This window comes from Bufo bufo, chromosome 8, assembly GCF_905171765.1.
Source record: "Bufo bufo chromosome 8, aBufBuf1.1, whole genome shotgun sequence".
Taxonomy (NCBI): domain Eukaryota; kingdom Metazoa; phylum Chordata; class Amphibia; order Anura; family Bufonidae; genus Bufo; species Bufo bufo.
The window spans coordinates 163,897,140-163,969,228 of NC_053396.1; the positions used below are offsets into that span (position 1 = coordinate 163,897,140).

General features: G+C 45.4%; 1 long non-coding RNA gene across 1 annotated transcript; it reads left to right on the forward strand.

Annotated features, from left to right (window-relative positions):
* The first annotated feature begins 24,723 nt into the window (after positions 1 to 24,723).
* On the forward strand, positions 24,724 to 42,217 carry LOC120977919. Its single transcript, XR_005774004.1, has 3 exons — positions 24,724 to 24,840; positions 27,668 to 27,672; positions 42,206 to 42,217. It is a non-coding gene; the product is annotated as an uncharacterized LOC120977919 (long non-coding RNA).
* The last annotated feature ends 29,872 nt before the right edge of the window (positions 42,218 to 72,089 follow it).

A 72,089-nucleotide genomic window follows, 5' to 3' on the forward strand; every position in this document is an offset into this window, starting at 1 on the left:
TTGCTAAATCATCCCTACCTTATTTGGGAATCAACCTTGCTTACCCTACTTCTAATTTATTCAACTACAACTTTGACCCTCTACTAGAATCCATTAAACAAAGCCTATCATCTCTAAAACTACAAAACCTCTCCTGGTTAGGCCGACAAGCTGCTATAAAGATGGTTATACTCCCCACTATTATATATGTCCTGAGAAATATTCCAATTAGCCTACCTATATCATTCATTACCAAATTGAACTCCCTTATCTCTCATTTTCTATGGGGGAAGGGAAAACCCAGAGTCAAATCTTCTATTCTCATCCTCCATGGTAGTCTGGGGGGTATAAACACACCCTCACTTTATCACTACCACCAGGCTATAATTCTGGACCAAATGAGAGCTCTACTCTCCAGAGATCTATCCAAAAAATGGGTTCAAATTGAATCACACATTCTACATGCCCACACGCTTTCACATTATCTGACTACTATGGCTTTCTTTAATGCATCAATTAAAACCTCACTCTTAACCCTTAAAGCAATTTTCCACATTTGAAAAACTAGTCCAAACAATGCTTTCTTATTACCCTGTGTGCTTTGTGACTCTCCTTTAAATATATGTGAAATAGCTATCCCTAACCTGTCTCTTTTATTATGGAAATCCGAAGGTCTTACTAAAATAACACACCTGTGGAATAACAACGTGTTTGTTAGTTTTACTTACCTAATGGACCATTATAATACACCAGCAAAAGATTTTTTCAAATACCTACAGATTAGGCATCTTTTAAGTTCTCACATAACCCCTAACGTAAGCAACAATACTTGTAAACTGAAAATCTGGATATATTCCAACAATTTATGCAATAGGGGTATCAGCTTTTGAAGGAGCCACATTTAGATCCTCTTAATTAGGCTGCGTTCACACGGGCGAGTATTCCGCGCGGATGCGATGCGGTAGGTGAACACATTGCACCCGCACTGAATCCGTTCCCATTCATTTCAATGGGGCTGTTCAGATGAGCGATGATTTTCACGCATCACTTGTGCGTTGCGTGAAAATCGCAGCATGCTCTATATTCTGCGTTTTTCACGCAACGCAGGCCCCATAGAAGTGAATGGGGTTGCGTGAAAATCGCAAGCATCCGCAAGCAAGTGCGGATGCGGTGCGATTTTCACGCATGGTTGCTAGGTGACAGTCTATTCACTATATTATTTTCCCTTAGAACATGGTTATAAGGGAAAATAATAGCATTCTGAATACAGAATGCTTAGTAAAATAGCGCTGGAGGGGTTAAAAAAAATAAACAAATTAACTCACCTTCTCCTCTTGATCGCGTAGTTCCCAGTCTCTTCTGATGAGCTGTCGGCTAAAGGACCTTTGGTAACGTCAGATCACATGCTCCAATCACATGGTCCATCACCGTGGTGATGGACCATGTGATTGGAGCATGTGATCTGACGTCACCACAGGTCCTAGCCTGTAGTTCATCATTAAAGAAGTAAAGAAGAGACCGGGAACTACGCGGAGGAGGTGAGTTAATTATTTATTTATTTTTTAACCCCTCCAGCCCTATTTTACTATGTATTCTGTATTCAGAATGCTATTATTTTCCCTTATAACCATGTTATAAGGGGAAATAATACAATCTACACTACAACTAACCCAAACCTGAACTTCTGTGAAGAAGTTCGGGTCTGGGTACCACAGTCGGTTTTTTATTACGCGCGTGCAAAACACATTGCACCCGCGAGATAAAAACTGAACATCGGAACGCAATCGCAGTCAAAACTGACTGCAATTGCATTCCTACTCGCGTGGGTTTGCCGCAACACACCGGGACGCATCCGGTCCTAATCCGGACACGCTCATGTGAACCCAGCCTTACTGTACTTAAAAAATAAATGGCAATCAGAACTTCAGATTTCCATCACGTCTGAACAATGGCTTGAGTCATTTACGATTATCTCTAAAATGTCCAAAAATATAGCACATTTTGAGAATGCTAGGAAAATATTTTATTTCTGGTATTATACTCCAGTTTTTTTAAATACTATCTTTCCAGATATATCATCCAAATGTTGGAGATGTCATACACTCAATGGTACTTACACACATGTCTGGTGGTTTTGTCCAGTATTCTACAAGCTATGGAAACAGGTCTTTGGCCTCATATCTCACCTGTGCGCCCAACAGATACCTCCATCTCCTCTAATGGACTTATTATCTATTGGCCTAAATGATTTCCCTTCTCGCACGCAAACTATAATTGCTCATATTATTTTCACTACTAGATTAAAAATAGCTTTCTGTTGGAAACAAGAAAAAGTTCCCTCGCTTCAAAGAATTATCAGGGAAGTCAACAACTGTTGGTGCGAGGGGATTTAATGGAGGCCATTTTGGCACCAAAGATGGCAAAAATTAAGGTGGGCCCAGCATGCATGTGGAACCTACACTCCCTGAATTGTATGGTAGCCGTCATGGCACATAACAGATAGAATTTAGTGTTAGGTTCCCATCTTACAGAGATCGCCTTGACGTGTGGCAGACGGGCCCAAATAATTTTGTACAAAATCTATTTGCCAAGCATCTCTAATTTACATAATAAGCATAGCATTAGCATTAGAATACTTTTTTGTACTTTATTTGGTTTGCAGAGAGCTGTTGCATTGCATTTTTTTCTTTGTGCTTTTAGCCACAGCAACGTGCATCTGCGCATTGGGATGTGCTGACTGACCCCCTTTTTTTTCTTTGATGTTTGCACGTGCTACCAATAAATTGCGACTCTTTGGGAGCAGGTGGGATGCTTGGCTAAACTCCAAACATTGTCTACTACCGGACAAATTGTTCTAGTGCTCCTCCTAACGTTTGTGCTAGTTCTTCCATGAGGCATCTCACAGATGGTGGGTCTGAATTTCCCCACTAGTCTCATCAACATACATTTATAACTGCTCGCTCACACATGTATATCATTCTCCTGCTTGCGCAATAAGCAATATTTATAGATATATCCATTTAACTTTCGTGTATTATGGTTAGATACAGGGGCGTAACTAGAAGTGACTGGGCCCCACAGCAAATATTTGTAAGGGCCCCTCCAGCGCGCTTCGCACCTCCCTCCTCCTGTGTAAACCCCACTCCTTTGGCACAGTGTAGCGGTATACTGTATATTGTGTGGCACAGTGGATGCTATATGTTTAGTATCAGGTGCCTCTCCCCCCCTCCCCCCATGTGCCAGTATCAGGTGCCTCCCGCTCCCCCCATGGCAGTAACAGTCGGGTATAAAAAAATAATAGTAAACACTTCTACTTACCTCCATGTCAGCGATGCAATGCAGCCTCTTCCTGTGTCCCGCCCTGTATGTCCATATATGGAGTCAGTGCTTGTATTTCAGAAAAGTTTCTGCTGGGATTCGAACCCACAACCTTCTGTATCAGAGGCAAAGCACTTAACCTCAAGACCATAAGAGCTGCCTTGCTGCTGACAGAAAAAATATGAGACTTCTACTGTTATAGCTGGCTAAGTGTACATCTATACACATGACAGCTGCTCATATATAGAGATATAGCAGAGCTGAGTGTGCTGGGACAGCTGTCATATAGAGATATGAAGGAAAAAACAAAACAAAAGAAAAAAGGAACCTGTATACGGCGCCAAATCCCTCAGAGGTAGTCTGCTGCTTAATTTAGAATGGTAGAACAGTGGGTAATGGAAGGTCAAAACCAGCCGTCGTCTCATTCACGACGGCTGGTTTTGACACTCCATTACCCACTGTTCTACCATTCTAAATTAAGCAGCTGACTACCTCTGAGGGATTTGGCGCCGTATACAGGTTCCTTTTTTCTTTTGTTTTGTTTTTTCCTTCATGCACCATGTCCACTTTAGATTAATTCTATCTGGACATTACACCTGTGGCAGCCTTTACCATCCTACACACAAAAAAATATAAAAAAAAAAATATATTAATAAATATATACAAAAAAGAACAACAACAATAATAAAAATCATTAAGTATTCATCCGAAATATATTTTGGACCCTAGATACATCATATCACTACCTAACGGTCCGTTCCTCTTGGCGCCCTGCTTGGATATCCCAGACTCTCTAGACACCAGAGAGTTTGTGACTAATCCCCTCTTCTTTTTTCCCTATATCTCTGTCTTATATAGAGATATAGCAGTGCTGGGTGTGTTGGGGGCAGCTGTCATGTGTATAGATGTACACTTAGCCAGCTATAACAGTAGAAGTCTCATATTTTTTCAATCAGTTGTAATGCAGCCTTTATGGCTGTGAGGGTAAATGCTTTGCCACTGATACAGTGGAGGTTGTGGGTTCGAATCCCAGACACTTTAGGAGACAGTAAGATTAGATCACATTAGCGAGGGGGCCTGGTCAGCCGCTGCTGCTGTGAAGGGGCCCTGAACATTAAGACAAGAATCGATATTTAACTAACTTGAAAATAAACTGTCACACACGCTGCCGGGGCGCCGGGCCCCCTTGGCAGCCCGGGCCCTGAAGCAGCTGCTTCCCCGGTAGTTACGCCACTGGTTAGATAGCATTGTTGTACTCTCTCATTTCACTGTACTCACTTTATTTTATTCCCGCAATTGTAGTGGGTATTTTGTCATTACTGATGATTATATGCATGTTAAAAATTCAATAAAAACTTAATGTTTAAAAAAAAAAAGGGCATCATACTATGTGGGGAAAACTTAAGGGGCATCATACTGTGTGAAGTCTACTTAAGAGTACAACATACTGTGTGGGGGACATTTAAGGGGCATCACTTTGTGAGTGGAGCATTTAAGGGTACATCATAGTGTGTGAGGGGGGCATGCAGAGAACATCACTTTGTTCTGGGGGCTTTTAGGTGGAGCTCATTCTGTGTGAGGGGCAGCTAAGGGATCATCCTACTGTGAGGGGGCACTTAGGGTATTCATACTCTTTGGGGAGAAACTAAGGAGGCATCGCAGGGTATCAGGGGCACTAGGTAGCATCATAATGTGTGGGGGCACCAAGGGATCGCCCTGCTGTGAAGGTGCACTTAGGGGTATCATACTCTGTGGAACACTAAAGGGATATCATACATGTCTGAGGGGCATTAAAGGGGCATCATTATTCTTAGGGGGCACTGAAAGGACATTCTTACTGTTTGGTCGGCAGAAAAGAGATTAGGTGGGCTTGGAGGTGTGGATTATTGTAAAAAATAAATAAATAATGCAGCGCTACACACCAATGGTGTTGTCCCTCGTTATATATTTTTTTGTTTGTTTTGCAGCTCGGACCTTCATCCTACAGCAGGTATGTGGACCTTTACAAAAAGTACTTGAGTACCCCTGCTCTATGGGGTCACTGGAGTGTACAGCGCTGGCTAATTCCAGTGGTCCCAAAGAGAATTAATGGAGCAGCAGGGCGTATGTGTAGGCTGTCACACCATAAAAAGGGGGAACAGGACCCGTTTCTGGGATCAGTGGGGGTTGCAGAATCGGACCCCACTATTCATATACTGTAGTTATGCCCTATGGTGTGGAGAGGATAACTTGAAAACCTGCACAACCCCTTTAAATCCTCCACCACCAGTATCTCTTTACATGGCAGCAGCGATGCCTGTAAATAAGGAATATCATCACTGCCGCCATGTAAACCATACATGTCAATACTGGAGAATGTGACGCACTGTGCACAATTTTTCGGGCATATGTCCAACCCCCTTTGCAGGTCACAGCCTTTAACAAAGCCCAAGCAAAGGGCTAGAGGAGCAAAGGGCACAAACGGAGGTTCATAACCGAAGCAGAGACATTAAGATCACCTGAGGCAGGGTAATAGTGGGGATCCTGGAGCAGCTGCAGGGGTATTAGGGGGGTAACTGGAGAAGATTCAATATTAGGGGTGCTTTTAGAGTGGGGTCATTGGGGTGGGGCATCTGGAGCTGGGACACTTATGGGGGTGCACCTAAAGCAGAGGCATTGGGGGGACCTAGGGCAGGGTTCCCCCAATGCCACTTTGAACTCTGCAGAGAGCAGCACACATTTATAGATCTGTGTCTGTTATAAACAAATCCTCTATTTCCCCCTTACAGTCTACTACAGATCACTACAGTCACACACCTGAGAAATCATCCCAGCACCACAGAAGAGTCCTTCTCTCCAGCAGCCACAGTTTCCTGACAGCAGGGAGGGCAGGAGGATGGCCAGACACCTTCTCTCCTCCTTCACTGGCAGCAGCCCCAGAAGTCTAGAAGATACTGTGGGGCCTCCTGTACAATATACACCAGTAGGCGGCTGCATCGCTGTGCGATACTGCCACCTAGTGGTTACAATAATTATCTCTCCTGAGAAAGGAGAAATAATTACTCCTCCATCTTATCTCGGACGCAGGAGACTGGGGGCCCACTGAGGAATCCCCCGCCTTCCCGGTGGGCCAGTCGGTCCTGCTGTCCAGGTTGGGACTTTGGTCGCAGTTCTAGCAGGGTTATATTAGAATGCCTATGTTGCCCACTTTTTTCCACCAGCTGCATGACACAAAAATAATTTTTTAATTAAAGCGCATCTGTCAGCAGATTTGTACCTGTAAAAAATGCCTGACCTGTTACATGTGCGCTTGTCAGCTGAAGGCATCTGTGTTGTTCCCATGTTTATATGTGCCCCCATTGCTGAGAAACATGAAGTTTTAATATATGCAAATGAGCCTCTAGGAGCAACGGGGCGTTGCCATTAGACCTTTAGGCTATTCTCTCTCTGCAACTTCCGCACCCTCTGCACTTTAAGTCTCAGGGCCAGGCATTGAAAAATTATCATGCTTGCCTGGTCCAGTCAATCAAAGTGAAAAGGGTGCAGCATGTACTGGGTACAGCTATAGCAAACCTTAACCTGACATTTAACATGTTACATGCTATGATGCAGCAAACTTTAAATTGACATTTAGCAGATCACATGCCATTCAAAACGTCAGATGATTGCTGCATCATGGTGCAGTATGCAAAGGATTAAATGTCAAGGTAAAGGTTGCTACATCTGTAGCTACAGTAACCTCAAGACCTGGGTGGATTCTCTTAATCTTTGGTTTGTTTTTTGTTTTTTTAAATCCATTAATTTATTACAATAATATGAAGATCAATGTGAGAACAAGTCGTTCCATCATCCAAGCAAAGATAAGGAAATACCCCTTATTCTATGACTCAAACAGAAAGAAAGGAGAGTGACCCATGTGTCCATGTCCATGTAGCAAACTGTGGATGGAAAACACATTTACTTGTTGATGTTCACTCTGTCCAGTGGGTCATGGGCAGTGCTGGACTTCCATTTTTTCCAAGGATTGAGATGCATGGCAAACTTTCATGTGACTCTTAGACCTCCTGCATACAACTGTATCCCTTTTGTGGTTGTTTCGCAAATCACAGATCCTCAAAATACGGATACGGTCCATGTGCATCCCGTACTTTTTGCGGGCCCCATTGTAAAAATGCCTATGGAAAAGAATAGGACATGTCCTATAATTTGTGGCACTGCCATACAGATCTGCACAGCACGTGGATGACATCCTTGTGCTGTCCACATTTTTGCGCCCCCATAAAATTGAATTGGTCCGCATTCGACCCGCAAAAAATGCAGATCGGACATGGATCGAAAATACAGTCGTGTGCATGAGCCCTAATGGTAAGACAATATTGCACCATTTTTGTTTTAAATCTTTTTTTTGCTTTTTACAAGGATGTCACAAATTTCATCAAAAATGTCTTCATAGGTGCATAATCCATATGTTGGGCTTTGCCTGACTTCATGGAGCCCCATGTATGAAATTATTGGACTTAATTGCGTTGGGTGCACGCCAAATTACAGTAACTCCCCATGTGCCAACCAAAAATGAGTTGCACTCGCACCATATAGGGGCATCTACTCTTTTGTGCTGGTCTGTAATCACACTTCACGAGGACATATTTTAAACGAGTTGTCCGGGAATACCACAGCCTGCCTCTACTAGGGAAAGAGTCATATGTACCACCTGGTCCTACACGTTAGCCCCCGTGGGTCCATCTTCTTGTCCGCAGCTTGTTTACTTCCTTTCTGGCATGGGCATGGTCACCTGCTCGTCTACAGCCAACCATTGGCTTCAGCAGTGACATGTTCACAAGTAGGAACATCATTGCTGAAGTAAGTCATTGGCGGACATGGCCATGCCGGGGAGGAAGTAAACAAGCATCAGGTAGGAAGATGGACACATAGGAGGCAGCGCACAGGAGTGGTAGGGAGCAGGTAAGTATGATTCTTTCCCTAGTGGAGGCGAGCTGTGGAATTCAGGAAAAATTTTTTATTTTCAGACATCCCCTTTAAGGACTGTGTTTCATTTGCATGTCTGATGGTTTACAATATCTACCGTAATTTATGTTGACTTGTTGGTCTGCTTAGGCCCAGTTCACACATCAGTTATTTGATCAGTTATTTCCATCAGTTTTTGTGAGCCAAAACCAGGAGTAGAGGCTACACAGAGATAAGGTATAATGAAAAGATCTGCAACTGTTCTGTGTTTTTGACCCGCACCTGGTTTGGGCTCACAATAAGGGCTCATGCACACGAACATATTTTCTTACCGTGTCCGTTCTATTTTATTTGCAGACTGTATGCTAAACCATTAATTTCAATGGGTCTGCAAAAAAAAAAACGTACGGTACTCCGTGCGCATTCCGTTTCCTTGTGTCCATATTTCCGTTCTGCAATTTAAAAAAAAAAAATAGAACATATCCTATTATTGTCTGCATTGCGGACAAGGATAGTACTGTTCTATCAGGGGCCAGCTGTTCCGTTCCGCAAAATACAGACTGCACACGGACGTCATCAGTATTTTTTGTGGATCCGTTTTTTGCGGACCGCAAAAATACATACGGTCGTGTGCATGAGCCCTAACTGATGGAAATAACTGATCAAATAACTGACGTGTCAACAAGGTCCGGGCGCTGTACTCCGAAAATGGCAGCTGATGGAGGGTCCCATTCATTAGTGGCCTCCATTCACGTATTTTAGGGATGGACTATGCATGCGCCAGTTCCCGCGTCTGTCCCCAGTGTAAATGAATGGAAGCAGCTGATAGACAGGACCCTCTATCAGTGACCATTTGCAGAGCACAGCGCTGGGGAGCAGGTGAGTGCACCTGCATGTAAACATAAATTAGCCATATTAGACCATCGGACATTGGCAGCGATCGGCGATGGTTTAATAAAGTCTATTACTAGCTGCATGTATATGTCGTTCCCAGGACATGTGTTGTAGCTAGTAATAGATAATGGCCAACCACTTTTAAAGTGCACCTTTAGGCAGTCCTTGGACAGCTGAAGATGTGTGTTCGATGTAGTGCACCCAGAAATTAGATGTCTTACCTATTACTTTTGTTTTGTTATTTTTTCCATTCACTTACATAACTCTTGAAAATTGACTTTTACTCTGTGCTTGCTGGCTGAGAAGCCACTACCTAGTGTGATGCTAGTGTTGTGTTCCCCTTCTGAGCCAATCAGTTTCTCTCCCTCCTAGCATACAGCTTGCAGCCTCGCAGACACAGAGAATGTGCAGCTGCATCCCCCTCTTCCCTGTCTAATATGACATTAATCTAAACACATTTTCTGATTGAGGATATTTCTTAACATTTAGTGTGCATTCACAAGACCGGATCTGCGAAAAATACGGATGACGTCGGTGTGACATCCGTGTTGAAACCGTTGTTTTAGCGGATCTCTTGTAACAATGCTTACCCTTGTTCGCAAAACGGACAAGAATAGGATATGTTCTATCTTTTTTTGCGGGGCTACGGCAGGGACATATGGATGCGGACAGCACATGGCGTGCTGTCTGCATTTTTTGCGGACACATTGAAATATATGGGTCCACATCCTTTCTGCAAAAAGTGCAAATTGGATGCGGACCAAAAATAAGGTTGCGTGAAGGCACCCTTATTACAGAGAGCATGGGAATTGGGAACTTCAGGTTGCTGGAATGTAAAGAAGATGTTACTGCCCCTAACTATTTGATTGACAGGGCCAGGCAATGAAAACGGAATCATGCTTGCCTGGCCCTGTCAATCAATGACACATCTGCTGAGAAATGCTCTTTAAAGCAAAAACAAGTCACAAAAACTGAATGAGAGTTAAACATAGTGATGGACACAAAATAGGTGTAGCTCATACCACCCTTAGCCATCGGAAAGCCGAACCATGCAACTTGGAAATGGTAAGTACAGTAGAATACAAACTATGTCCTACATGTATGTTATGTAATTAAACCCCTTTAGGCAAGGTTAGTAGAGAATAAATAAAAAAAATAAAAATAATTAAAGAGTGAGAGACTAGAGAGAAAACATTCAGTTCTAGGAGACCTCAGAGTGTCACACACAGAATTTCGGGCCAATAGGAGCTCTTTTGATTCAGGTAGAATTGATTCAGAATCAAACCAATCAACCAATTCAGCCAAATCAAATTTAAGCGATTTGCTTATCTCTTCCACACATACGTTTTCTTGTTTGCGTTTCTTTCTGTGGCAAACAAAAAAAAATGCATATTTACATATATATTACAGGTTGGTTTTTTTTTTGCATTTTTTATCATTTTATTTAACAGTATACTTAGACCCTTTGGTAAAAAGTCAAAAATAAAAACACCATACTTTCACAAAAAAGACATATACAGAAAATACAGTCAAAGCTCCCCGTAGACTTGTCAGAACGCACTCATTTTGCTGAGACCTGCTAACAATCTAACGCCTACGAGTCCTTGCAGACCATCGCTTGCTGACAGGAGAAGCATGCATGATATGGAGCACATCACAGATGATATAGAAGACTGGCTGATAGCTGGTTAATATCAGTGGCTCTTCTCCTTGCTGACAGCTGTTTCAGGCTAGTGTTGAGCGCAAATATTCGAAAAGCAAATTTGTATCGCGAATATTGGCACTTCGAGATTTCGCAAATATTTAGAATATAGTGCTATATATTCGTCGTTGTTTTTTTAACACAGTACACATCAGATGGTCATCCCTCCCTTCTTCTAGCTTGTGGGCCAATGAGAAGTTAACTTATATATACTGTATATAATTCAGATAGTTAGGGGGAGATCGTGTAGGTTCTGCTGTCCATACATACATGCTACAGACATAGTGCTGTGATGTCACAAGTTGCACGGATTGCAAAAAAATATGCGCATCATTAATTGCCAATTTGCGCAGTCGTGAATATATTGGAGCTCTCTATCTGCATATAAAGCTATTCTAATGTTCTGCCGTGCCAACCATTTTCTCCAGTCTCAGGAAACTTATACCAGCTTGAAAAATTTAACATAAGTAACATAAGTGACCCACGCCGGTATTTCGCACGCATTACGCGAATAATACATTGCCGATTTTTGCAATCAAGAATATAATCTCGAATTTGCGAATATATGACGAATATTTGCGAAATATTTGCGAAATATCGCGAATTCCAATATTGCCCCTGCCGCTCATCACTATTTCAGGCAAGGCCTTCAGCTGCCAAGAGCACATGTTACAGGTCAGCCAGTTTGACATGTGCAAATCTGCTGACAGATGCCCTTTATCCACACTTGTCTTGGTACATAGTATGTCACATGATGTAGAAAGCAACTTTTATACAAGAAACTTATCATAACCCTCATCCTATATCGCTGTCCTGAAGATTACTTTGTCTAGTTATAAAATGGATTACTTTGGTTTAACTAAGTCTAAATGAAAGAACAGATGTTTGCAGTGCAGGTAATAGGTGGCTTTCTGGTTACTGTACATTTAGCAGAAATCAAAGAAGAGGCCAAGCTGTGATTGCGTTCACATTGCAACTGGATATAGAAATAACCAAGATACATATGCCTGGATTATACATTATTAGACTTTTGCGAGCTGCTCCTTTAAGTAAGTAGCTGAGTGCAGATCATGCACAGGCCGTGTGCTCTGCAGCCAGAGGAAAGGGTTGGCGCAGATCCCGAAGTCCTGGAGGTGAGATCTGCCGTCGACTGAGCCTTTACCCTGAACATTCTCCTCTAAGCCCCTTTCACACGGGCGAGAGTTCCGCACGGGTGCAATGCGTGAGGTGAAGGCATTGCACCCGCACTGAATCCGGACCCATTTACTTCAATGGGGCTGTGCAGATGAGCGGCGATTTTCACGCATCACTTGTGGGTTGTGTGAAAATCGCAGCATGTTCTATATTCTGCGTTTTTCACGCAAAGCAGGCCCCATAGAAATGAATGGGTCTGCGTGAAAATCGCAGAGTGCGGATGCGGTGCGATTTTCACGCATGGTTACTAGGAGAGGATGCAAGTAAATTGATAAAAGTCAATTTACTGTATTATTTTCCCTTATAACATGGTTATAAGGGAAAATAATAGCATTCTGAATACAGAATGCATACTGAAATGTGGCTTTAGGGGTTAAAAAAAAATAATGAATTAAGTCACCTCATCCTGTTGTTCGCGCAGCCGGCATCTTCTTCTTTCTTCTTCTTTCATGACCTGCTATAGGACCTTTGATGACGTAATCGCGCTCACCACGTGGTGACGTCAGCGCTGGTCCTGTAAATGAAGATAGAAATCTTCTATCTTCATTCAGCAGGACCTGCGCTGACGTCACTGCACTCACCACGTGGTCAGCGCAATTACGTCATCAAAGGTCCTTTGACAGGTCCTGAAAGAAGAAGAAAGAAGATGCCGACTGCGCGAACAACAGGATGGTGACTTAATTTTTATTTATTTTTTAACCCCTAAAGCCACATTTCAGTAAGCATTCTGTATTAAGAATTCTATTATTTTCCATTATAACCATGTTATAAGTGAAAATAATAAAATATACAGAACACCTAATCCAAACCTGAACTTCAGTGAAGAAGTCCGGGTTCGGGTCTGGGTACCACAGTCAGTTTTTTACACGCACGTGCAAAACGCATTGCACCCGCGCGATAAAAACTGATAGTAACCATCTTGTTCCTTTCTGGCGAGTATAGTGTTGGTTGGGTGACATGTGACCATCCAGCTGATATGGAACTGATCTACCAGGCACAAGATGGCAGATGGAGCCATATGTTTGCTCAACTCGACTCTACTTGTGTTCTCAAATCTATGAATCTATGGGAAAATATTTATTTATTTAAAAATAGACATTTTCCGTCAGGCTGTTCCTACAGAGGAATGACCGAAGTGGCCAGGGCACCGTCAGACCCTATTGACTATAATGGGACCCAGCAGGGATCCAGCCTGTTTCCAGGCAAGCACCAGTTTTTGGCCGTTCAAATACCGAGACTAATGCCGAAAACAGGTCGGATCCCTGTCGGGTCCCATTATAGTTAATGGGCTTCAGCAGGGAAAGGCCGTATCCAGCTGTGCTGGATACAATGAACTCCAGCAGGCTGTTCCTCTGCCAGAACAGCCTGCCAGAAGATTTTAGATTCTAGTGTGAAACTAGCCTTAGAGGGGTTGTTCACCTTTTCCACAGACCCCCCCAGTGTAGCGGGATCCATGGTGGTATTCATACTTTCTTGAACCCCGGCACTAGGATCTGGCTGCATCGCTGTTCTGCCGACTCTGCAGTTCCCAGTTCTCCATGTGTCAACGTCTGGGTTGACACTGGGTCATGTGACCATTGTAGCCAATGACTGGCCACAGTGGTGACTTGTCACCCATGCATCATGTCACTGCTGCAGCCAGTCATGATCACGTGACCTGGTGTCAAAACAGATGTTTACCTGCAGCAATGGAGCAAGCACCCAGCAGCAGGGTAAGTATGATTACCACTACAGGTTGAGCCCTGGCCACATTGGGAGGTGGGTCTGTAGGAAAGGTCCCCAGGGGTGAAGAACCCCTTTAAGACCCCTTCAAAGAGATTTTCAGATTATTATGCTACATGCACACGACCATATGTGTTTTGCGGTCCGCATACTGCGGATCCGCAAAAAAAACTGATGACATACATATGCCAAAATTTTGCGGATCCATTGTAACAATGCCTAAAACAGACAAGAATAGGACATGTTATATTTTTTTTTTTTGCGGGACTACGGAACGGACATACGGATGCATTTTCTGCGGACCCATTGAAATGAATGGGTCCACATCCTATCCGCAAAAAAACTGAATGGACACGGAAACAAACAATGTTCGTGTGCATGTAGCCTTAAATTGTGATCAAATGTTTTAAAGGTAGAATGCTTTTCGTGAGTTACTAATGTACTATCTGCTGCTGAAATACTTCTGCAAACCCGTCTCACATGCAGTCAGAAGACCATGCTCCTGGTGTTTATTTGCTTCTGTGACATCTGTACTCGGAACATATAAATATCTCTCCACTTCCTTCACCCTGTAGTTTAGAACTTCACACATCCCATGTCTTTCATCTACACTGTTCCTTGCTATAACACTTCCCTTCCTTGTCTCTGGATGTGTGGTTTCTAACATGTCATGCAGCAGTGTCAGTCAGTAGCATTGTATATACAGGCAGCTGTATATAGAGAAAATGTCTAGGGTCCTTGATATTAGTAATCTCTAGTGCTGATCGAGCACCATAGTGCTTGGGTGCTCGGGGGCTCGGGCCGAACACATCGGGATGCTTGGGTGCTCTACCGAGTATAATGGAAGTCAATGGGAGAACCCGAATATTAAACCAGGCACCCTCTGCTCTGAAGAGGGAAGGTTGCCTGGTTCATGGGAAAATGTCAGAAATTGATGGAAACACCACCGAAATGGTTCGGGAACACCATGGGGAGGATGTCTGGATGCATCTTGGACTCCCAGGTCGCTGCTGGGAACGATATTGTCCGAGTAGGACGCCACTTTTACAGACTGACAATAATACGCGCAAAACCGAAGATAAAATCGATTTTAGAGGAAAAATTGTTAGGAAACTTTCTTTCCTGTATATATACTTGTATATAAAGAGCTGCCAAAAATTACAAGGAAGAGGCACTCCGATACAACCTGTATATCACATAATGGAGGGCCTTATTCACATTTTGGCACAATTGTTCAGGTAGTCGGACTCCTACACTCATAAAGCCTATGCACTAAGAGAAAGGGCTGCCAAAAATTACAAGGAACCGGCTCTCAGGTCCCAGTACCTACTTAGGAAGGGATGGTTGTCCAGTTGTGGGCCGTCATCTAGGATGGATCGTGCAAATAGGTAGGGACAGTGGTGTGGGTGGATTTCTGGGCTTTACTGATCCCTATCGTGACAGACTGATTCAGAATTTTATGTGCAAGTCACATGGTGTGCACTCATGCTCCCTGGTGGAGGGCACTAGAAAAGGCCTGCTGCAGGAAGTGAGTAAAATGCATCCTGTGGGGCCCATAGGATGAGAGGGAATCTCCCTCCTTCAATAAAAGGACCTGCTAAGAGAGGATGTCTCCCTCCCACATACTAAATATCCAGGCTGAAGAGGCTAGCAGCAGCTGAAGGGAGAAAAACTGTCCAGAACTGATGCCAGAGCCAGGTACAAGTGGTGGTCACTTGGGTTGGAGTTTTACAATAGCTGGAGAGCCGCAGGTTGGCCATCCCTGGCATAAGCAATTGTATACAACGCCATAATTTACAAACTATATAAGAGGCCATATGTATAAGTTTCGATGCATAAGCCCACTCACCACAATACGGTTGCCTCTTTTCGAGTGGGTCACTACTCTAATTTGGCGCAGCACCATATGGCGACCGTGGCGACACAGCGCCCTCAGGTAGTGCGAACCAGCAGTCCAACAGCAACCCTGCTGTCAGCCTAATCCCTGGCATATTTCCTCTTTAGCAAATTGTAGCCTGATGGTTTTTAATGCGTTGGCCAGCTTGGCGTTTGTGTGTTTGTTCCGAGTGACCTTGGACACGTCATCTTTTTGCCATGTGCGCGCCATTCTATAAATAGATGGTAATGGATTCAGTGTACCTGCATTGTTCTAGACTGCAGAGCTCAGTGTGCCCAGCCTGAGTAAAGTAAAACCAGAGGAAGGATATCTGGGAGGCTGAGATGATTGTGCTGGTTAGCCTGGATTTAATACTGATAGAGACAGGATTTGTTTCTGTCCTGCACAGATTCTGCTTGTCTAGCAAGTGTATTTATTGAGCATCTTTCTAGGACAAGGTGACTGTAGCGCAAAATTTATTCAAGCTTTAGATAAATTCACTTAACGCTTACTCTGCAGCCAATCAATTTAGTTAATTTTTTTAACAGCTTTAACCTTTTGTTTTGGTATCATTTTAAAGGAGAACAATTGTTGTGCAGACCAATCATCTCTTGCATTCTGTCTCCCGTTAAAGGGGTCCTCAGGAAAACTATTACTACAGAGCCACAGTACATGTGCTAATACCCCCAGGAATACTCATCTCGGAGACTTTGGCTACAAGGGCAGAGGGCAAAGACTTTTTCCTTAAAGGAGTTTTCCAGGACTTTAAGTGATTGTTCCGTGAAAAATATTCTACAGTTTTCAAACCAGCGCCTTCGAATACATTTGTAACTGCATCTAGTTACAAATTTAGCATAGGCACTGAGTTAACCAATAAAATGTATATGTATAGCGCCACCTGCTGTTTGTTCTTTTCCCTATTACTCTGTCCACCTCATTGGAGGTGGTCTCACATGTTCAGTTTCACTTTGAAACTGCCACCAGCTGTGTCTTCTATGAGCTGTGACAGTTAGTGCTCATGCTCACGAGCGCGTGTGCCCCGTGCTGCAAACTGAAAATAGCAGTCTGCAATGCACGCGCACTGTATGTGTGCACGCCGTTTGTGGATGCGGACCCATTGACTTGAATGGGTCTGCAATCCGCAAGATATGGTCCGCACTCAAAAACTGGACATGTTCTTCCAGTGCTTCCATGGGCTTCTGTTCCATGCCTCAGCTCCACACCGCTCCGTATCTGGATTTGGAACCCATTCAAGTCAATGGGTCAGCATCCTTGATTCGGAGTGCACACAGCTGGTGTCGGTATATAGTATTTTTTATTTTTTTTTGGTTAAGTATTTTGATCTTCTGTGAAAGTGTAGAAGGCACAGTAGTTGCAGAGAAAGAAAAGCCTCTAGGTGTAATGGCAACACCCCCGTTGCTCCTAGAGGCTCATTTGCATATAGTAAGACATCATTTCACTCAGCAACATGGGGCCAACACAGATGTCTTCAGCGTCTAAGCGCATATGTCATGCTGCTAAGCCCCATTGAAGTCAATGTGTCAGGACACATGCATGCTCGGCCAAGCTTTGCTGCACGGTTCCACCCTTCTATTATGGAGATGTTCCCGACAACATAATGAAAGCTTGTACTATGGAGAGTTAATCTGATTTGGCTCCCTCTGTTTCATATACATGTAGATTTGATTGAACAGGTCAACATAAGTTTCTCATCTAAACAATAATTGTATTGCTGAAGTAATGTAAATGTTTTGGAGACTGTTGCAAAACATTTCATGGAGCAGATGGCAGCAGAATTGAGTATTTTGCAGTTTTTATTTTATTTTATAGTTAATGCACAGACATGAGCTGTACACACACAGAACCAGACCTAATAGAAGGTAAAACGGCTGCAAAATCTGGGTATGGTTAAAGGATTTATTTGCATTTGTTAGCTCTGGTAATTATTGGCTAGGATTTTCATGTACCTGTGGCCTCGACTTTGTCTTAAAATGCACCAAAATTCGGATGGTTGGTGCTCCATAGGAACTACAGCTCCGAAAGCACTGGTTTCATCAGAGAGACCAGGACTTTGACATACAACCAACAGCGCCCCCGGTTGCCATGTAGGAAATCTGTTCAAGCCCCGGTAGTGCAGGGCTTTCAGGTTTTCTGTTGTCTGATGCTGTGGTCACATTTGACCACAGCATCTAAAGGGTTATATGCCTGCAATCGGCATTACCGCCAATCGCAGACATTAGCTCCCAGTGTCTGCTGTATGAAACAGCAGAAACCCAGCGGATATGGCGATGTATATTTATGCAGCCCTAACTACGAACAGTATAAGATACCTACAGGCTCCCTCATTAAAAAGAACTATGCAGATTTATCATTTTTTTGCGCCTCTTTTTTGGTATCAATCTCATGATTGTGATTTTTTGAATGCCACTTGAGACAAATTTTGTCACAAGTAGCATTTCTGTGATGGCCTCGCCACTTTCTGAAAAGGGCGGGGAGTGGGCAGGGCTAGCGAGTCTGCCACGTTTATCTACATTTGCGCCTGTTTTCCGATGCAAATGAAGACAGAAATCTACGGCAGCTTGGAGTACACGGAGTACGGACTGCCAGAGGATGTTGCTCATTTATGATGAGGCCTGCACCATGTCCAGCAGGACAGGAAATTTCAAGGACTGTCGTAAAAAATTCTGGAGTTTGATAAATCTCCCAGTATGTTTTATGCTGAAATGCTGCGGCATTGTACTGTGGCACAAAAAGAGCGTGCACACTGTGATGGGCAGCAAAGATTCTTCTTTTAGACAGCCTTCATAAATCTGCCCTTATGTTTTTTCTGAAATATCGCAACGTATCATAGTAATCCAATGTTGTACAGGCTTAGTTACTATACTAACATTTAAGCTGGTAAATTTGGGAATGCCCCAATCCCACCAGGACCACCCACTTATGGGTGTGGCTTGCATTAGCCTGCCCATTTTCAGTTCGGGAAAGCCTGAATTTGCAACGACTGTCCCGGAAAATTAGGGACAGTTGGCAACTACGGACAGGTCATATTACTGTAGTCAAAGTTCGCAACATTTCTGTTGGTAAATTCCGAGCATTGAAAGCGGTTACCAGGGACTTAGATATTAATCACCTATTCTCAGGGTAGGTCATCAATATCAGATTGGTGGGGGATCCAACTGTCACAGATGTACCAAGACATTTGGACGTCCCTGCGACAGTGGCAGGGGGACTTTTAATTCCCATCTGACTCTTGGAGGGGTGAGAGGAGAGTCAGAAAATGTGCATTTTTCTTTGACTGGTAGTACCCGATTTCTCCTGACTGCTGAGGTGGAGCTAAAGTAAAAAACTGTGGGGATTGAGGTGTTTATTGACAGCGGGGCTGGGGTGAACCTGATTGATGCTCAGTTTGTCCGTACGCACGGGTTATCACCAAGTGCATTAGAGAAAAACATTTCCATTTTTGCTATTGATTCTGCACCTCTAGCTCAGAAGTGTTTATCGCAAGTGGTGCATGACATACGATTAAGAATGGGTGAATTTCATCAGGAATTGATCTTGTTTTGTGTTGGAGGGTCTCCCTGCTCCGGTGGTTCTGGGTTTATCGATTGGCAAGCTAGACAGATTCTGGATTGGGGTGATTATTGCGTTGACAATTGTCTTAATACATCTTTTTCTGTTTTAACTACTAAGACATTGCCTTCATTTATATCTGATTTTGCAGACGTATTGGATGCCAGGATTTACCTCCACATCGGGGATATGATTGTCCTATCAATCTAATTCCCGAAGCTCAGTTGCCCAAATCTAGGTTGTATAACCTTTCTGGACCTGAAAGAACGGCCATGAGAGAGTATATCACCGAGAGTTTTGCAGAGTTTTTGTTTTGTTGTTTTTTTTTTGGGTCTGGATTTCCGTGAACTCAATCGGATTACCGTCCGTGATCCTCACCCCCTTCCTTTGATTCCTGATTTGTTTAACCAGATTGTTGGTACCAAGGTGTTCTCTAAATTGGACTTAAGGGGGGCATATAATCTGGTTAGGATCAAGGAAGGGGATGAATGGAGGACGGCTTTCAATACTTCTGAGGGTCACTTCGAGAACCTGGTCATGCCTTTTGGGTTGACCAATGCTCCTGCGGTTTTCCAGCATTTTGTGAATAACATTTTTCATCACCTGGTGGGGAGGTTTGTAGTCGTCTATTTGGATGACATACTTATTTATTCTCCAGACATCAGGATCACGTTAGACAGATATTGCAGATCCTAAGGGATAATAAATTGTACGCAAAATTAGAGAAGTGTGTTTTTGCTGAACACGAGGTGCAATTTTTGAGATACCTGTTGTCGCCTTCAGGTTTTTGGACTGGGATCGACCCGATCTGAAGGCTTTTATGCGGTTTTTGGGGTTCACCAATTGTTACCGAAAATGTATTAGGAACTATTCGACAGTGGTCAAACCCTTAACTGACATGACTTAGGCTACTTTCACACTAGCGTTCAGAGCGGATCCGTCTGATGTTTCATCAGACGGATCCGCTCCTATAATGCAGACGTTTGCATCCGTTCAGAACGGATCCGTCTGCATTATAACTTAGAAAAATTTCTAAGTGTGAAAGTAGCCTGAGCGGATCCGTCCAGACTTTACATTGAAAGTCAATGGGGGCGGATCCATTTGAAGATTGAGCCATATAGTGTCATCTTCAAACGGATCTGTCCCCATTGACTTACATTGTAAGTCTGGACGGATCCGCTCGCCTCCGCATGGCCAGGCGGACACCCGAACGCTGCAAGCTGCGTTCAGGGGTCCGCCTGCTGAGCGGAGCGGAGGCTGAACGCTGGCAGACTGATGCATTCTGAGCGGATCCGCCTCCACTGAGAATGCATTAGGGCTGGACGGCTGCGTTCGGGGCCGCTTGTGAGCCCCTTCAAACGGAGCTCACGAGCGGACACCCGAACGCAGGTGTGATGGTAGCCTAAGAAAGGGACGGATGTCTCGATGTGGTCTGATTCGGCGTTGTGAGCATTTTCTGCTGTTAAAGAGTGCTTCTCTTTTGCCCTTATATTGGTGCAGCCGGATGTATCACAACCTTTCATTGTGGAAGTGGACGCATCCGAGGTGAAGGTAGCAGCAGTTTTATTGCAGGGCCCATCACCTGGTAAATGGCGCCCATGTTCCTTTTTCTCTAAAAAAACCTCTCTCCTGCAGAGAGAAATTACGATGTGGGTAACAGAGAGTTACTAGCTATTAAGTTGGCGTCATTGGTTGGAAGGGGCAATTTATCCGATCACGATGTTCACAGATAACAAAAACCTGGCTTACCTGGAGTCGGCTAAACGACTGAACCCGAGGCAGGCCAGATGGTCTTTGTTTTTCACCAGATTCAATTTCACTGTCACTTATCGTCCTGGGGTTAAGAACGCCAAGGCAGATGCCTTGTCACGTAGTTTTCCTGGTGATTTTGAAAATTCGAGTCCCATTCTGTCGGAAGGGGTGGTGATATCCACTCTATATCCTGACCTAGAGGTGAAGGTGTTAGAGGCCCGGGGAGAGACATCGGATTCTTGCCCCTTTGGGAAATAGTTTGTGCCATCAGAATTTCGTCACAAGGTGTTTGAGGAACATCATTGTACGGTTCTTATGGGACACCCTGGGAGCAGATCCACTGCCGACCTCATTTCTCGTAGATTTTGGTGGCAGGGGTTTGCGTAAGTGTGTTGAGGATTATGTGTCGGCCTGTAGTGTCTGTGCGCGTGCTAAGCTAACACATACTCAGCCTTCCGGATCCCTACTCCCGTTGCCCATCCCATCCAGACCATGGACTCATTTATCTATGGATTTTATCACTGATCTGCCTAATTCGTCTGGAAAGACAGTTATTCTGGTGGTAGTTGGTCATTTTAGAAAAATGGTGCACTTTATAGCGTTGCCGGGCCTAACTAATGCTAAAACACTTGCGCAAGTGTTTGCTGACAGCATTGTGAAAATTCATGGCATTCCTTCTGACGTGGTCTTAGATCGTGGGACTCAGTTTGTGTCCAGATTCTGCAAGGCGTTCTGTACTCGGCTGGGGGTACAACTGTCCTTTTCTTCAGCTTTTCATCCTCGGTTTTGTCTCTGAGAACCAGAAGGAGTGGTCCTCGTTTTTGTCTTTGGCAGAGTTTGCCATAAATAATCGTAGACAGGAGTCCACTTGTAATTCACTGTTTTTGGGGCATATGGGTTTTATCTGCAGTTTGGCACATTTTTTGGTTCAGATACTTCTGGTATTCCTGAGGAGGAACGTTTTTCGTCATCATTATTATCTATAAGGCGGAAAATTCTAAATAACTTGATGAATATGGGCAACAAGTATAAACGTGTGGCTAGCAAGAAACGTATGAAAGGTCCGGACCTAAGAGTGGGCGATTTGGTGTGGCTGTCCACAAGAAACATTAAGTTGAAGGTACCTTCTTGGAAGTTGGGTCCAAGTAGACCCCTATTATATTGATATTGATGAGCTATGCTAAGCATAGCTCATCAATATCTAAGTCCCTTGTACACCCCTTTAAGTCTTGCCTCCAGACACCCCCCCATCCTGCCTCAGAATGTCCACTTCTGGGCCAGGTTTGCATGAGCTGTTCCCATTTTAGGCCAGGGACAAGCCTGGAAATTTGTGACTTGGCAGCTATATTGTACCGGTACTACACAAAGAGCAGGTGATTGCTCATGGTCCCATTAGCACTGCAAACAACAGTCATCCACAAAATGACAGATGATTATTCTGTATGTCTATAGCTAGCTATTGACTCCGCAGGTCGTAAAAAAGCCAAAAAATAGACGATAACTCCTGTCCTCTTCTACAAGATAATAGGAATTCTGTTCTGTTCCCTTACCCACTTGGCACTCTGATTTCTGTCTTGGAGAAGTAAGACAATAGGCTTCCTGTCAGCCAGCAGGTGCAGTGACTCTGAGGAAAGTCTTAGATTACTGTCAGGAAGACAAAGGTGTTTTCTTTGCTATTTACTTGCACGATGCTGGCAGCTTGAAAAGTCATATTGTTTTTGCTCACTAAACAAATAGCCTGGAGCAAAGCCATGATGATTGTCATACCTTACAGCTCCACATGATCTACCGGAGCCACTATTTTCCAGTTTCTCATATTAGGGCGGCCTGGAAGCCACCGTATGGATGGTTTTGGAGTAATCTGCTGCCTCTGTGTGTAAAAACATTTACTGGACAAATAACTTGAAGGCATAACTGCCAACTCTCCCGGAACATCCAGGAGGTCCCCAGGAAAAGGGGTGACCTGCGTTTTTCCCAGAAGAGCTGTCAAATTTCCAGTGTGCCACATGGAGGGCTGCTCTCCCCCAGTAGCAGAGGTGGCACCAGGATCCTGTTCCATAGACACAGCCTCGGCAATCAAACATTGAGGGGTCGAAGGAGGCATTATGGAAAGGGGCATGATGCATCATTTAAACGCCTTGGAGACAATCTTTTATGATTGCATTTTACTCATTTTGGGCTAACAATAATTTTTTTAATTGGTCTTTGTTAAAAATATTCAGTCACGTCTGAGATACCGAGGTTAAAATTCGGTCTCTTTGCCAGTTGTCACTTTCTGTTTTCTTTGGATCCCATCATCTGACAGTAGCTGTTATCTCTGATTTCCTGATGTCATAAACACGCATTATAGCTCAATTTTTATGAGAAAGATAAGTATATGGTTTAAATAAGTGTTTGTGATGTCAGGAGATCAGAGATAAGAGCTACACATGAGCCATCAGATGACAGGATTCAGAGAAAACAGTGACAGCTTTCAAACAGTGACAACTTGCAAACAGATTACGGTAATTTTAACACCTGCATCTCATAGTTGGCTAAACATTTTAATGAAGGCCAATTAAAAGAATTGTTTTAGCCCAAAATAAGTATAATTCAATCAATAAAAAAAAATGCTCTTAAAGGGGTCCATAGCCTTTAAAGACATGTGGCTGATGGAAGTTGAGCACTTGGCAGGAAGTGTTATCACGGGGACAAAGACTCTTCTTACAGGAAGACTGTAATAGTCATGACTGACTTCCAGTGTACCTGTAATAACTCTGAACTACCAGAGCACTTGCCAGAAAGTATTGTCATAGAGACACAGAGTTTCAGTGTTTCTGAGATAAAACCGAGCTTCCAGACTACTTGTCAGGAAGACTACTTAAAGGAAGACTGTAATATTCACGCCTGAGTTCTAATGTTTCCGTGATAACACGCAACAGCCAGAGCACAGGGCAGGGAGTGTTGTCAGGGGGACACTGGCACTTCTTACAAGAAGACTGTAACATTTCTGACTGCATTAATATGTCTTGTGGTATCACCCTGTTTAGATTTCGTCAGTATTTCAAGTATTTAGTATGTACTACACCTCTAAACACTATTAACCTAGCCGCCTGCTGCACAGACTATAGAGGTATCTCATAGGAATATAAATGGCTTACGATGGTTTGGTTTTCATACCTGGAAGACACAGAATCAAGAAAATCTGTTAGGTCATATGGAAAAGTATTTCCCCAGTCCTGCGGCTCTCTGCTCACGTCCTGCTGTTCTGTCCTATCCTCTGTAATAAAGTCAGGCTGAAAATAGGGAATAGACTGATAGATGCTGTCAGGAAGCCATTAAATATGTAATATTCCATCCCTCACGCTTCTCATAGTGAACACATCTGATACGTGATGCCTGTGTAATTAATAGAACACATATATATGTCTCTGTCATTGAATAGACATTAGCCAATAGTGCTTTATATTAAGATGCTATTCATAGTATTCACCCACATACTGTATAATACCTTCTGATATAGCGACACATGTGGAGGTACTTCACATTGTGACAGATGGCATTGTTATATGACGTCCCATAGTTCAAGCTGTTGAGAGGCTAACTGTCCTCTAACCCCTCTCCAATGCAGGGGGCCCAGGAGCAGCAAATGGAGGATGGGAGTGGTAGTAACTCTGGTAAGGGTAGCTGTACACCTGGATCACAATAGCAATCCTCATACCAATACCCCCTAGGGCCATGCACTAACAGGCGGGCATAACCTTTCTTCCCTCAGGGCACACCCTAATGTTGGGCTCTCACGGGGGTGCCAGCAGGCTCAGAAGCAATGAGCGCTTCCATCAATACAGATGGAAGCGCTCATTGCTTAAGTGCTGACACCCACATACTGTGGTGGGGCAGGGAGCGGAGCGTATAGGGATGATGCCATCGCGCGCGCCTGTGCCGGGACTCAGCAGCACAGTGCGAGCAAGCGCAGGTAAGTATTCAGCTTTTAGTTTTTTTTTTCTTTTATGTGCCAACTTTGGGGGACATGAGGGGGCCGGGGTACACACAGGAGGACGTGAGGGGGGAAAATATGGTGGGATACTGTGTGGGGGTAATTTTTTTATTTTATGTGACAACTTTGGGGGACATGAGGGGGGTGCACACAGGAGGACTTGGGGGGGGTGGGTATAGTGGGATACTGTGGGGGCCAAATTATTATGGTAGGGATTACTATGTGGGCGGAAAATTACTATATGGGCAATGTCGGGGACACTACTGTGTGGGGGATACTACTGTGTGGGGGGCAGTGTGCGGGACACTACTGTGTGGGGGGGACACTACTGTGTGGGGGGGACACTATTGTGTGGGGGAAATGCTATTGGGGAGGCACTGTAGGGGCCAGTCTATTATTTCTGGGGACACTATACAGGGATTATTACCTGGAGCACAATATAGGGTGTTATCATTACTCGGGGCACTCTAGGGGACATTATAGCTGCTGTGGACACTATAGGGACATTTGGGGTAATTTATCAAACTGGTGTAAAGTAGAACTGGCTTACTTGCTGATAGCAGCCAATCAGATTCCACCTTTCATATTTAACAGCTCTTTTGGAAATCCAGTTCTACTTTACACCAGTTTGATAAATGACTCCAATTATGTCTATTAGGGTCCATTCACACGTCCGCAATTTTGTTCCGCATTTTGCGGTACGGAATTGCGGACCCATTCATTTCTATGGGGCAGCACGATGTGCTGCCCGGATCCGGAATTGCGGATCCGCAGTTCCGGGTCCGCAATTCCGATCACAAAAAAAATAGAACATGTCCTATTCTTGTCCGCAATTGCAGACAAGAATAGGCATTTTCTATTAAGTGTCAGCGATGTGCAAACGCACATCGCCGATGTCCGTGTTTTGCGGATCCACGGTTTCGTGGATCCGCAAAACACACACTGACGTGTGACTGGACCCTTAGGGTCACTATTTTTTCAGCAGTATAGTACCTGGGACATTGGGGAGCACAGTGGGAAAAGTATTGGGAGTGGCAGCAGGATGACACTGTGGGGACATCAGGATGGGGAGGTTGATGGAAAAATTTAGTAATCTAACGTGTCTGTGTTACAAACTCTGTAGAGACGAGATGTGGCTGAAAGAATTTGTCATGGCGGAGTAGCGGAGGAGAAGAGGAAAGAGAAAGTCTATAAGACAGTGAATGTCCCTGGATGTAAGAGGTATGTGGTCAAGTATTGGGGGGGGGGGGGGGGTGCCAGAGAAATGACCCGCTCCGGGTGCCAAAAACCCTTGGCACGCCACGCCACTGCCGTAAGGTCTCTCTTTCTGCAATAGATTGGTACGATACCTTACTGACTGACTCCAGTGCATGGCCTTGTAGATTCAGGATCTTCTAACTTCTCTTTCTGGCATAATTTTATGCAGCAGTCTGTAGAAATCTCTGAGGTGATGATTCTCTGAGCTCAGGCCTAGTTCTGAGGAGAAAGCACATGTAGGTCCTCTCTATTTATCAGCTAACACAGAACAACCCTCTACCTAAGCAGGGAGCGGACTCAGATCCATCTCCTTGCAATCGAAGGGGGTTGAGTCAAGGTAGTAACCCTGACTTATCCATACAATACCATTGGGAGTAAATCAAAACATTTTGCTTAACAGTACAATATTACAATAGTAACATAGTTTATAAGGCTGTGTATTTAGTTCAGCCTGATTTACTGTTTTTCAGTTAACCTATTTTGCACAGCTGTTTGTGTTTTCGTATTTTACACCCTGCCTTCCAAAGCCACAACTTTTTTATGAAAATTTTACATAGCCAGATAAGGGCTTGTTTTTTGCCAGACTATTCCATATGATGTATTGAGAAAGTTAGAAAAAAATATTAATGGGGTGGAATGAGAAAAATAAATGCAATGGACCATTGTTTATGGGTTTTATTTTTATGGCACCTGTAAGTGGTAAAAATGATGTTACTTTTATTCTGCAGGTCAGTCCAATTACAATGATACCAAATTGACATAATTTTTGTGATAGTTTAATACTTAAAAAAATAGAAACCTTTGGGAAAAAAAATCTTTGCATCACTATATTCTGACACCCATTCCTTTTTATTTTTCTGTCCATAGAACTGTGTGACAGCTGGGTGCTCTGTACTTTTTATTGGCATCATTTTGAAGGTACTTTTTTTTTCACTTTTCAAAATCAAAATCTTTAGGCTCAGTTCAGACCTGAGCGTTCTGAAAGGAGCGCTCTGTATGCGCGATTGTACGGGCGTTTACAAGCGCGCATACAGAGACAAGTGTACACACAGTGTCGCGCGTTCCCGAAAGTCTATGTACGGGAACGCGCGACAAGCGCCCAAAAAAACGCTCCTGTACTTGTGTGAGCGTCGGGCGTTTTACAGCGCGATCGTACGCGCTGTAAAACGCCCAGGTGAGAACCATTCCCATAGGGAAGCATTGGTTTCTCCTTGTTGAGCGTTTTACAGCGCGTATGACTATACCAAACATGGGCATTATACTTTATGTTTTACTACTTTTTCACATAAAAGCACTTTTGTTTTTGTGTCAACAAATTGTGAGATTTATTTTTTCTTTCTACATAGCTGAGTTTTTGTTGTAGTTTTCATTGGCACTATTTTAGGGTTCATATAAATTATTTATTTACTTTTTTTTTTCAATTTCAGACATTGGGATTAGTGTTGAGCGAACCCGAACTCGGGTCCGTACTGAACTTTGCGAGGAAAAGTTCGAGTTCGGGCATTTAACCACCTCCGGACCGCTGTACGCACAGACGCGTCCTGGAGGTGGTTGATTCATTCCGCCTGGACGCGCCGGCGCGTCCTCTCGCGAGATGCGAGATTTCCTGTGAACGCGCGGAAGGTTCACAGGATCGGAAGGTAAGCGAGTGGATCTCCAGCCTGCCAGCGGCGATCGTTCGCTGGCAGGCTGGAGATGTGATTTTTTTAACCCCTAACAGGTATATTAGACGCTGTTATGATAACAGCGTCTAATATACCTGCTACCTGGTCCTCTGGTGGTCCCATTTGTTTGGATCGACCACCAGAGGACACAGGCAGCTCAGTAATATGTTGCACCAAGCACCACTACACTACACCCCCCCCCCCCTGTCACTTATTAACCCCTTATTCACCCTTGATCACCCTTGATCACCCCTGATCACCCTATATAGACTCCCTGATCACCCCCCCTGTCATTGATCACCCCCCTGTCATTGATAACCCCCTGTATGGCTCCATTCAGACGTCCGCATGATTTTTACGGATCCACTGATAGATGGATCGGATCCGCAAAACGCATACGGACGTCTGAATGGAGCCTTATAGGGGCGTGATCAATGACTGTGGTGATCACCCCATATAGACTCCCTCATCACCCCCCTGTCATTGATTACCCCCCTGTCATTGATCACACCCCTGTAAAGCTCCATTCAGACGTCCGCATGATTTTTACGGATCCACTGATAGATGGATCGGATCCGCAAAACGCATACGGACGTCTGAATGGAGCCTTATAGGGCCGTGATCAATGACTGTGGTGATCACCCCATATAGACTCCCTCATCACCCCCCTGTCATTGATTACCCCCCTGTCATTGATCACACCCCTGTAAAGCTCCATTCAGATGTCCGCATGATTTTTACGGATCCACTGATAGATGGATCGGATCCGCAAAACACATACAGGCGTCTCCCTGGAGCCTTCCAGGGGGGGTGATCACCCCATATAGACTCCCTGATCACCCCCCTGTCATTGATCACCCCCCCCTGTCATTGATCACCCCCCTGTCAGGCTGCATTCAGATGTCCGTATGATTTTTACGGATCCACGGATAGATGGATCGGATCCGCAAAACACATACGGACATCTGAATGGAGCCTTACAGGGGGGTGATCAATGACAGGGGGGTGATCACCCCATATAGACTCTCTGATCACCCCCCTGTCATTGATCACCCCCCTGTCATTGATCACCCCCCTGTAAGGCTCACCATACCCCTCACGGAATCCAAATGCGTAAAAATTTTTAGACATTTATATTCCAGACTTCTTCTCATGCTTTAGGGCCCCTAGAATGCCAGGGCAGTATAAATACCCCACATGTGACCCCATTTCGGAAAGAAGACACCCCAAGGTATTCCGTGAGGGGCATATTGAGTCCATGAAAGATTGAAATTTTTGTCCCAAGTTAGTGGAAAGGGAGACTTTGTGAGAAAAAAAAAATATATCAATTTCTGCTAACTTGTGCCAAAAAAAAAAATTCTATGAACTCGCCATGCCCCTCATTGAATACCTTGGGGTGTCTTCTTTCCAAAATGGGGTCACATGTGGGGTATTTATACTGCCCTGGCATTCTAGGGGTCCTAAAGCGTGAGAAGAAGTCTGGGATCCAAATATCTAAAAATGCCCTCATAAAATGAATGTGGGCCCCTTTGCGCATCTAGGCTGCAAAAAAGTGTCACACATGTGGTATCGCCGTATTCAGGAGAAGTTGGGGAATGTGTTTTGGGGTGTTATTTTACATATACCCATGCTGGGTGAGATAAATATCTTGGTCAAATGCCAACTTTGTATAAAAAAATGGGAAAAGTTGTCTTTTGCCGAGATATTTCTTTCACCCAGCATGGGTATATGTAAAAAGACACCCCAAAACACATTGCCCAACTTCTCCTGAATACGGCGATACCACATGTGTGACACTTTTTTGCAGCCTAGGTGGGCAAAGGGGCCCACATTCCAAAGAGCACCTTTAGGATTTCACAGGTCATTTACCTACTTACCACACATTTGGGCCCCTGGAAAATGCCAGGGCAGTATAACTACCCCACAAGTGACCCCATTTTGGAAAGAAGACACCCCAAGGTATTCCGTGAGGGGCATGGCGAGTTCCTAGAATTTTTTATTTTTTGTCACAAGTTAGTGGAAAATGATGATTTTTATTTTATTTTTTTTTCTAACAAAGTCTCATATTCCACTAACTTGTGACAAAAAATAAAAACTTCCATAAACTCACTATGCCCATCAGCGAATACCTTGGGGTGTCTCCTTTCCAAAATGGGGTCACTTGTGGGGTAGTTATACTGCCCTGGCATTCTAGGGGCCCAAATGTGTGGTAAGGAGTTTGAAATCAAATTCTGTAAAAAATGACCAGTGAAATCCGAAAGGTGCTCTTTGGAATATGGGCCCCTTTGCCCACCTAGGCTGCAAAAAAGTGTCACACATCTGGTATCTCCGTATTCAGGAGAAGTTGGGGAATGTGTTTTGGGGTGTAATTTTACATATACCCATGCTGGGTGAGAGAAATATCTTGGCAAAATACAACTTTTCCCATTTTTTTTATACAAAGTTGGCATTTGACCAAGATATTTATCTCACCCAGAGGGCAAAGGGGCCCATATGGGCAAAGGGGCCCATATTCCAAAGAGCACCTTTCGTATTTCACTGGTCATTTTTTACAGAATTTGATTTCAAACTCCTTACCACACATTTGGGCCCCTAGAATGCCAGGGCAGTATAACTACCCCACAAGTGACCCCATTTTGGAAAGAAGACACCCCAAGGTATTCGCTGATGGGCATAGTGAGTTCATGGAAGTTTTTATTTTTTGTCACAAGTTAGTGGAATATGAGACTTTGTAAGAAAAAATAAAAATAAAAAAATCATCATTTTCCACTAACTTGTGACAAAAAATAAAAAGTTCTATGAACTCACTATGCCCATCAGCGAATACCTTAGGGTGTCTACTTTCCGAAATGGGGTCATTTGTGGGGCGTGTGTACTGTCTGGCCATTGTAGAACCTCAGGAAACATGACAGGTGCTCAGAAAGTCAGAGCTGCTTCAAAAAGCGGAAATTCACATTTTTGTACCATAGTTTGTAAACGCTATAACTTTTACCCAAACCATTTTTTTTTTACCAAAGACATGTAGAACAATAAATTTAGAGCAAAATTTATATATGGATCTCGTTTTTTTTGCAAAATTTTACAACTGAAATTAATAACAAAAAAAGTAAAAATGTCAGCAGCAATGAAATACCACCAAATGAAAGCTCTATTAGTGAGAAGAAAAGGAGGTAAAATTCATTTGGGTGGTAAGTTGCATGACCGAGCAATAAACGATGAAAGTAGTGTAGGTCAGAAGTGTAAAAAGTGGCCTGGTCTTTCAGGGTGTTTAAGCCATGGGGGCTGAGGTGGTTAATAAAACTTGTTGAAAGGCTGCAGGGCAGCCAATCAACAAACTTTTAAGCTGTGGGCACTAGTAAAGGCATGGCTGTGATTGGCCGGTGCATCATGTGACCCAGCCTCTATAAAAGCTCAGCTCTGAGTAGTGCAGGGACAGGAAGCAGGCAGCTGAAGTGAGGGAAAGTGTCATCTCATCTGGCTATTTATACTGTGGGTGACCTATAGTGAAATTTTTGTGGGTGCAATATACCAGCTTTGCACCCCTGACTCAGAAATTTAATAAATAATCTGGCTGTTAATTCTGTGGGTGACCTATAGCGATCCTTTGTGGGTGCAATGCACCGTCTTTGTACCCCTGACACAGAAATATAATAGTTAATCCATCTGTTAGTTCGGTGGGTGACATATACCCATTGCTTGTCTGAGGTACACCTGCACTGCATACGTGGCAAGGAAATAAATCTAGTTAATCCATCTGTTCGGTGGGTGACCTCAAAGAATGAGGAGAGCATCAAATAAGGGACCTGCCCCTGGTCGTGGTGCTTCTGGTGTTGGTGGAGCTCCTGTTGCAGGGAGAGGACGTGGACATGGTCGATCTGTGCCAGCTGCACGCCCAAATGAACCACCTTCCTCAGGTGCACGTAGGCGACAGAATGTTCAGCGTTATTTTGTAGGCCCGAATACCAGTGTACGAATGGTGAGGCCAGAACAAGTAGAGGCGGTAGTAGATTGGGTGGCTGATAGTGCCTCCAGTTCAATCACATTGTCTCCCACCCGGTCCCCTGCTGAAAGCACAGAGTTGCCACCTGCAGCCCATGGGCATCTGTCTTTCACCTCACCCCGTTGCAAATCAGCCAAGCAGTCTGAGCCCCAAGTCATGCAGCAGTCTCTTATGCTTTTTGATGACTCTGCTGGCAGGTTTTCCGTCGGCCATTCACCTAGCCCTGCCCCAGAAGTGGAAGAGATTGCGTGCACTGATGCCCAACTACTTATGTTTCAGGATGTGGACATGGGAGGACCACCGCAGCACGTCTCTGATGATGACGAAACACAGGTGCCAACTGTTGCGGCTTTCTGCAGTGTGCAGACCGGCAAGGAGGGAAGGGGTGAAGAGTGGGTGGAAGATGATGTGGAGGATGATGAGGTACTAGACCCCACATGGAATCAAGGTCATGCGAGTGACGTGTGAATTTCGCAGGAAGAGGTGGTGGTCACACAGCGCCAGTCGCACAGCAAAAGCGGGAGCAGGGTGCAAAAGCAGAGTAGCCGTCCCCTACCCAGTACGCCTGCTACTGCCCACTGCACCTAGGGACTGAGCACACCAAAGCCAGCAACAAGGAGTTCCCTGGCGTGCCAGTTCTTCAGGCAATGTGCTGACGACAAGACGCGAGTGGTTTGCACTCTGTGCAATCAGAGCCTGAAGCGAGGCATAAATGTTCTAAACCTGAGCACCACCTGCATGACCAGGCATCTAAATGCAAAGCATGAGCTGCAGTGGAGTAGACACCTCAAAAACCACGAAAGATCTCAGGCTCCTCCTGCTCCCTCTTCTGCTGCAGTCTCGGCCTATTCCTCCCCCTCTGGAGTGACAGTGGCACCTGCCACCCCGCAAACAGAGGATGTGGCAGCAACAACACCACCTCCACCACCGTCACCCAGCATGTCCACACTGTCCCATGGAAGCATGTCCACACTGGAGAGAAAGAGGAAGTACCCCCCTACCCACCAGCGATCCCTGACTCTGAATGCCAGCATTTCAAAATTCCTGGCCTTTGAAATGCTGTCATTCTGTCTGGTGGAGACGGAGACTTTTAAACACCTTACGTGGTTCCCAGCCGCCACTACTTTTCCAGGCGAGCCAACCCTGCCCTGCACAACTAAGTGGCGGACAAAATCAGGTGTGCACTGGGCAACGCCATCTGTGGCATGGTCCACATAACCACCGATACGTGGACCAGTAAGCACGGGCAGGTATGTTATATCTCCCTAACTGCACACTGGGTAAATGCAGTAGCGGCTGGGCCTGAGGAGGATAGCAGTTTGGCGCATGTCCTTTCGCCATCGAGGATTTACTGTTGCCTCCTCGTCCTACTCCGCTTCCTCCTCTACCGCCTCCTCATCTGGTCAGCGTAACACCTTCACCACCAACTTCAGCACAGCCAGGGGGAAACGACAGCAGACTGTTTTGAAACTCATCTGTTTGGGGGAAAAACCACACACCGCGCAGGAGCTGTGGACGGTAATGGAACAACAGACCGATGAGTGGTTGGTGCCGCTGAGCCTCAAGCCCGGCCTGGTGGTGTGCGATAACGGGTGAAATCTCGTAGCAGCTCTGGGCCTAGAAGGTTTGACACACATCCCTTGCCTGGCACATGTGCTGAATTTGGTGGTGCAGAGGTTCCTGAAAAATTACCCTGATATGTCAGAGCTGCTGCAGAAAGTGCGGGCCGTCTCTGCGCGCTTTCGGCGTTCTCACCTTGCTGCTGCTCGCCTGTTTGCGCTGCACTGCAGTGTAACTTCGGCCTTACCGCTCACCGCCTCATATGCGATGTACCCACAAGGTGGAACTCCACCTTGCACATGCTGGAGAGACAGCAAACAGGCAATAGTGTGAGAGCTGCAGCACGCACGGGTGAGTCGCTGGGACGGCTGAGGATGGGGGAAACCCTCAGCCGTGCGATGCCAGGAGATGGTAGGTCGCTACTTGGCCAGGACCACAGAATTAGGGAGCAGGTCACCTCCTATCGCATCCCTAATCTGACCCTGACTCCTAGCTGCATGAGCCGACCTTGATTGTAGGAGGGCTCATGCTCCGGAACCTCGGATCCCTACTAGCCCTCCGCAGATCCCTGAGCTAGGAGCTGGGTAGACAGCCTGTTCCTCCTGGATGCGGAGAAACAGGAGTCTAAAGTGGCCAAGCTGCAAGGAAGGGGAACATAAACAGCTAATGGCAATGGCAGGTAAATGTAACTAGTAACACCACCTACCTGCCACAGACACACAGCCTGGAACCCATGTACAAGTGCTGCTGTCCACAACAACACTAACGGACACACCACACATCACATAGGAACCCAGGAAACCATAGCTGCAATAAACAGAAAGACCATATCCACATCATCTAACATCAGACATAAAGTTTATGAGCACAAGGGTGGCCCTCACTGGCAGATGGTATAAACCAGGAGGATGACATCAGCTAACCATGGCTGAAGTACCCCTCAGAGTCTGGCATCCAGCAGGAGCTAAATAGCCCCAAGTGGCCACACACACACACACACCCAGTGTTCACAAACTAAGAAGGGAGTTAACCCTTCCTACACCAGGCAAGGGAAAAAGCCACTTAAAGGGGAAGTGTACAAACAACAATCACACTGCAGCTGTTACCGCCGGCAACGACATGCGTGGCAACCATGTCCTGGGAGTCAGCCAGAAGGCCGACACTGCCACCACATGTACACAATACAACACGTTGCCACAGGCAGCCACAGTGAAGGGAAGTGTCACAGTGCACACCCACATAAACCTCGTGCACACCAGACATACAAAGTGCATACATACACACACACACACCCAACCAGGTGTAACCGCATGCACTTGACAGCAAGCTGCCTAGCAACAGCTCAGGCTGCTATACTGCCAAGTACCAATCATGTTGCCATGTTGTACCAAACCGCAGGCAACTGCATGCGGATCCTCAGTCACGACCATGACCATGGTCGTGACAGTCGCTCTGCGGAACAGTACCACTTCACAACCAACGAGTGGGCCTCCATGTGGGACGTGTGTGTTGCGTTGCACGGTTTTGAGTACTCCACCAACATGGTCAGTACCAATGACGCCATCCTCAGCGTTACTATCCCACTTCTATGTCTCCTTGAAAAAACACTTCAGGCGATGATGGAAGAGGATGTGGCACAGGAGGAAGAGGGATCATTTCCACGGTTATCAGGCCAGTCATTCACAAGTGGCTCCGAGGGTGGATGATGAGGAGGAGGAACCGTGTTCACTGCAGGTTGGCACCCAAAGCACCTCATGTCCATCACTGGAGCGTGGCTGGGGGATACAGAGGACACAGACGATACACCTCCCACAGAGGACAGCTTGTCCTTACCTCTGGGCATCCTGGCACACATGAGCGTCTACATGCTGCAGTGCCTGCACAACGACCGCCGAGTTGCCCACATTCTAACCAGTGCAGATTACTGGGTGGCCACCCTGCTGGATCCCTGCTACAAGGACAACGTATCGCCCTTAATTCCGTCACTGGAGCGTGATCAGAAGATGCGCGAGTACAAGCACACGCTGGTAGACACGCTGCTGATGGCATTCCCACCTGAGCAGCCGCCTGTCCACAGCCAACGTGGACAAGCTCACATTCATTAAAATGAACCAGGCAGGGATCCCACAGGACTTGTCCGTACCTTGTGCTGAATAAACAAGTATATCGACCGCACCCAGCCATTGTTAGACTCCAGCGCACTTTCTCTTTGCAATTTCTTTTCTATTTCCCAATGTTTTAGGGTCTTTCTAAATTTATTTTAAAAAAATAAAAATAAAGGAAAAAAAATTTAAATAGTAAAACAACAAACACAGTGTTGGCTACCTCCTCCTCCACCACCGCTTCCACCTACACCGCCACCTCAACCTCCTACTCCACTTTGACCTCCGCCTCTAGTTCAAGATTATTATTTTGAATTTGTTTTGTATTCTGATATTTTAAGTCATTTCCCTATCCACATTTGTTTGCAGGGCAATTGTCCTGCTTTTACCCTCATTTTGCTTCCTTTTGCAGCCCTAGCCCCTACTATGGCTATTTTACAGCCATTTTAGTGCACAAAAGTTCAGGTCCCCATTGACTTCAATGGGGTTCGGGTCCCGAACCGGAACTTTGACCCGAAGTTCACCCGAACCCGGTGAACCCGAACATCTACGGGTCGGTTCAACCCTAATTGGGATATCAAGACCAGTGATGGTCAGTTTGCAGTGTTTGCCAGCGAACACATGCGGGCTGGCATCTTTAGTAAGGTAGACTCACCCATCCGGCGATGCACAGGTAAGTCCTTACCTGTGCCTGTGCCGGGAGCCGGTCTGAAATTAAAGGCAGGCACCGGGAGCAGGCAGTTCCAAGAACAGCACGATGAAGGCCCCCGGCGGCTGTTCTTGGAACTGCCTGCTCCCAGTGACTGCATTTGATTTCAGACCGGCTTCCGTCACAGGCACAGGTAAGGGCTTACCTGTGCATCGCCGGATGGGTGAGTCTACCTTACTAAAGATGGCAGCCCGCATGTGTTCGCTGGCGAACACTGCGAACTGGCTATCACTGATCAAGACCAGTGCAGAAAGCACTGGTCTTGATATCCCCTGCGCTGAAGGAGGATGTCCCGACAGTAATTTATGATGAGGCGCATTCATTACTAGAACAGCCGAGTAAGACTACTTTCACATCAGCGTTTTTCTGGATCCGTCATGGATCAGCAAAAATGCTTCCGTTCTGATAATCCAACTGCCTGCATCTGTTCTGAAAGGATCCAGTTGTATTATCTTTAACGTAGCAAGGACGGATCCTTCATGAACTCCATTGAAAGTCAATGGGGGACGGATCCGTTTTCTATTGTGTCAGAGAAAATGGATCTGTCCCCATTGACTTACATTGTGTGTCAGGACGGATCCGTTTTGCTCTGCACCACATCACGGACAGAAAAACTCTGCTTGCAGCGTTATTCTGTCTGCGATGGGGACGCAACCAAATGGAACGGAATGCCTTCTGGTGCACTCTGTTTCGTTTAGTTCAGTTTTGTCCCCATTGACAATGAATGGGGACAAAATGGAAGCGTTTTCCCCTGCTATTGAGATCCTATGACGGATCTCAATAGCGGAAAGGGAAAGCGCAAGTGTGAAAGTAGCCTAAGGCCTCATGCACACGACCATTGTGTGTTTTGCGGGCCGCAAACCGCGGATCCGCAAACCACGGATGGCGCCTGTGTGCGTTCCACAATTCGCGGAACGGCACGGACAGCCTTTAATATAACTGATTATAGGACAGGTTATATTTTTTTTGCGGACCACGGAACGGAGCAACGGATGCGGACAGCACACAGAGTACTGTCCGCATCTTTTGCGGCCCCATTAACTACCTCAGCCCCCAGTGCTGAAACACCCTTAATGACTAGGCCACTTTTTACACTTCTGACCTACACTACTTTCACCGTTTATTGCTCGGTCATGCAACTTACCACCCAAATGAATTTTACCTCCTTTTCTTCTCACTAATAGAGCTTTCATTTGGTGGTATTTCATTGCTGCTGACATTTTTACTTTTTTTGTTATTAATCGAAATTTTACGATTTTTTTTGCAAAAAAATGACATTTTTCACTTTCAGTTGTAAAATCTTGCAAAAAAAACGACATCCATATATAAATTTTTCGCTAAATTTATTGTTCTACATGTCTTTGGGTAAAAAAAAAATGGTTTGGGTAAAAGTTATAGCGTTTACAAACTATGGTACAAAAATGTGAATTTCCGCTTTTTGAAGCAGCTCTGACTTTCTGAGCACCTGTCATGTTTCCTGAGGTTCTACACTGGCCAGACAGTAGAAAAACCCCACAAATGACCCCATTTCGGAAAGTAGACGCCCTAAGGTATTCACTGATGGGCATAGTGAGTTCATAGAACTTTTTATTTTTTGTCACAAGTTAGCGGAAAATGATGATTTTTTTTTTTCTTACAAAGTCTCATATTCCACTAACTTGTGACAAAAAATAAAAACTTCCATGAACTCACTATGCCCATCACGAAATACCTTGGGGTGTCTTCTTTCCAAAATGGGGTCACTTGTGGGGTAGTTATACTGCCCTGGCATTTTAGGGGCCCAGATGCGTGCAAAGTAGTTTGAAATCAAAATCTGTAAAAAATGACCGGTGAAATCCGAAAGGTGTTGTTTGGAATGTGTGCCCCTTTGCCCACCTTGGCTGCAAAAAAGTGTCACACATCTGGTATCGCCGTACTCAGGAGAAGTTGGGGAATGTGTTTTGGGGTGTCATTTTACATATACCCATGCTGGGTGAGAGAAATATCTTGGCAAAAGACAACTTTTCCAATTTTTTTATACAAAGTTGGCATTTGACCAAGATATTTATCTCACCCAGCATGGGTATATGTAAAATGATACCCCAAAACACATTCCCCAACTTCTCCTGAGTATGGCGATACCAGATGTGTGATACTTTTTTGCAGCCTAGGTGGGCAAAGGGGCACACATTCCAAAGAGCACCTTTAGGATTTCACCGGCCATTTTTTACAGATTTTGATTTCAAACTACTTCGCACACATTAGGGCCCCTAAATTGCCAGGGCAGTATAACTACCCCACAAGTGACCCCATTTTGGAAAGAAGACACCCCAAGGTATTCCGTGAGGGGCATGGCGAGTTCCTAGAATTTTTTATTTTTTGTCACAAGTTAGTGGAATATGAGACTTTGTAAGAAAAAAAAATCAAAAAAAAAATTCAGCATTTTCCGCTAACTTGTGACAAAAAATAAAAAATTCTAGGAACTCGCCATGCCCCTCACGGAATACCTTGGGGTGTCTTCTTTTCAAAATGGGGTCACTTGTGGGGTAGTTATACTGCCCTGGCATTCTAGGGGCCCTAATGTGTGGTAAGTAGTTTGAAATCAAAATGTGTAAAAAATGACCTGTGAAATCCGAAAGGTGCTCTTTGGAATGTGGGCCCCTTTGCCCACCTAGGCTCCAAAAAAGTGTCACACATCTGGTATTGCCGTACTCAGACGTTGGGGAATGTGTTTTGGGGTGTCATTTTACATATACCCATGCTGGGTGAGATAAATATCTTGGCAAAAGACAACTTTTCCCATTTTTTTATACAAAGTTGGCATTTGACCAAGATATTTACCTCACCCAGCATGGGTATATGTAAAATGACACCCCAAAACACATTCCCCAACTTCTCCTGAGTACGGCGATACCAGATGTGTGACACTTTTTTGCAGCCTCGAAGCGCAAAGCGGCCCAAATTCCTTTTAGGAGGGCATTTTTAGACATTTGGATCCCAGACTTCTTCTCACGCTTTCGGGCCCCTAAAATGCCAGTGCAGTATAAATATCCCACATGTGACCCCATTTTGGAAAGAAGACACCCCAAGGTATTCAATGAGGGGCATGGCGAGTTCATAGAAAAAAAAAATTTTGGGCACAAGTTAGCGGAAATAGATTTTTTTTTGTATTTTCTCACAAAGTCTCCCTTTCCGCTAGCTTGGGACAAAAACTTAAATCTTTCATGGACTCAATATGCCCCTCACGGAATACCTTGGGGTGTCTTCTTTCCGAAATGGGGTCACATGTGGGGTATTTATACTGCCCTGGCATTTTAGGGGCCCTAAAGCGTGAGAAGAAGTCTGGAATATAAATGTCTAAAAAATTTTACGCATTTGGATTCCGTGAGGGGTATGGTGAGTTCATGTGAGATTTTATTTTTTGACACAAGTTAGTGGAATATGAGGCTTTGTAAGAAAAAAAAAAAAATTTCCGCTAACTTGGGCCAAAAAAATGTCTGAATGGAGCCTTACAGGGGGGTGATCAATGACAGGGGGGTGATCACCCATATAGACTCCCTGATCACCCCCCTGTCATTGATCACCCCCTGTAAGGCTCCATTCAGACGTCCGTATGTGTTTTGCGGATCCGATCCATGTATCCGTGGATCCGTAAAAATCATACGGACGTCTGAATGGAGCCTTACAGGGGGGTGATCAATGACAGGGGGGTGATCAATGACAGGGGGTGATCAGGGAGTGTATATGAGGTGATCACCCCCCTGTCATTGATCACCCCCCTGTAAGGCTCCATTCAGACGTCCGTATGTGTTTTGCGGATCCGATCCATGTATCCGTCGATCCGTAAAAATCATACGGACGTCTGAATGGAGCCTTACAGGGGGGTGAGCAATGACAGGGGGGTGATCAATGACAGGGGGGTGATCAATGACAAGGGGGTGATCAGGGAGTCTATATGGGGTGATCAGGGGTGATCAGTGGTTCATAAGGGGTTAATAAGTGACAGGGGGGGGTGTAGTGTAGTGGTGTTTGGTGCTACTTTACTGAGCTACCTGTGTCCTCTGGTGGTCGATCCAAGCAAAAGGGACCACCAGAGGACCAGGTAGCAGGTATATTAGACGCTGTTATCAAAACAGCGTCTAATATACCTGTTAGGGGTTAAAAAAATCGCATCTCCAGCCTGCCAGCGAACGATCCTCTCTTACCTTCCGATCCTGTGAACGCGCGCGCCTGTGTGCGCGCGTTCACAGGAAGTCTCTGCTCACGCGAGATGACGCGTATATGCGTCGTTGAGCGCAGGGCTGCCGCCTCCGGACCGCAGTCCTGCGTTAGGCGGTCCGGAGGCGGTTAAAGTGAATGGGTCCGCATCCGAGCCGCCAAAACTGCGGCTCGGATGCGGACCAAAACAACGGCCGTGTGCATGAGGCCTAAGTGTGCTTGCTGGAAGTTGTAGTTTCACAGCAGCTGGAGTGCCGAAGCAGTGTGAAACAGGCTCATAGAAGGAATTAGTGTACAGTATGTTACTGTTTTGGTGTTGTGATGTTGCGGTGTCATGGATGAGCAGTGTTGCGTGGGTGTGATACACATGTTAGCACGTATATGTGTTGTGTTAGTCTGCGGCTGGCAGGCAGCGACACCATACCTTGGCGGCAGGAGAGGTTGCTGGAGGAATAAAAGGTGAGGAGCACTGTGGTGGTGAAGCACAAATAAGAGTGTTAACAAGAGATTGGATTTCGGGCCATGGGGAAGACAAAGTGTAATATCTGGAGAACCTGTGATTGGCCTGTGTAATTTTTAGGCTTTGGACTGGTCCTTTGGTGGTGCATCGGTGAACTGGGGGCTGGAGCGGTTTGTTCATTAGGGAGTGTCAGTGGGCAAGACACCACACTCGGCTTGTTCATCATGGGAGAGGCAGGCCACAATGGGCTTGTTCATTGGTGATGGGAAACCTGTGGAGATGCTGTGTAGTGGGTCACCTAGTGTGCTTTTGGGAGATCCAATGGCAAGATGTGTATTTGTCCAAGCAAGGCCTGGAGGATAGTCTAGCTGCAGGAAGGGACATCTCTGCTTGGTCTGCCACTTTTATGCCAAGGCTCAGTGACTCGGTATTTCCACAGTAAATCAGATACTGTTTCTGGAGCAAAGGATCGATTGCACAAACACCAAGTCAGCACAGTGACTTGGGGTCTCCCAGAGGGTCTGATGAGTGCTGCTTTCTGAGCCCATCAATCCCTGTGCAGGCACAGAGTCACTGAGCCTTGGTGCTGCCTTGAGAAAACAAAGGGGAGGGGTGGTATAGAGAGCACAGGGAACATTGCACTAGCGGTGCTCCTAGCACTATGGCTATCCCCCTTGTACTCTAAATCCCTAATTTACATAAATATAAAAAATGAATATATGTTGCCACTTTTTAACCCTAAGAGGGAAAAAATATATAGTTTTACTCAGCATGATCAACCCTATCGGGCAATACACCTAGTTTAATAGGGTTGATCATCCTGACAGAGGCTCTTTAAGTTAAACTATGGCAGGTTTCAGAGAACAGTATGAAGTTACTACTGTCTCCAACCTCAAAGTAACACTGAATTAAGGTCGCTGTGGCACTAACAGTGACTTACCAGAGTACAATTATTTTATGTTAAAGTCTGGTTGAGTTATATTCTAGAACATTCAAACATTCTGTGCAACCACTAAGCTTCTGTGCCTTATATGGCAAATTGTAGTTACCAAGACATGTTCTATTTTTTTTGTGGAACAGAAATACAGACATACCGAAACGGAATGCACAGGGAGTAACTTCCGTTTTTTTTGCGGACCCATTGAAGTGAATGGTTCCGCATACGGTCCGCAAAAAAAATTGAACGTACACGAAAAGAAAATACGTTCCTGTGCATGATCCCTAACTGATACAGTTTGAGATGAAAAAAATGTAATGTATTTATTCAGTTTTTGCCAACAATTTATTCCAAACCAAACCATCAAAAAGAAAACACAATCTGATATATAGGCTCCCTGCCCCAGGTGCTGACCCATTAGCCAAAATTAAGTAAACTGTCTTGGAAAAGACAGATGTTTAAAGAAGACTAGGGCTGTGGATAAAAGCAATAGCAACATGACAGTACAAGGTCATGAAACCTGAAGAGGATGGCATAGGTAACTGGAGGCTCATACAACACTCAGGAACAGTGATCCGACACATCCGGGCAACACTATCATGTTTGTAACCTTTTTGGACCTCTGCGTACATGTATAGTGGAAGAGCCCACTTATGAGCACAGCAGGCGCCATAGTCTTCAGTATTTGCTGTTTTAAAATGCAGACACCTGGGGCTAATGTCTGCAATCGGAGATAATGCCGATCGCAGACATTTATTCCCTTAGATGCCACGGTCAATTGCGACCACGGCATATGAAGTGTCTTTCCCTGGGAGCATGCCCCATACCCCATGCGGCGATTGGAGGTGCTGTTGGTTGTATGTAAAAGCCCTGATCTCTCTGGAAAAAAAATGAACTTTTTCAACTGTAATTCCTATGGAGCTATGCCATGAATTGTGATAGCAATAAATTGCAATGTATCGTCGAAGCAAACAATCTCTTTACAAAAGTTCTTATTATGCAAAATTAGTAAAAAAACTATAGAAATTTGGTATCACACAGACAAAAGGTAACATACTGTATTGTTTATGCCACTGAGTGAATGGTGCAAAATTTAAAATCCAAAGAGCAATGGTGGAATTGCTGTTTTTTTCTATTCCCCTCAAGGGACAGTTAATAAAAGTCAAATATACCCCAAAATGGTGTGCCACTGAAAAATACTTGTCCAGCAAAAATCAAGGCCTTATATAGCTACATTGGAAATATACAGTAAACTTAACAAAATTATTGCTTTTGCAATACAGAGATTAAAAAAACGGAGAAAAAGCTTGACCCCTAAGGAAACTGCACCGAAGTGCAGGTTTACAAGCAGAACTTCCACACAGATTTTCATGCAGATTTTTCTGCGTTTCTGCCCATGTTACTTGCAGATATGCCGCAGATCTCATGCTTGTATTGCAATAGGTTAAAACTACAGTAAAATAAATTTCAAAAGCATGGCAGGTTAAAGGGTTTGTCTCATCATGGGCAATGGGGGCATATCGCTAGGATATGCTCCATTGTCTTATAGGTGCGGGTCCCACCACTGGGACCCGCACCTATATCGAGAACGGAGCCCCGCAAGTGAAGGATGGCGCACTACTCAGCTATTTTCGTTGGCCCCATAGAAATGAATGGGAGTGGGGGCCGCGCATGCGCGGTATGCTCCCATTCACTTCTATGGGAAACCGGCTTGGTGGTGGCCGGACTGGATTCCTCCAGCCACCACCTTGCGGGGCTCCGTTCTCGATATAGGTGCGGGTCCCGGCCGTGGGACCCACACCTATAAGACAATGGGGGAATATCCTAGCGATATTCCCCCATTGTCCATGATGAGACAACCCCTTTAAATTCTACACAGAAAAATATGCAATGTGTACATGACATTTCTTTCATTCCACTTACTTTGCTGGTACTGTATTACGCTGTGTTTCCATAAGAGAATCAGTGTAGAAAAAACAAACGTAATCCGCATCATGTGCAGGTAGCCTAAGGGTACCTAAATACGGGTACAGGTAAACTTTCAGAAATGCATAGAAATTGCCATGCGGATTTCTATGCATTTCTGCACCAAAAGCTGCATGTGTTATACCTAGAGGCTCCGTTTTCTCTACAAATACTGCGCCTTCTGCACTCCGATTAACAGGGCTAGATGGGATGATGTTTGCACTGCCTGGTCGTGTCCAATCAAAGTGGAGAGGACACGGCAGTTGAAGAGAAAGTATAACATCTAGGTGTAATGGCAACGCCCCCATTGCTCCTACAGGCTCATTTGAATATATTAAAACCCCTTTTTTTCTCAGCAATACGGGCACATTTGAACATGGGACCAACACAGATGCCTTCAGCTGCCAAGCGCACATGCAACAGGTCAGCCAGTGTCATGGGTACAAATCTGATAACAGATGCCCAGATACCCAACCGTCCTAGATCTGGCGGGACAGTCACGATTGCGGTCCTGGAACAGCTGAGGTATGTCCTGCTCCCGGCTGTCTCTGCATCCTTAGGACACAGAGATGGTTGCTTGTAATGGTGAAGCATTCGTTCACTCCCCACTTCACCAATCAAGTCATCTGCTGGCGCTCCACACTGCTGGGCTGTGTAGGAGGAGAGGTACGGGCACGGGAATCAGCCTCTGCTCCTCCACAGCACAGTAGAGGGATGTGTGACAGCATCCTGTGTGCTGCTGGGGAGTGCAGGGTGAGCTGTGTCCTATCTTTGGAGGGAACCAGGTGAGTATTTACAGTTTTTTTCTTTTTACTTCTTGTGAAGGGGGCATATCTGGACATAACTACTGTGAAGGGGCATATCCGGGCATAACTAGTGTGAAGGGTCACATCTGGGCATAACTTTTCAGCGGACAGGACCGCAGGGGCAGTATGTGCGTGCACGGTGGGCTGATGGGGGTAGTGGTCGTATACACGGTTTTGCAACTCTCTGGGTCAGCGTGCAGTGATGAGGAAGACAGCACTAAATCCTCCGGGTCACTCTCTATTGCAGGGAACACCAGCTAGATGGAAGTTGAGGTGCCCTTGATGATTGTGGGTATGCTTAGGGTGCTTTGGTGGCTGGGACCCTGTGTTCGTGACGCCAGCACCGTGAGGTGCAATTAGGAGATGATGTGGAATGAGGAGACCAAGTTTCTTAGCAAACTCCCAATACTTTACTGAAGCTGATCCAAAGGTCATCAATGTATGCAAAAGTCATTTACAGCAAGGCAGCTTTTACAGTGATTCAGATCAGTTCCCAGAAGTCGCATAAGGGGCAGTTTTCTATGACATAGTAACATAGTACATAAGGCCGAAAAAAAGACATTTGTCCATCCAGTTCGGCCTGTTATCCTACAAGTTGATCCAGAGGAAGGCAAAAAAAAAACTGTGAGGTAGAAGCCAATTTTCCCCACTTTAGGGGAATAAAAAATTCCTTCCCGACTCCAATCAGGCAATCAGAATAACTCCCTGGATCAACGACCCCTCTCTAGTGTCATGGTCTTACCTTCTTGCTGTTCTCCTTCGTTTGACATGTGCTGGCGGCCATCTTGGTTTCTGGGTTTCTTGTAGCCTTCCACCCTGCGGCTCCTCCTTCCCACTGGGAGGAGCTGGATGCCTAGCTCATATATATAGGAGGTCTGTGGCTTCAGTTCCTTGCTTGGTCCTCTTGTGTTCACATGCTTCTAAGACTGCTGCTGCTTCTGGTTCCTGATCCTGGCTTCGTCTGACTACCCTTCTGGTTCCTGATCCTGGCTTCGTCTGACTACCCTGCTGGTTCCTGATCCTGGCTTCGTCTGACTACCCTGCTGGTTCCTGATCCTGGCTTCGTCTGACTACCCTTCTGGCTCCTGACCTCTGGCTTCGCTAAGACTCTGCTCGGTTTCACCATCCGTTTGGACTTTTGCTTTACAGCTTTATTTTCAATAAAGCCTTCTTATTTTCTCTTATCTTTTGTTGTACGTCTGGTTCTTGGTTCCGTGACATTAGGACCAAGCCATGAATTCTGACGGTACAGGGCCATCCTCGCTACCCACGCTGGTTGCCAGACTTGATCAGCAGGATCACCTGTTGGGTCGGTTCGCTGTGGCGTTGCAAACCCTGCTTGAACGCACGGCTCATTTCGCTCCCGTTGCCGATGGGTCGGTTGTCGCTCCTGGGCTCGCTCCTACTGCCGCTCCGGTTGTTGCGCCAGAGTCTACCCCGACACCTGTTGTTGCGCCTGCAGTGTTTCGGGGTATGACCGGTTCTGCCCCTCTTCCACAGCGCTTTGGGGGAGAGCCAACTCAGTGCCGAGGTTTCCTTAACCAGGTGGGCATTTATTTCGAGTTGCTGCCACATGCCTTTCCCACTGAGAGATCAAAGGTGGGCTTCTTGATCTCGCTGCTCTCGGACAAGGCCTTGGCCTGGGCCAGCCCTTTATGGGAGAACAACAATCCGGTGGTTGCCGAGTTTTCCGGTTTTGTTGCTTCTCTTCGGAAGGTATTCGATGTGCCGGCTTGTGCTGCCTCTGCTGCGAAGCTCCTTATGTCCATCAGACAGGGTTCACGATCCGTAGCTGAATACGCCATTGAGTTTCGTACCCTGGCAGCAGAGGTGGGCTGGAATAATGAGGCTCTGGTCGCTGCTTTCTCTCATGGTCTCTCGGATGCCTTGAAGGATGAGGTTGCAGCTAAGGACCTACCAGTTGAGCTCGAGTCTCTTATTTCTTTCCTGATTTTGATTGACACCAGACTCAGGGAGAGACCTTCCTTTAAGGAGAACCTGCGGAGGTCTTCTAACAAATTGGTGCCTACGTTTGCTGTCCCACCCGTGCCTCCCTCTCCTCCCACGCCTCCTGGGGATGACTTGTCTGGGGGTGAACCCATGCAGCTGGGGTTTGCTCGCCTGTCCGAGGGGGAGAGGGCACTCCGGAGACGCGAGGGCCGATGCATGTACTGTGGTCTCGGTGGGCATTTTCGGTTGGCATGTCCGAACCGTCCGGGAAAACGCTCGTACCTGAGATCCTGTCGGGGGCAGATCTTGGGTGGAGTCTCCTCGTCCCCGGTTTCCCGTGTTGACAAACCACTGATCACTGTTGTCCTCTCCTGGGTCGGGGGCTCGGTGACGACCCAGGCGTTGGTGGACTCTGGTGCTGGTGGTTTGTTCATTGATAGTGTGTTCGCTGCCGCCAATTCCATTCCTCTGCAGGCTCGAGGTTCCCCACTGGCTCTTGAGGCGATAGACGGCAGACCCCTTCTGCCGCCACACGTGACTCATGAGACCCTTCCAGTGGGGATAGCCATTGGGGCCGTTCACAGAGAGTCGGTCTGCCTCCAGGTTATTTCGTCTCCACACTACTCAGTGGTCTTGGGGTACCCCTGGCTCCAGAAGCATAATCAGACTTTCGATTGGAGATCGGTCGAGATCCTCTCGTGGTCACCGCAGTGTGGGGCTAGTTGCATCCATGGGTCTGTCAAGTTGCTGTGTACTTCCTCGGACTCTCTGTTGCCTCCTGAATACGAGGATTACCGGGATGTATTCGATAAGGTGCGCGCGGTTGCCCTACCTCCGCACCGCCCATACGATTGTGCCATAGAGTTACAATCTGGTGCCGTTCCTCCTCGTGGCAAAGTCTATCCACTGTCGGTAGCGGAGAATGAGGCCATGGAGGAGTACGTGAGGGAGGCGCTTTCACGCGGACACATTCGCAAATCTTCGTCCCCGGCAGGGGCTGGATTTTTCTTTGTGAAAAAGAAGGGCGGTGAGTTGAGGCCTTGCATCGATTACAGGGGTCTCAATCGCATCACGATCAAGAACGCTTACCCGATACCCTTGATTTCCGAGCTGTTCGATCGCCTTAAAGGGGCTACGGTCTTTACCAAACTCGACCTGAGGGCGGCATATAACCTGGTAAGGATCAAGGCGGGCGATGAGTGGAAGACCGCGTTTAACACCAGGACCGGTCATTATGAATCCTTGGTTATGCCCTTCGGGTTGTGCAATGCGCCCGCAGTCTTTCAGGAATTCATCAACGATGTTTTCCGTGACCTGTTGCAGCAGTGTGTGGTGGTCTATTTGGATGACATCTTGGTATATTCTGAATCCATGGAGGCCCACATTCTGGATGTCAGACGAGTGTTGCAACGGTTACGAGAGAACAAGCTGTTCGGTAAGCTTGAGAAATGCGAATTTCACCGATCCCAGGTAACCTTCTTAGGTTACATCATTTCCGCTGAGGGGTTCTCCATGGATCCTGAGAAGGTTTCGGCTGTCTTACAGTGGCCCCAGCCCAGTGGTCTTCGTTCCCTGCAGCGCTTTTTGGGCTTCGCCAATTATTATCGGAAGTTCATCAGGGACTTTTCCATGCTGGCCAAGCCTCTCACGGATCTGACCAGGAAGGGCAGTAATTCCCAGGTCTGGCCGCTCGAGGCCATCCGAGCTTTTGAGGCCCTAAAGTCCGCCTTTGTGTCGGTTCCGATTCTGTCGCATCCCAACCCTGGGTTGCCCTTTGTCCTCGAGGTGGATGCGTCTGAGACGGGAGTAGGCGCCCTTCTGCCTCTGCTTCCTTGTGGGTTTTACTCCCGGAAACTGTCTTCCGCGGAGTGCAACTATCAGATTGGTGACAGGGAGTTATTGGCCATCGTGCAGGCCCTTAAAGAATGGAGGCACTTGCTCGAGGGTTCGGTGGTTCCGGTTCTCATCCTGACGGACCACAAGAATCTGACCTACCTTTCTGAGGCCAAGAGATTGACACCACGTCAGGCCAGATGGGCTCTGTTCTTGTCACGTTTTAATTACGTGGCCTCCTACCTACCCGGTTCCAAGAACATCAGGGCGGATGCCTTATCACGGCAGTACTCCGAGCTGTCCAGGGAGGAGTCGATTCCGACTTCGGTCATACCTCCGAATCAGATCCTGGCCGCCATTCGCACCAGCCTGACCTCTCCCCTGGGTGAGCAGATTTTGGCGGCTCAATCTGGTGCTCCCTCTGGGAGACCCAACGGCAGATGTTTTGTGCCTGAGGAGTTGCGCACTCGGTTGTTGCGAACCTACCATAACTCCAAGACCGCGGGGCATCCTGGAAAGAATCAGCTGTCCTGGGCTGTTTCACGTCTGTTCTGGTGGCCTTCCCTACGTTCCGACATCGCCGCATATGTAGCGGCATGCTCCGTTTGTGCCCAGAGTAAGTCCCCTCGGCACCTTCCGTTGGGCCTTCTGCAACCCATAGCCACCGGGGAGCGCCCATGGTCACACCTGGGGATGGATTTCATTGTGGACCTCCCTGCATCCCGAGGCCATACGGTCATTCTCATGATTGTGGATCGGTTTTCCAAAATGTGCCACTGTGTTCCTCTCAAGAAGTTACCCTCTGCACAAGAGTTGGCCACGATTTTTGCCAGGGAGGTCTTCCGGTTGCACGGTTTGCCCAAGGAGATTGTGTCGGATCGGGGGAGTCAGTTTGTGTCCAGGTTCTGGCGCGCCTTTTGCTCCCAGTTGGGGATTCATCTCTCCTTCTCCTCGGCCTACCACCCTCAGTCCAATGGGGCCGCAGAACGATCCAATCAGGCCTTGGAGCAATTCCTTCGTTGCTATGTCTCCGATCACCAAGACAATTGGGTTGACCTCCTGCCTTGGGCTCAGTTTGCCAGGAACACGGCGGTGAACTCTTCCTCTGGGACGTCTCCCTTCATGGCCAATTATGGGTTCCAACCTGCCGTGTTACCGGAGGTATTCTCTCCCCAGGATATTCCGGCTGTGGAGGATCACCTTTCCGTCCTACGTGCTTCTTGGGTACAGATCCAGAAGTCCCTTGAGGTCTCTGCGCAGCGCCAGAGACTCCAGGCTGATCGCAGACGAGCGCCTGCTCCTTCCTACCAGGTCGGAGACCGTGTATGGTTGTCCACCCGCAACCTCAACCTTCGAGTGCCCACTCCCAAGCTGGCGCCTCGCTTTGTTGGTCCCTTCCGAGTGCTTCGCAGGGTAAACCCGGTAGCCTATGCCCTTGCGCTTCCTCCTGGCATGCGGATCTCCAACGTGTTTCATGTCTCCCTGTTGAAGCCACTGGTGTGTAATCGTTTCACTTCCTCGGTTCCTCGGCCTCGTCCGGTCCAAGTGGGCAATCGTGAGGAATATGAGGTGAGCAATATCCTGGACTCACGCCTGGTCCGCGGTCGGTTGCAGTTTTTGGTCCATTGGCGTGGTTATGGTCCAGAGGAGCGTTCCTGGGTTCCCTCCGCAGATGTCCATGCTCCTGCCTTGCTCCGAGCCTTCCACGCACGCTTCCCTCAGAAACCGTTTTGTGCTCCGCGGAGGAGGGGCCCTTGAGGGGGAGGTACTGTCATGGTCTTACCTTCTTGCTGTTCTCCTTCGTTTGACATGTGCTGGCGGCCATCTTGGTTTCTGGGTTTCTTGTAGCCTTCCACCCTGCGGCTCCTCCTTCCCACTGGGAGGAGCTGGATGCCTAGCTCATATATATAGGAGGTCTGTGGCTTCAGTTCCTTGCTTGGTCCTCTTGTGTTCACATGCTTCTAAGACTGCTGCTGCTTCTGGTTCCTGATCCTGGCTTCGTCTGACTACCCTTCTGGTTCCTGATCCTGGCTTCGTCTGACTACCCTGCTGGTTCCTGATCCTGGCTTCGTTTGACTACCCTGCTGGTTCCTGATCCTGGCTTCGTCTGACTACCCTTCTGGCTCCTGACCTCTGGCTTCGCTAAGACTCTGCTCGGTTTCACCATCCGTTTGGACTTTTGCTTTACAGCTTTATTTTCAATAAAGCCTTCTTATTTTCTCTTATCTCTTGTTGTACGTCTGGTTCTTGGTTCCGTGACATCTAGTAGCTATAGCCTGTAATATTATTACCCTCCAGAAATACATCCAGGCCCCTCTTGAATTCCTTTATTGTACTCACCATCACCACCTCCTCAGGCAGAGAGATCCATAGTCTCACTGCTCTTATCGTAAAGAATCCGCTCTTACCATAAACAATCTTTCTCCCTTGTTTCTCCAGGCTGGAGGGATATACTATCTCTGCTGTACTGTATAATCATATACTTCTGTATCCTCTCTAGGAATACTATATTCTGACAAATGGCCTTTTGTGCTTGTGTAACATCCCAGAGTATGTCACGAAACTCTGTCACCCAGCTTCATTATGTTAATGTGAATGTGTTAATATCTGATGTAATCGCACTGTGCATTGCCATGTATTTATCTGTATTTTATATATTTGCTGTAATTTCCATGTACACCAGCAGGTGGCAGCAGTATGTAGCAGATAGTATGTAGGAAAGTTAGTATACCTAGACTGGAATATACCATTCCAGGCTAGCTTCCCCCATCTGAGGAGGAGTGGAATGTGCCCACTCTTACTTCAGAGGGAGGACAGAAGGTTCTAGGCAGTGTACCAGCCACCCCCTGTTGGGGCTGGCTGTGGGAATAGGAGCTCCCAGAAACAGGGATCCCAACAAAGGATTCAGGCCTAACCTGAGGCCTAAAGCAACCTCCCCAGCCTGAGTTCCTTACCTCAGCTGGAGGACCAAAGGAAAGAAGCAATTGCAGAACTTCTAGATCTCCAGGACGAAACCACCATTCCCTGCGAGCAGTCCTGTAAGTACAGATTCCAGAAACAAGGAGAAGATAAGTACCTCCATAGCTAGTCAGGCCCAAACCAAGCAGAACCCAAGACAGAGCAGAAGACAGATACCTGCCAGATCTATAGGCGTATGTTCAGATGCAGAATAGATATATATTATTCCTGCCACATATTGCCAACACCTGCTGGGACCCCAAGACTAAAGCTGTATGATTGTATGGATCTAAAGCTGCCACTTATAACATCAAGTAAAGACAAAGTTGGACCTTATTATCTGTGTGGAAATTCCATCATTCCTCAGTTATTCCTCCTATTTACAGCACTCAATTTTGTTGCAGGATACAGGATACAGGAGTCCAGCTGTACCAAGGTAGGAGACACCGTTGACACAATACAGAGACAATATTCCCCTCTGGCATTCCTAACCTAGTACGTGTGCTCATACCATCTTAAAGGGCCCTGCTATAGTACCTGCGCAAGCTGCAACTAGCGTCACAAACTTAGTTACAACCAAATCTGACCCACTGCATAGCATGCCCAAATGACCCAGTGTCCGGCTCGTTGCACTTGGTTATGGTGGGCAGCTTGTAGCTTAGAATCTCTCCACCTAATGCAAAGGAGACTAGAGTCTGATAAATGACAGTTACCTTCCTTTGCCAATATTCTCACTCCCTCTCTGAGTTCCCTGGTTCTTCTGTAATCTATCCCTTCTATGGGCTGGTTCATGGAACTAACTTTGGAGTTTTTGTAACTCTCCAAAATGGCTGCTGAGGTGCAGCTTTGTCCTCCGACATCACACACACACTGACCTTCTTCTCCTTCTCCTCTGTGCTAGTGATGTCCGGTTCATGAACGAATCGTTCATTTGAATCGATTCAGTTCAGTGAACCGGAGGAGTCGATTCACTTGAATGATCCGATCCGTTTGAAACGGCTCATCACAGCACACAGACACTGCAGACAGAGACGCTCAGCTCACCTCACCTCACGCTGGCAGCAGGAGCCTGAGGGAGGGACTGGGAGGAGTCAGTAATATGATCTTAGAGTGAAAGCTGCTTCTGCCAGCTCCGCCCCTAACCGCCACCAACCAATCACCGACCAGAGCTGAGGGGGCGAGGCAAGCACAGCACACTAGCAGCTCTGACTCGAGTCCCCGGAGTAGTACAGGGTCAGGGAGTCTAAAGGAATCGAATGAGTCACAAGAATCTAAAGATCCGACTCAGTTAGTGACTCATTCGATTCATTGAGTCATTCGATTCAAGATCCGTGAGTCACTAGAACAGGTTACATTACACTGATGCTGTCGGCTCTCGGCAGCAGTGATAAGGAGCAGAGAGATAAGAGAAGGGACAGATGACACAGAGTTTAGATTACAGGATGAATTAAATTAACCCTTTAGAATCAAATTGGCTTCTCAGGAGATATATATGTTAAAGGCATCTCATTCAGTAGCTATATAACTAAGGGTGGGTTCACATGAGATGCCTTTAACATATATATCTCCTGAGAAGCCAATTTGATTCTAAAGGGTTAATTTAATTCATCCTGTAATCTAAACTGTGTCATCTGTCCCTTCTCTTATCTCTCTGCTCCTGTCCCTTAACCTTATCACTGCTGCAACAAGAGCCGACAGCCTCAGTGTAATGTAACCTGTTCTAGTGACTCACGGCTCTTGAATCGAATGAGTCACTAACTGAGTCGGATCTTTAGATTCTTGTGACTCATTCGATTCATTTAGACTCCCTGACCCTGCACTAGTACTCAGAGAGGAGTCGAGTCAGAGCTGCAGTGTGCTGGCCTCGCCCCCTCAGCTCTGGTCGGTGATTGGTTGGTGGGCGGGGAGGGGTGGGGCTGGCACTTGCGAGTCAGCTCAGCAGTCTGACTCACCAAGTGAACCAAAGATCCGATTCATGAATCGGTTCATTTGAATGAGCTGATTCAAATGAACCGATTCACCTAAAAGAGCCGAACTTCCCATCACTACTCTGTGCTGTGTGCAGGGTGGAGTCAGCCCTGGGAGGCTTGTTAGAACCTCCCCTCCCTATGCAACTTTATTGGAACTCCTATACAAGCACAATTTACATGAAACACAATCACAGTATTAAGCAGTGTGTTTCAGGACACTGCAACTGTTGTGAAGGAGGAACATCTGGGCATAACCACCGTGAGGGGCACAATGTGGGCATTGCTACTGTGATGGGCACAATGTGGGCATAACTACTTTGAAGGAGGCTCATGTGGGCATTTCTACTGTGAGAGGCACAATGTGGGCATTAGTACTGTGAGGGGGCACAATGTGGCATTAGTACTGTGAGGGGGCACAATGTGGCCATTAATACTGTGAGGGGCACAGTGTGGGTATTACCACTGTGAGGGGCACAATGTGGGCATTGCTACTGTGTGGTGGCATAAAGGGGGAATAATTACTATGTGGGGACATTAAGGGAAGTGGCTGGGATTGTATGTATAGTTATGTTTCGGGTGGAGTTAGAGAAGTGCCTAATATGGAAAACTTTACCGCACATATTGTCCCTCTTTGTGCTTCTCAAAAGTTGGGAGGTATGCCTGTCACCGGGATTTTGGGTATAGAGCTGCTAGCACATCCACAATACCCAGTCCCCATAGCTCTGTGTGCTTTTATTGTGTAAAAAAAAAACTGATTTGATACATATGCAAATTACCCTGAGACAAGTTTAGAGCTTAAAAGGCTTCTGTCACCCCACTAAAGTGATTTTTTTTTTTTTGGGCTAGTTAAATTAGTTATATTGCGATATATGAAAATATAATGGTGTTTTATAATATGTAAATTAGGTCTCTGCCAGCAAGTAGGGCGGCTACTTGCTGGTAGCAGCTGCAGAAAACCGCCCCCTCGTCGTGTTGATTGACAGGGCCAGCCGCGATCTCCTCCTCCGGCCAGCCCTGTCGGCATTTAAAAAATCGTGCGCCTGTGTTGATTCGGCGCAGGCGCTCTGAGATGAGGAGGCTCGTCTCCTCAGCACTCCCTCAGTGCGCCTGCGCCGATGACGTCTTCTATTTCGGTGATGTCATCGGCGCAGGCGCACTGAGGGAGTTCTGAGGAGACGAGCCTCCTCATCTCAGAGCGCCTGCGCAGAATGAACACAGGCGCGCGATTTTTGAAATGCCGACAGGGCTGGCCGGAGGAGGAGATCCCGGCTGGCCCTGTCAATCAACATGACGAGGGGGCGGTTTTCTGCAGCAGCTACCAGCAAGTAGCCGCCCTACTTGCTGGTAGAGACCTAATTTACATATTATAAAACTTCGTTTTTGGAAGAAACTGCTGGATCAAAGTAAGTAACACCATTATATTTTCATATATCGCAATATAAGTAATTTAACTAGCCCAAAAAAAAAAAATCACTTTAGTGGGGTGACAGAAGCCCTTTAAAAATATGACTCTTCTCTGGTCACACAAGTAAGATATGACTCTTTTATGTTAATTTGCATATGTATCCAATTGGTTTTTTTTACACAATAAAAGCACACAGAGCTATGGGGACTGGGTATAGTGGATCTGCTAGCGGCCATCTAGCAACCCATGTCCTCAGGTCTATACCCAAAATCCCGGTGACAGGTTCCCTTTAGGCCCCTTTCACACGGGCGAGTTTTCCGCGCGGGTTGAACGCATTGCACCCGCACTGAATCCGGACCCATTCATTTCTATGGGGCTGTGCACATGAGCTGTGATTTTCAAATTTTTTTTTTAACCCCTCCAGCCCTATTGTACTATGCATTCTGTATTCAGAATGCTATTATTTTCCCTTATAACCATGTTATAAGGGGAAATGATACAATCTACACAACCTTGAACCCAAACCTGAACTTCTGTGAAGAAGTTTGGGTCTGGGTACCACATTCAGTTTTTTATCACGTGCATGCAAAACGCATTGCACCCGCGCGATAAAAACTTAACAACGGAACGCAATCGCAGTCAAGACTGACTGCAATTGCGTACCTACTCGCGCGGGTTTGCCGCAACGCATCCAGACCTTATCCGGACACGCTCGTGTGAAAGAGGCCTTTAAGAAAAAACTCCACTATAGTGTCATCCTGCTGCCTCCATATTTATCGGTGCGTCTCGGGCATCATGGAAGTTCATGCTCTTTGCCTGTTGAATATTATAAACTGAAGGCCATATGATTTATACAAAGTGCATGTGCGGACCCAGCATGACAGCAGGGGTGGACTGGCCATAGACTCCACAGGGAAATGTCTCAATGGCTAATGCCCATGGGGACACCCAAGCCCTCCTCATGGCCACCATACAGGTACATAACTTAGATCTGATGCTTTCAGTATTAATTAATATAGGAGCATCAGGCACTTATGCACCTCACCGGCAACCGCAGGTGCCCTCCCGAACTCAACTGTATTGCCGCCTTTAGTACGATGATACAGTTTCATACTGTGTCACTGGCAGCAGTATTTTATGCTGCACTGTGGTATTTGGTTCTGTGGAGGCAGTATTTTGTTCTACATTGTGGTATTTATTTCTGCGGAGGTGGTATTTTATGATGCACTGTGATATTTGGTTCTGCTGAAGCAGTATTTTGTGCTGTATTGTAGTATTTGGTTCTGCTGAGGCGGTATTTTGTGCTGTATTGTAGTATTTGGTTCTGCTGAAGCAGTATTTTGTGCTGTATTGTAGTATTTGGTTCTGCTGAGGCGGTATTTTGTGCTGTATTGTAGTATTTGGTTCTGCTGAGGCGGTATTTTGTGCTGCACTGTGGTATTTGGTTCTGCTGAGGCGGTATTTTGTGCTGTATTGTAGTATTTGGTTCTGCTGAGGCGGTATTTTGTGCTGTATTGTAGTATTTGGTTCTGTTGAGGCGGTATATTGTGCTGTACTGTAGTATTTGGTTCTTCTGAGGCGGTATTTTGTGCTGTATTGTAGTATTTGGTTCTGCTGAGGTGGTATATTGTGCTGTACTGTAGTATTTGGTTCTGTGGAGGCGGTATTTTGTGCTGTATTGTAGTATTTGGTTCTGCTGAGGTGGTATATTGTGCTGCACTCTTGTATTTGATTCTGCTGAGGCGGTATATTGTGCTGTACTGTAGTATTTGGTTCTTCTGAGGCTGTATTTTGTGCTGTATTGTAGTATTTGGTTCTGCTGAGGTGGTATATTGTGCTGTACTGTAGTATTTGGTTTTGCTGAGGCGGTATTTTGTGCTGTATTATAGTATTTGGTTCTGCTGAGGTGGTATATTGTGCTGCACTCTTGTATTTGATTCTGCTGAGGCGGTATTTTGTGCTGCACTGTGGTATTTGGTTCTGTGGAGGCGGTATTTTGTGCTGTACTGTATGTGGGTTTCGCTCTGGTAGACAGGATTAGCGGACGCAGTATAGAGGCAACAACAAGTTCTTTGGATCAAACAGTTCAGTGTTTTATTCACACGTTAGGCAAGTGACAAAACAAGCGGTCATATTCAAACAAACAAGTCACCCTGCGGTGTCGGTGGTAAGTCACACCATGCGGCAATACTGCCTCAAAGAGTCCTTGCTCATAGCAACACCAACCGGTTGTCACGCCAAACAGGTAGCAAGCTTTCTTCCAGACACAAGGCTCCAAGATCTCAACACAGAGAAATGGCTTCTGAGCACAGCTGCCTATTTAAGGAAAGCCAGGTGCTGCCAAAACCCGAACCGGCACTTAAAATCCGGTCCGGTATGTGACCTCATCTGGCTGTAAATCAGCCCAGCATCACATGCTGGGAGGAAAATACCTGTTTTCCAGGACCAAACCTCTCACTGGGTCACATGTAGTATTTGGTTCTGTTGAGGTGGTATTTTGTGCTGTATTGTAGTATGTGGTTATGCTGAGGCAGTATTTTGTGCTGTACTGTGGTATTTGGTTCTGCTGAGGCTGTATTTTGTGTTGCACTCTGGTATTTGGTTCTTCTGAGGCAGTATTTTGTGCTGCACTATGGTATTTGGTTCTGCTCAGGTGGTATTTTGTGCAGCACTGTGGTATTTGGTTCTGCTCAGGTGGTATTTGGTTCTGCTCAGGTGGTATTTGGTTCTGCTCAGGTGGTATTTTGTGCAGCACTGTGGTATTTGGTTCTGCTCAGGTGGTATTTTGTGCAGCACTGTGGTATTTGGTTCCGCTGGGAGGTATTTTGTTCTGCACTACAGTATTGCCGTTCCTGCCTACTTCTGTTGTCCTGCCTTCTGTCAGTTTGGCCCCACCTACAACATGGGGCCACTTCAAGTTCCCAGTCCTTCCATGCATGATGGTGCCCCCTCCGACACGCCAAGATTATTATCATCGTAGCAACAATGGGTCTCATTTATCCAGTGTTAGTTGCCCATAGCAACCAATCAGAGCTTAGCTTTCATTTACTAAAGGGCTCTGAAAAATATGAAAGCTGAGCTCTGATTGGTTGCTATAGACAACTAAGACAGTTTTACTGTTGGGACTAAGGCACAATGGGCCAGATTTATCATTAGCTCAAGTCAGAATAATGGAGTGAAAAAGTCACCAATTTTTGTGCAATCACTAAAACTGCGCAAAAATTAGCGACTTTTTTCTGCTTTGCACTATGCCACTAATTTAGGCCCCTTTGCGCACCTAGGCTGCAAAAAAGTGTCACACATGTGGTATCACCGTACTCAGGAGAAGTTGGGCAATGTGTTTTGGGGTGTCTTTTTACATATACCCATGCTGGGTGAGAGAAATATCTCTGTAAAATGACAACTTTGTATAAAAAAATGGGAAAAGTTGTCTTTTACAGAGATATTTCTCTCACCCAGCATGGGTATATGTAAAAAGACACCCCAAAACACATTGCCCTACTTCTCCTGAGTACGGCGATACCACATGTGTGACACTTTTTTGCAGTTTTGGTGGGCAAAGGGGCCCAAATTCCAAAGAGCACCTTTAGGATTTCACAGGGCATTTTTTACGCATTTGGATTCCAAACTACTTCTCACGCTTTCGGTCCCTTAAAATGCCAGGGCAGTATAAATACCCCACAAGTGACCCCATTTTGGAAAGAAGACACCCCAAGGTATTCCGTTAGGGGTATGGTGAGTTCATTTAAAATTTTATTTTTTTTGTCATAAGTTAGTGGAATATGAGACTTTGTAAGGGAAAAAAATATATATATCATTTTCCGCTAACTTGTGACAAAAAAATAAAAACTTCCGTGAACTCACTATGCCCATCAGCGAATACCTTGGGGTGTCTACTTTCCGAAATGGGGTCATTTGTGGGGTGTTTCTACTGTCTGGGCATTGTAGAACCTCAGGAAACATGACAGGTGCTCAGAAAGTCAGAGCTGCTTCAAAAAGCGGAAATTCACATTTTTGTATCATAGTTTGTAAACTTTTGCGCAAACCAATAAATATACACTTATTGCATTTTTTTTAATCAAAGACATGTAGAACAATAAATTTAGAGAAACATTTATATAGAAATGTAGTTTTGTTTGAAAAATTTTACAACCGAAAGTGTAAAATGTCATTTTTTGGCAAAAAATTTGGTCAATTTCGATTAATAACAAAAAAAGTAAAAATGTCAGCAGCAATGAAATACCACCAAATGAAAGCTCTATTAGTGAGAAGAAAAGGAGGTAAAATTCATTTGGGTGGTAAGTTGCATGACCGAGCAATAAACGGTGAAAGTAGTGTAGGTCAGAAGTGTAAAAAGTGGTCTGGTCATTAAGGGGGCTGAGGTGGTTAAAAAGTCACAAAAAAAATGCGCAATTTCACTCCAGTGAGGACTATGCTTATCTTATGAGACTTTTTAATAGAACATGCGACTTTTTCGTAAAGACGTGCGACTTCTGTAAAGCTGTTACTGACGGATAAACTGCTACCGTCAAACCACATTTATCACAGTCTTAAAGGGCCGATCATAAATGTGACTTCAGCCATATGTGAGAGCGGAGTGCGCGGTCAGTCATGATACATGTGGCCTCATGTCTTTTCGGGTCCCTGTGGTACTGGACCCGGTCCCTGTGTAATAATGAGGAGAGGAAATGTCGGAATCTTGTGCCAGGGACATTTCTTCCTCAGTGTAACCCGCAGCTACCACATGTACTAGTGATTTTGCTTGCACTAATTGCTTTGAGTCCCTTTTTATTGTGCTGGCGGATTTATTGTGCGGCTCTAGTGCAGGTTTCCGAGCTATGTTGCCATGGCAGCAGCCAGCCCGAGCCTCAGAATATACGACACAGCTCCCAAAGGCCATTAGGTGCCGTGTTTGGCGGAACGTACCAAGTGACTGCAGTGCAGGGGGACAGGAAATGGTTTCTAATCGCTACGTTACTGATTTACCCGCAGCAGAGTCCCGGTTCACACCGACCCCCGCAGTACGCTCTTCCGGGATTTACCGGGCGTTACTATCCGTCTAGTCTCGCGACCGGTCTCTTCCCACCGGGCTGACATTCCCCTCCCCGCCACCGCTGCATCGTCCCACCCCAGATGCACGTCCCAGCGATGAAGTTCTGTACGTGGGGCGTGCTTTCCTCTCGTTATGCCTTGTGATTTCAGAGAGCCTGGCTTTACACCGGCGGCAGTCACTAGACACCCATGCTCCAGCCTCACCCAGCGCTCGGTCTGTCTCGCTTAGTGCTGCTTCTGCTCCCCCCACCCCATATGGCATTGTGCGGCTGAGGACTGCGTCTTCTGGGGACCAGGTGAGAGCAGCGCCCGGGACGGAGCTCCCCCTCTCTGCATAGTGTGCACAGTGTCCTATCTGCACCCCGGAGCCGCAGCCTCTCTGCAGTAACGGCCACTGACACCGCACGTGCCATATGGTTCGCGTTACCGCAGGTAGAACAGTGGGTGTGAGGAGGGACTTACAGCCTGCGCTCTGTGGCGTGCTGCTGTCCTCACTGTGCAGGGGAGGGGGATTTATTTATTTTTACATGTTTTGTGTCTATATTTTGTATCATGGATGTTGTACAAATACTTCCCAAGTGTCTATAATATAGGATGTATTATATAATGTACATTACACACTTCACAGGTCTCTATATAATATGGGATATGTTATATATAATGTTACATACATCACATGTGTCTATAATATGGGATATACAATGTACATTACACACTTCACAGGTCCCTATATAATATGATATATAGTATACAGTGTATATTACACACCTTCTTCCCAAGTGTCTCTACAATATGGAATATATTTTGTCTATAGACAGTAGAGAATATATCTGAATATCAGACACATACCTCACAGGTCACTATATACACTATGGAATATACTTTGTCTATGCACAATATGCAATACATTTGGTTTCTTTGTATCATATGTTGTTTCTATAGACCGTATGGGAAGTATTTTATTATTTTCATCATGTATACTGCACACCTACTATACAGGTGTTTCTATAGACCGAATGGAATATATTGTCTCTCGATCAGGCTTGTTGCCCACACACTTCACAGGTGTCTCTAGATATACAGTATGGAATATAATGTATCGTGTGTATGGACAACATGTAGACAGTGTGGAATGTATTTTATTGTATCCTGTATATCGAACATACTTCCCAGGTGTCTGTAGACGGTATGGAATAGGTTTGGTTATTTTGTATCCTGTATGTTGCCCTCCTACTTCACAGGTGTCTATATACAGAATGTACTGTGTGAATAGATATCAAAACATCGACATATATTTATATAGATCCCATCTCAAAAACTTTAATTTCACCACCCAGTTTCCAGCAACCCCTGTTCTGGTGTTCCTCCCAGGCCTTCCTATCGCATTCACCTTGAGATGATCTGCAGAAACTACAGAACTGATGACTTTTGGGAGAATTCTTCTCCTCTTGAATTTTATGCATAGTTCCAGCGTGCATGCGCAGTGTGCCGGGTGTCACATCTGCACTGTATTCTGCCTGGAAACAAAGAATGGGATCCTGGCTAAAGTGAAGCTTGCATTGATTTTAACCCTTGCAGCTCCCTGGCCCTGGGCGGTGTATGGCGGAGCGTTGCTGAGGCAGACCTCTGCAGGTGTGGAGGATTCATATCCACGTCGATTAGATGACATTGTGTTTTTGTTGACGATGTATGTAAGGACCTTACGTCTTCATTAAGTCGGAGATGCTCACGTGTGACACATGGTCGTCTTCTTCTTCATGGCGCAGTATGTAGGACATTTGTCACGTTATGACCCTTTATGATGTTTTATTTCTGTGAGTAACACTATGAGACATGTTACCAGGGGTTGTACCTGGACTGAGCGACAATTACTACTTTAGGGCTTGATTGCTATTGTTTCTATCACATCTCCTGATCCTTTTTTAACTGCATTTTGGAGCCACTACCCTGTGTCTTTCTTTTCCTTCTATGACTTTGAGGGCACTGAATGGCTGTGCTGTTGTTTCCCTTTACATTGTAGTTACTATGGTTACTGTTTTTCTATTTGAAAATACTTAAAAAAAAAAGAATTCAAGATAAAGTTGCATGTAGGTGCACAGACGCCTTCCTGCAATTTATACTTCACATGGTAAGGGAATACTTTTCCGGCTCGGGATGTACCATCCTTCTAGCTATGGCGTATGAAAGTATTTCTTTGGCAAAACTTGACTGGCATGAGCAGAGGGCACGGTGGACTTCTCGGTTACTGGCATTTTATATTTTGAATGTTTTTGTTCTTTTCCCCAAATGAAATGGTTAAAGTCTCCTACTCATTGCTGAGTCACCCTAAGCGCCTGTCCTGTTTGCCCAACCCTCTACAGTAACTTTCTCGGTATCTCATGAGGGGCTCTAGGACGGCCGTGCTGCAGACAAAGGGGGGGGGGGGGGGGGGGTTGTAGAACCTCTTAACCTTGTATTAACGTTTTTTTTTTTTTTTCCCCCTAGCTAATAATATCTGAATGGCAATATAAAATAAATGTACTTTAATAAGTATTAGGGACTTTCCTAGAAACGTCATATGTCACCAATGAAATCAGGCTGCAAGGATTGAGCTACTCATAGATTGCAGTAACTGTCATTAATATACTGGGCTTTCAAATTAGTAATTGAGGACATTATTTTTATCACTCTGTTCCCTTTGACTATATGAAAGGTAACATACAATTCTGGTGACAGTGTTTTTTTTTTTTTTGGCCTCATGCACACGACCGTGCATTTTTTGCGGTCCGCGGATCTGCAAAAAACGGAAGCCGCCCGTGTGCCTTCCGCAATTTGTGGAACGGGCAGCCCATTGTAAACATGCCTATGCTTGTCCGCAAAACGGAAGTGGAAACAAAGTGGAAGTTTCTAATAAACGAACACATTTACCATTGTATAACCCGCTGTGTGTACAGTGCAGTAACCAAAGATTTGGATGACAAAAACAAAGTGCAAGGCCTCATGCACACGAACATATTTTATTTCCGTGTCCGTTCCGTTTTTTTTGCGGATAGGATGCGGACCCATTCATTTCAATGGGTCCGCAAAATAGCTGACAGCACACCGTGTGCTGTCCGCATCAGTATGTCCGTTCCGTTGCTCCGCCAAAAAAATAGTGTATGTCCTATTTTTTTCTAGTTTGCGGACAAGGATAGGCATTATTACAATGGATCCGCAAAAAAAACGGATGCCATACGGAACGTCATCCCTTTTTTGGCGAATCCGCAATTTGTGGGCCGCAGAACACATACGGTCGTGTGCATGTAGCCTAATAGATATGATCAGTGAACCTACTTTGGTTTGTTAGGCCTAGTTCACACGAACGTGTTTGTTTTTTTTTTGTTTGTTTTTTTGCGAGTGTACGGGCTTTTTTTTTTGTGTTCCAGAACCATTCATTTCAATGGTTTCGCATTAAAAACGTAATGTGTTCCGTATGCATTTCGTTTCCGTATTTCCGTTTTTCCATTCCGTTGAAAGATAGAACATGCCCTATATCTGGCCGCAAATCACGTTCCGTGGCTCCATTAAAGTCAATGGGTCCGCAAAAAAAACTGAACACATACGGAAATGCCTCCGTATGTCTTCCGTATCCGTTCCGTTTTTGCTGAACCATCTATTGAAAATGTTATGCCCAGCCCAATTTTTTCTATGTAATTACTGTATATGCCATACTGAAAAACGGACCAGGAAAAACTATAAAAGCCATACGTTCGTGTGAACTAGGCCTTACACTGAATAGCTCTTCTGTAATGCATGGTTTGTGAAATCCTACATGTCACCAGAGTTTCTTGATCTAGACACCTAGAATGAAATTCTACCTGTTCCGTTACACGTGAGATTTCCTGTCACAAGATGCTCCAAGACTTCCAACTCAGAGCAACAAATTGATCCCGTCACAGAGGTCATGGGGCTGCAGTTCTGGCGTTTACACTAAGTCGCACTGTTGACCCTTTTTTCCAGGTCAGGTTCTAGTCCAGGACGCTCTTCACCAGGGGCCCAGACGGGGTCTGTTTGAAAACAATAATCTGCTCCGGGATGTGATGCCCTGGCTTTATCTTTCATGCTCTGTAGTAATTATTTCATTTCCTTAGAAGAAGAAGAAGAAAAATATATAAATTATACATAAAATTTTCTTTAAAAAGAAGAAATGACATTCTTAAAGGACAGTACACGAACACCAAGGGTAATGCATACCTCATCATCATCTTCTTGCTTTTGATCCACAGAACTTGTATCCGATTCATCCATAGTTTCTTCGGTCTCTGAAATCTGTTTAGAAAAATTATGTTACACTGTAAGAATTGTATTACAATAGACAGCGTTTACCAATACTGTATTCCAAGGCTGGCCATCTTGTGGCATTACAGTGCTAACCAAACTACAAATACCACCATTCTTAAGCCTCATGCACACGGACGTTTTTCGGGTCCGCATCAGAGCCACAGTTTTTGCGGCTCGGGTGCGGACCCATTCACATCAATGGGGCCGCAAAAGATACGAACAGCACTCTGTGTGCTGTCCACATCCGTTGTTCCGTTCCGTAGCCCCGTAAAAAAAAAATATAGCATGTCCTATTCTTGTCCGTTTTGCGGACAAGAATAGGCATTTCTACAATGGGCCGCAAAAAAACTGAACGGTCGTGTGCATGAGGCCTTAGACTGCCTACAGCATGGAATGGTGGGACTTATCACTATTATAATGGCTGGAGTACCCCGGGTTGTCTAGCCCTTCTTTAGGCTATGGTACACCTTTGTGACATTTTAGGGTACTTTCACACTAGCGGCAAGGGCTAGTGCACGCGTGCAGTCGGAGGTCTGCTCCGGCCCCACTGACTATAACGGGGGCAGGCCGGAGTTCCGGCGGCAGCACGGCAATCATGCCGAGAGGCGGCCGGAATAAAACTACGACATGTAGTCCGGGGGCACACGTGCACTAGCGGCAGCACGGATCCGACAGGCTGTTCACCTGCCATAACAGCCTGCTGGAGTTCCTTGCCGCTAGTGTGAAAGTAGCCTTAGTTATAGTTCTACATAAGCCCAATATCTGTTGACAATACATTTTCTATAACGAATGTCACTGTAGTCACAGATCAATATCAGACTGGATGACACAACGGACAGGGTCGTGGCACATTGCTGTAAGTTTTTGCGATTATCGGGTTTCACGGTAAGGGCTCTTTCATAGGAGTAAGTCCCTGGCATTGTCATGATTTGTAATGCTATGCGTCTCTGATGACCTTATTTTAACAGGATAAAACCACTACTAGATTATGATTCAGTTTCAGAAAGGTCATAGAGAAGCACACAGCATTCTCAATAATGACCATACTGGCCGCTTCCTAAGTCAATTATGGAGGTCTCTTTCAAAAGGAGCGTTATTACTGCAAGGGACACACTCCTGGGAAAGATCCCTAAGGCTACTTTCACACTGGCGTTTTGGCTTTCCGTTTGTGGGATTCGTTCAGGACTCTCACAAGCGTCCAAAACGGATCAGTTTTGCCCTAATGCATTCTGAATGGATACGGATCTGCTCAGAATGCATCAGTTTGGCTCCGTTCCGCCTCCATGTCCGTCTGATGAAACTGAGCAAAACTGATCTGGCACACAATGTAAGTCAATGGGGACGGATCCGTTTTCTCTGGCACAATAGAAAACGGATCCGTCCTCCATTGACTTTCAATGGTGTTTAAGATGGATCCGTCTTGGCTGTGTTACAGATAGTACAAACGGATCCGTTCAGAACGGATGCAGGCGGTTGTATTATCTGAACGGATCCGCACCAAAGGCGAGTGTGAAAGTAGCCAATACTGTCACATGTCAAATATTTACCCCACTAGCGTCTAGTATGATATAACTGATGTTCCATGTTTGTTCCACCAATCTTTGCGCACAAACATGACGCTCTGCAGCCCAACCATTGGTATGCTTCTTCTTGCAATGAAAATACATTTCCCTTGAGAGAAGACATGGATACATCTAATATCAAGGAATCGAGGTTTGAATCCTCAAAATTAAAATCTTTTACAAGCAGCCTGAAAATAGATTTAGAATTATTCAAATGACTAAGGCCTCATGCACACGGCCGTTCTGTGCATTGGGGACCGCAAATTGCATGGGCAACTTCCGTACAGCGGCCAGGACAGATTGAGACCCATTCAACTTGAATGGGTCCGTGATCCGTCCGCACTGTAAAAAATAGAACATGTTCTTCTTTTTTTAATTTTATTTTTATTTTTTGTGGTGTGGGGGCATGGAGAGAAACCCCATGGAAGCACTCCGTAGTGCTTAGGTGGGGTGCCGTGCCTCTGTTCTGCACCGCAGCGGACCCATTCAAGTGATGCGGGGAGCACACAATACGGCCAGGGCCAGGTGCATGAGGCCTAACTTTGATTTTTCTATTTCAAAATTTACAAATCTAAAACCTGTCGTTTTGTGATGTCTATTAAAATATATATATATTTTCTAAAACTAGGTGTTCATGGATGTGCCCGCCTCTTGGTGGAGGGTATGGTTTGGCAGACGCTATGCAGCTGTATTGCGGGACATGGCTATTTCTCTTGCACTCTCACATCAGCCGGGTGATTGACTGGCTGTAAATACAACTTTTAGAAATGTCAGCCTCCGCCCTCCAGGCAATGTAGATGTCACTACTACATATGTTTCTTCCCCTCCCCCACCAGCTCTGTGGCTGAATCATCTCATATACAGCTCTGCTACATCTGTCTTCTCTTGTTCTCCACCAGCAAGGTGGCTGAAGCGCTTCATACACAGCTCTGCTACATCTGTCCCCCTCCCCCCACCAGCAATGTGGCTGTCTAGCTATAACTGCAAATACTGCCCTGCTGTATTTAGTAGACAAACACTCCAATAAATAAAGTAAGGTGCTACATCGGCGTACCCAGCTCTGCTGGATGAAAAGGCAGCAGTATTGTGATGTAGCACCTTACTTTACTAGTATGAGTTAGTAGGTTTCTGTCTACCACATACTGCAGGGGGGGGGGGGGGGCATAGACAGATGTAGCAGAGCTATGTATAAGGTAAATCCTCCACAGAGCTGGTTGGGAAAAATGTAAGACAGATGTAGCAGAGCTGTATATTAAGCTGTTCAGCCACAGTGCTAGTGGGGGAGGGGAAGACAGATGTAGCAGAGCTATATATAAAGTGATTCAGCCACAGTGCTGGTAGTGGAGGGGAAGATAGATGTAGCAGAGCTGTATAGGAAGCGATTCAGCCACAGTGCTGGTAGGGGACTGGGTAAGACAGATGTAGCAGAGCTGTATATGCATCTATACAGATACATGGTCTAAGGTGTTTAGTACTGTAGTAGAGCTATAATGGGAACAAATCTGCATCAGTGCTGGTGGGTGGGGGATGGTCATTTGGCTACTAGCTAACATGCTTTTGGGCTAATGTATAGTAGTGAATTATTGTTTTGCTGCTCAGAATGGGTTTGTAAAAGATAAGGCCTCATGCACATGGACGTTGTGCGGCTGTTCCGTGCATTGGGGACCGCAATTGTGGTATTGGTGTATGTATGTGTATATGTATATGTGTATGTATATACACTCACCTAAAGAATTATTAGGAACACCTGTTCTATTTCTCATTAATGCAATTATCTAGTCAACCAATCACATGGCAGTTGCTTCAATGCATTTAGGGGGGTGGTCCTGGTCAAGACAATCTCCTGAACTCCAAACTGAATGTCAGAATGGGAAAGAAAGGTGATTTAAGCAATTTTGAGCGTGGCATGGTTGTTGGTGCCAGACGGGCCGGTCTGAGTATTTCACAATCTGCTCAGTTACTGGGATTTTCACGCACAACCATTTCTAGGGTTTACAAAGAATGGTGTGAAAAGGGAAAAACATCCAGTATGCAGCAATCCTGTGGGCAAAAATGCCTTGTGGATGCTAGAGGTCAGAGGAGAATGGGCCGACTGATTCAAGCTGATAGAAGAGCAACGTTGACTGAAATAACCACTCGTTACAACCGAGGTATGCAGCAAAGCATTTGTGAAGCCACAACACGCACAACCTTGAGGTGGATGGGCTACAACAGCAGAAGACCCCACCGGGTACCACTCATCTCCACTACAAATAGGAAAAAGAGGCTACAATTTGCACGAGCTCACCAAAATTGGACTGTTGAAGACTGGAAAAATGTTGCCTGGTCTGATGAGTCTCGATTTCTGTTGAGACATTCAAATGGTAGAGTCTGAATTTGGCGTAAACAGAATGAGAACATGTATTCATCCTCTGATGGCTACTTCCAGCAGGATAATGCACCATGTCACAAAGCTCGAATCATTTCAAATTGGTTTCTTGAACATGAGATCACTGTACTACAATGGCCCCCACAGTCACCAGATCTCAACCCAATAGAGCATCTTTGGGATGTGGTGGAACAGGAGCTTCGTGCCCTGGATGTGCATCCCTCAAATCTCCATCAACTGTAAGATGCTATCCTATCAATATGGGCCAACATTTCTAAAGAATGCTATCAGCACCATGTGGAATCAATGCCACGTAGAATTAAGGCAGTTCTGAAGGCAAAAGGGGGTCCAACACCGTATTAGTATGGTGTTCCTAATAATTCTTTAGGTGTGTGTGTGTGTGTGTGTGTGTGTGTGTATATGTATGTATATATATATATATATATATATATATATATATATATATATATATATATATATATATATATATTTTATTTTCAGGTTATTAAATTTGTTCACGCTTTTTTTGGTGGTAAAAGCAGAATTGCGTTATGGATTCCATTACCACGGACAATAACGCAATTCTGTGACTGAATGCCTTTTAGAGGCATTCTGTTATTCTTTCCGTCATAATAGAAGTCTATGGGCTGCATAACAGCTCTGTCCCGTTTCATTTAGCCTCTTGCACACAAGTTTTTTTTTATTTTTTTTGTTTACGTTCATTTTTTTACATTCCGTATACAGAGCCATTTATTTCAATCGATCCGCAAAAAAAAAAACGGAAAGTACTCCGTATGCATTCCGTTTCTGTATTTCCGTTCCGTTCAAAGATAGAACATGTCCTATTATTATCTGCATAACAGACAAGGATAGTACTGTTCTATCGGGCCAGCTGTTCCGTTCCGCAAAAAACGGAATGCACATGGACGTCATCCGTATTTTTTTGCGGACTGCAAAATACTGAAAAATCCATACGGTCGTGTGCAAGAGGCCTTATGCAGGAGAGGACTCCCCTGCATAACGGAAACAGGACGGATCCGTTTTTCAGCCCATAGACTTCTATTATGACGGAATGCCTCTAAAGTCATTCCATCATAGAATTGCGCTATGGTCCGTGGTAACTGAATCCATAACGCAATTCTGCTTTTACCAGTAAACTAAGCGTGAACAAATTTCATAACCTGAAATTTTATATATATATATATATATATATATATATATATATATATATTTATATTTATTTTACTAAGCAGATCTTCAGCTGAGCTTTGACATCAGCGGTGAATGTATCGCTGCACAATGTGGCGTGACTTGCTGAAGGTGAGACCTTCACATTTCTCCAGATCCAGCTCTTCATCACTGAAGGTTACTGCTGTAGAAATCATTGTTCTACAGAGCTGTGCTCTATGTATCCCAAATCGCGCTGCTCATCCCAATCAATTAGCTAGAAATCTTCTCCCATATAAGCAGGCTTCTCCTAGTATGGAGGATCTTCTCCCTGTCTGCAGACATCAAGTCTCAGCTTGTAAGTTAGCATTTTATTTGTGCGACTCCTCCTAAAATGCTTCTGCAATGTTTGGAAGTAGTGCAGAGGAGAGACGCTTCTCTACTGAGTCCGCCAGCCCAACACCGAGCTGGTGATTCACTTCAAGGTCTGCCTTTTGTCAGCTGTATTATATTGCCCATGTATTGAGTTATTTTTACAGATGTAGCTGGGCTGAAATTGTCCTTGATCTTTTTCCATATTGTTAATAACCCAGTGGGTTTTCCTGCAGCCCAACGGAAAACCAGGTATCCTATCCTGAACCAAATAGATTATGGTCTTGGCTCTGCTGCAGTGAGTGACAAACACAACTCTGCCGCATATGCAGTTTTGCTGTACTAGTTGGGCTACCTGCGGCATGTAGATCCGGCTGCCTAAGGCCTCTTTCACACGACCGTATGGCTTTTTCAGTGTTTTGTGGTCTGTTTTTCACAGATCCGTTGTTCCTTCCTTTTTTTTTTTTTTTGTTTTGTTTCTGTTCCGTTTTTCCGTATGCCGTATACAGTAATTACATAGAAAAAATTGGGCTGGGTATAAAATTTTCAATAGATGGTTCCGCAAAATGGAACGGATACGGAAGACACACTGATGCATTTCCATATGTGTTCCGTATTTTTTATTTTATTTTTTGCAGACCCATTGACTTGAATGGAGCCACGGAACGTGATTTGCAGGCAATAATAGGACATGTTCTATCTTTTAACGAAACGGAAATACGGAATGCATATGGAGTACATTCCGTTTTTTTTTTTTTTTTTGCGGAACTATTGAAATGAATGGTTCCGTATACGGAACGCAAAAAAAGGCCCTTAAACGGGGGGGGAAAAAACGGTCGTGTGAAAGGCCTAATTCAGCAGACCGTGCTGAGACTTGGCTGAACACAAACTGTAGCCATTTGTGTCCAGCCGGTTTTTTGTTTTTTTTTGTCCACATGTTTGCCGGATTTACGCCGGACCCCATTATATTTAATAGGGTCGGCAGGAATTCCATTTGTATCTGGCAGTGCTAGATCCGGTGAATTCCATTATTCTGTTCTCTGCAGGGACAGCCTGCCAGGATTGCCTTATTCATGTGGCCTCTTCTCCCTTTTTAGAGCCATAGATTAACAGACGTAATGACCTCATAAATCAAAAGTGCAGGCGAATATTAGAAACTTTGTAATCGTATCAGATATATGCTTCCTTCTCCACTTATCGGAGTCGTTTTCTTTTCACAAACTGAATTCAATGCTCAGTTCTATCTTCGGTAAAGAGGGCGGCCTCCTCACTGAAGCATCAGAATAAATACAAATCTATGGCGGGGGGGGGGAGAGAAGGACTGATGTAAACAGAGACACACAGACAGTTGCTGATTTAGAAGTGCTTTACATGCACACTGCTCATTTTTCGGCTATGTAATATCCTCTCGCTGCTGCAGATGGAAGCAGGAACCCCTGTTTCTCCATGTGTAGTCTATGGGCAGACATGAAACCAGCTAGTCTCCACCCACCAACTCAGACAAAAATGACCATTCCGAACAGATTGCAGATGGGGAAAACTACTAAAAATGCCAAATACAAGTTATAAAGTGACCAGAAATCGTGTGATTCCTCATTTCCACCAACATGGCAGCTTATCCTAATAAATAAAATTGACGCATCATTAGTACACTTAAAAGTGAAACAATATCAGAGAGCACATAATAAAGCGTGTCACACAATATGTACATCTTAATTCATCCATCTATGATATGAGCACAAAACCAAATAATTTATGCATTAGGCCTCATGAACATGACCGTGCCGCAGATACCAGCCATGTACGTTCCGCATTTTGTGGAATGGAAGGTCTGACCTTCAATAGACCAGTCCTATCCTAGTCCATGATACTGACAAGAATAGGACATGTTCTATTTTTCTGGAGGGAGTAACGGATGCGGAACAGCACGCTGAGTGAATGGGTCCGGATCGGATGCAGACACAAACAACGTTTGTGTGCATGAGGCCTTAAAGGGAACCTGTCACCGGGATTTTAGGTATAGAGCTGAGGACATGGGTTGCTAGATGATCACTAGTACATCCACTATACCCAGTCCCTATAGCTCTGTGTGCTTTTATTGTGTAAAAAAACAAACTATTTGATACATATGCAAATTAACATATGAGTCATATCTTACTTGTGTGACCAGAGAAGAGTCATATTTTCAAGCTCTGACTCATCTCAAGTTAAGGCCTCATGCACACGACCGTTGTGTTCCGTGTCCGTTGTTCCGTTTTCCATGATTTTCTGCGGACCCATTGACTTTCAATAGGTCCGTTGAAAACTCGGATAATCTACCGTTTGTCATCCGCGTCCGTGATCCGTGTTTCCAGTCCGTCAAAAAAAATATGACCTGTCCTATTTTTTTTTCACGGACAACGGTTCGCGGACCCATTCAAGTCAATGGGTCCGTGAAAAAACACTGAGGCACACAAGATTGTCATCCGCGTCTGTTTTTTTTTTTTGCTATCATTTGCAAGGCAAACTTGACTTAGATTTTTTTTTTTTCACTTTTCATGTCTGGTGATCCTCCAAAAATCAAAGAAGA